Source organism: Lontra canadensis, unplaced genomic scaffold (genome assembly GCF_010015895.1).
Source record: "Lontra canadensis isolate GAN:19392208 unplaced genomic scaffold, GSC_riverotter_1.0 scaffold5, whole genome shotgun sequence".
NCBI classification, from domain to species: Eukaryota; Metazoa; Chordata; class Mammalia; order Carnivora; family Mustelidae; genus Lontra; species Lontra canadensis.
In genome coordinates, this window is record NW_022630999.1 from 22690933 (window position 1) to 22763021 (window position 72089).

Consider the following 72089-nt stretch of genomic DNA (forward strand, 5'->3'; position numbering starts at 1 on the left):
TACCTTTTTTTCTTGGTGTTTTACTAAAATTTTATCAATTCCATAGGTCTTTTCAAAGAACTGTCATTTTCATTGATTTTGTCTATTATCTTGCTGTTTTTTAAAAAATTGATTTTTACTATGATTTTTATTATTTCCTTCATTCTACTTACATTGGGTTTGCTTTGTTCTTCTAATTCTTAAGTTGAGAGATTAGTTAATTGGGGTTTTTTTAGGTTATTGATTTTAAATCTTGTTTCCTTTCTAATACAAGCATTTAAGGCTATAGATTTTCTTCTGTGTACTGCTTTACCTGTATGCCATAAGTTTTGATATATCATGATTTTATGTTCATGCAGTAGGTATTTTTTCTTTTTTATTTATTTATATATATTTTTAAATTCAATTAATTAACATATAGTGTATTATTAGTTTCAGAGGTACAGTTCAGTTTTTTATTTTTATTTAAATTCAGTTAATTAACATATATTATTGGTTTCAGAGGTACAGGTCTGTGACTCATCAGTCTTCTATAATATCCAGTGTTCATTACATCATGTGTCCTCCTTAATGTCCATTACCCAGTTACCCTATCCCCCCACCCCTCCCCTCCAGCAACCCTTAGTTTGTTTCCTATGATTAAGAGTCTCTTCTGGTTTTTCTCCCTCTGGTTTTGTCTTGTTTTATTTTTCCCTCCCTTCCCCTATGATCCTTAAATTCCACATATCAGTGGGTTCTTAAATTCCACATATCAGTGAGATCATATGATAATTGTCTTTCTCTGATTGACTTATTTTGCACAGCATAATACCCTCTAGTTCCATCCATGTCATTGCAAATGGCAAGATTTCATTTTTTTGGTGGCCAAGTAATATTCCATTGTATATGTATATACCACATCTTCTTTATACATTCATCTGTTGATGGACATCTAGTCTTGTTTCATACTTTGGCTATTGTGGACATTATTGCTATAAACATTGGGGTTCATGTGCCCTCTTTGGATCCCTACATTTGTATCTTTGGGATAAATAACCAGTAGTGTAATTGCAGGGCTGTAGGGTAGCTCTATTTTAAACTTTTTGAAGAACTTCTGTACTCTTTTCCAGAGTGGCTGCACCAGCTTGCATTCCCACCAACAGTGTAGGAGAGTTCCCCTTTCTCTACATCCTCACCAACATCTGTCATTTCCTGACTTGTTAATTTTAGCTATTCTGACTGGTGTGAGGTGGTATCTTACGGTGACTTTGATTTGTATTTCCCTGATGCCATGTGATGTTGAACATTTTTTCATGTGTTTGTTGGCCATTTGGACGTCTTCTTTGGAGAAATGTCTGTTCATGTCCTTTGCCCATTTCTTGAGTGGATTATTTATTCTTTGGGTGTTGAGTTTGATAAGTTCTTTATAAATTTTTGATACTAGCCCTTTATCTGATAAGACATTTGCAAATACCTTTTTCCATTCTGTTGTCTTTTTTTTTTTTTACTCTTTCCCTTGCTGTGCAAAAGCTTTTTATCTTGATGAAGTCACAATAGTTCACTTTTGCCTTTGTTCCCTTGCCTTTGGAGACATGTCTAGCAAGAAGTTGGCTGTGGCTGAGGTCACAGACATTGCTGCCTGTGTTCTCCTCTAGGATTTTGATGGATTTCTGTCTGACATTTAGGTCTCTCATCCATTTTGAGTCTATTTTTGTTAATGGTATAAGGAAATGGTCCAGTTTTATTCTTCTGCATGTGGCTGTCCACAATTATCCCAACACCATATGTTGAGGAGACTGACCCTTTTCCATTGGATATTCTTTCCTGCTTTGCTGAAGATTTGTTTGCCATAGAGTTGGGGGTCCATTTATGAGTTCTCTATTCTGTTCCATAGAATAGATGTTTATTTTTATGTCAGTACCATAGTGTCTTGATGATTATAGCTTTGTAACATAGCTTGAAGAACAGAATTGTGATGCTACCAGCTTTGGTTTTCTTTTTCAACATTCCTTTGACTATTCAGGGTCATTTCTGGTTCCATACAAATTTTAGGACTATTTGTTCCAGCTCTGTGAAAAAAATTGATGGCATTTTGATAGGGATTGCATTGAATGTATAGATTGCTCTAGATAGCATAGACATTTTAACAATATTTATTCTTCCAATCTATGAACATGGAACACTTTTTCATTTTTTTGTGTCTTCCTCAGTTTCTTTCCCGAGGGCTCTATATTTTGCTGAGTACAGATCTTTTGTCTTTTTGGTTAGGTTTATTCCTAAGTATCTTATGGTTGTGGGTGCAATTATAAATGGGATTGATTCCTTAATTTCTCTTTCTTCTGTCTCTTTCTTAGTGTATAGAAATGCAACTGATTCCTGTGCATTGATTTTTATATCTGCCACTTCGCTGTATTCCTTTATGAGAGCTAGCCCAAAGACTCTCATAAGAGATGAGGAAGGACACTATATAATAATTAAAGGGTCTATCCAACAAGAATACCTAACAATTGTAAATATTTATGCCTATAACATGGGAGCAGCCAATTATATAAGCTAATTAATAACAAAATTAATGAAACACATTGATAATAATAGAGTAATAGTAGGGGACTTTACCACACCACTCATTGCAATGGACAGATCATCTAAGCAGAAGATCAACAAGGAAACAAGGACTTTGAATGACATACTGGACTAGATGGACTTCACGAATATATTCAGAACATTCCTTACTAAAACAACAGAATACACATTCTTTTCAGGTGCACATGAAATATTCTCCAGAATAGGTCATATACCGAGTTACAAATCAGGTCTCAACCACTACCAAAAGATTGGCATCATTTCCTGCATATTTTCAGACCACAATGCTTTGAAACTTGAACTCAACCACAAGAGGAACTTTGGAAAGAACTCAATAGATGGAGGTTAAAGAGCATCCTACTAAAGAACGAATGGGTCAACCAGGAAATTAAAGAAGAACCAAAAAATTCATGGAAGCAAATGAAAAAGAAAACACAACTGCTCAAAACCTTTGAGATGCAGCTAAGGCAGTCCTAAGAGGGAAATATATAACAATACAAGCCTTTTTCAAGGAACATGAAAGGTCTCAAATATACAACCTAACCTTACATCTAAAGGAACTAGAGAAAGAACAGGGAAAAAAAGCCTAAACCTAACAGGAGGAGAAATTTAATAAAGATTAGGACAGAAATCAATGAAATAGAAACCAAAAGAACAGTAGAACAAATCAAAGAAACTACAAGCTTGTTCTTTGAAAGAATTAATAAGATTGGTAAACCCCTGGCCAGACTCATTAACAAGAAAAAAGAAAGGAAGGCCCCAAATAAATAAAATGAATGAATGAATGAATGATCACAACCAACACTGGCAAATACAAACAATTATAAGAACATATTATAAGTAACTACATGCCAACAAGTTAGGCAGTCTGGAAGAAATGGATGCATTCCTAGAAATGAATAAACTACCAAAACTAAAACTGGAAGAAATAGAAAACCTGAACAGACCCATAACCAGCAAGGACTCTGAAGCAGTAATCAAAAGTCTCCCAACAAACGAGAGTCCAGGATCAGATGGCTTCCCAGGGGAATTCTACCAAACATTTAAAGAAGAATTCATACCTATTCTTCTGAAGCTGTTTTCAAAAATAGAAATGGAAGGAAAACTTCCAAATTCATTCTATGAGTCCACAATTACCTTGCTCCCAAACCCAAAAAAAGACCCCACCAAAAAGGAGAATTACAGACCAATATCCCTGATGAACATAGATGCAAAAATTCTCACCAAGATACTAGCCAATAGGATCCAACAGTACATTAAAAGGATTATTCACCATGACCAAGTGGGATTTATTCCTGGGCTGCAAAGGAATGCTCAACATCCACAAATCAATCAATGTGATACACTACATTAATAAAAGAAAGGACAAGGACCATATGATCCTTTTGATAGATGCAGAAAAAGCATTTGACAAAGTATAGCATGCTTTCTTGATTAAAACTCTTCCCAGTGTAGGGATAGAGGAAACATACCTCAATATCATAAAAGCCATATATGAAAAGCTCACAGCAAATATTATTCTCAATGGGGAAAAGACTGAGAGCTTTTCCCCTAAAGTCGAGTAGACAACAGGGAAGTCCACTATAACCACTGTTGTTCAACGTAGTACTAGAAGTCCTAACCTCATCAATCAGACAACAAAAGAAAAGGCATCCAAATAGGCAAAAAAGAAGCCATACTCTCACTCTTTGCAGATGACATGATACTCTATGTGGAAAACCCAAAAGATTCCACCCCAAAGTTGCAGTAGAGATATTTTTTAATTTCCTTTGTGATTTCTCCCATGAATTACTTGGAAGCATATTGTTTAATTTCCAACTATATAGAGATTTTCCAGATTTCCTTCTATTATTGGTTTCCAATTTAATTTCAGTATGCTCAGAGAACATACTTTGTATGATTTCAGTCCATATAAATGTTACTGTGACTTGTTCTATCACCTAGCATATGGTATATTCTAGAGAATCTTTCATGTGTACTAGAAAAAGTGTATAATCTACTGTTTTTGGATGGAGTGTTCTAGTTGTTTAATAGTATTGCTCAGGTATTCTATATCCTTTCTGGTTTTCTGTATAGTTAATTATCAATTAGTATTATCAATTAGTGAGAGAGAAATATTGAAATATCCAACTGTAATTACTGAATAGTCTGTTTCTACTTTCAAAGTTATCAATTCTTGTTTCATATATTTTGGGGTTCCCTTGTTACATGCAAGTATATTTGGAATTGCTATATCTTTTTGATGAATTGACCCTGTTATAATTATAAAATGTTCCTCTCTGTCTCTAGTGATTTCCTTAAAGTCTATTTTAATATAGCCTCTCCAACTTTCTTGTGGTTAGGGTTTTCTTGGTATACCTTTTCCCATCCTATTACTTTCAATCTCTTAGAGTTTTTTATGGTTGCATCCTATTGTTTAATAGCTTTTTCTTAACCTTAAAGGAATGTATTATGGAATGGTACATCTTGAGATGAAGGAAATTTGTATTTGAAATTCAGCAGTTTCTCAAGTTTGTCGTCCTTGTAGTTTCAGTGAACTTGCATTTAATGCATATTATTACATTTTATAAAATGTCATCTCAGCTCCTTTTGATTTGTCTGCAGTGCATACTTAATATAGAGATTAGTCAATTTCTAAAATTTTTTAATTTATTATTTTTAAGCTATTATTGTTTTAATTCCAGTGTAGTTAACATACAGTGTTATATTAGTTTCAGGTGTACAATATAGTTACTCAACAATTTCATACATTACCCAATGTTCATTACAAGTACATCGTCTTAATCCCCATCACCTATTTCACCCACTCACCCCCACCTCCGCTCTGGTAACCATCCATTTGTTCTCTTTAGTTAAGAGTCTGTTTCTTGGTTTCTCTCTCCCTATCTCTATCTCTCTCTCTCTCTTTTTTGCTCATTTGTTTTGTTTCTTAAACCATATATGAGTGAAATCATATGGTATTTATCTTTCTCTGACTTATTTCTCTTAACATTATACTCTCTAGGCCCATCCTTGTTAAAAATGGCAAGATTTCATTCTTTCTATGGCTGAATAATATTCCCTTATGTGTATATACCACAGCTTCCTTATCCATTCATCTGTTGATGGACACAGGCTGCTTCCATAATATGGCTATTATAAATAATGCTACAATAAACATAGGGGTGCATGTATCCCTTTGAATTGGTGGTTTTGTATTTTTTTAAGTACCCAGTAGTGCAATTACTGGATAATATGGTAGTTCTATTTTTAACTTTTTGAGGAACCTCCATAGTGTGGCTACACCAGTTTGCATTCCCACCAATAGTGCAAGAGGGTTCCTTTTTCTCCACATCCTTGTCAACACTTGTTTCTTGTGTTTTTTATTTTAGCCATCCTGACAAGTGTAAGGTGGTATTTCATTGTAGTTTTTATGTGCATTTCCCTGATGATGAGCGATGTTGAGCATCATTTCATGTATCTGTTGGCCATCTCTATGTCTTCTTTGGAGAAATATCTATTCATGTCTTCTGCTCCCTTTTTAATTGGATAATTTGAGGTTTTGGGGCATGTTGAGTTATATAAGTCCTTCATATATTTTGGATATTAATCTTTTATTGGCTATGTCATTTGTAAATATCTTCTTCCATTCAATAGGTTGGCTTTTTGTTTTGTTGACTCTTTCCTTCACTGTGCAGGAAATTTTTATTTTGATGTATTCTCAATAGTTTATAATTTTGCTTTTATTTCTCCTCAGGAGACTTATCTAGAAAAAATGTTGCTACAGCCAATGCCAGAGACATTATTGCCTGTCCTCTCTTCTAAGATTTTTATGGTTTCAGGTCTCATATCTAGGTTTTTAATCCATTTTGTGTTTATTTTTGTGTATGGTATAAGAAAGTAGTCCGGTTTCATTCTTTTGCATATAGCTGAATAGTTTTCCCAAAACAATTTTTTGAAGAGATTGTCTTTTCCCATTGGATAGTCTTTCCTGCTTTATCAAAGATTAATTGACCATATAATTATGGGTGTATTTCTGGGTTTTCTATTCTGTTCTATTGATATGTGTGTCTATTTTTGTGCCAGTACTATACTGTTTTGACTATCATGGCTTTGTGATATAATTTGAAGTCCAGAATTGTGATGCCTCCAGTTTTATTTTTCAAGATTGCTCTGGCTATTCAGGGTCTTTGGTATTTCCATACAACTTTTAGAATTCTTTGTTCTAGTTCCGTGAAAAATGCTGTTGGTATTTGGTAGAGATTGCATTGAATGTATAGATTACTTTGGGTAGTATAGACATTTTAACAATATTTGTCTTCTGGTTCATGCACATGGCATGTCTTTCCATTTTTTTGTGTCCTCTTCAGTTTCTTTCATCAGTGTTTTATAGTTTTCAGAGTATGGGTCTTTCACCTTTTTGGTTAAGTTTAGGTGTCTTACTATTTTTGGTGTAGTTTTAAATGGGATTGTTTTCTAAATTTCTCTTTCTGCTACTTCATAGTTGGCATATAGAAATGCAACAGATTTCTCCACATTGATATTTTTTAATCTTACAACTTTGCTGAATTCATTTATCAATTCTAGTAGTTTTTTGATGGAGTTCTTTGTGTTTTCTTTATATAGTATCATGTCATCTGCAAATAGTGAAAGTTTTGCTTCTTCCTTCCTGATTTGGTTGCCTTTTATTTCTTTTTGTTGTCTGATTGCTGTGGCTAGGACTTCCAGTACTATGTTGAATAAAGGTAGTGAGAGTGGATATCCTTGTCTTGTTCCTGTCCTGAAGGGAAAAGTTCTCAGTTTTTCCCCAATGAGTATGATGTTCACTGTGGGTTTTTCATATATGGGCTTTATTATGTTACCTCTAAACCTACTTTGTTGAGGTCTTTTATCATGACTAGATATTGGAGTTTGTCAAATGCTTTTTCTGCATCTATTGAAATGATCATGGGATTTTTATCCTTTTATTGATGTGATGTATCATGTTGATTGATTTGCAAACCACCCTGGCATCCTGAGAATAAATCCCATTTGATTGTGGTGAATGATTTTTTAATGTATTATTTGATTTGATTTGCTATTATTTGTTGAAGATTTTTGCATCTATGTTCATCACAGATATTGGCCTCTTGTTCTCTCTCTCTCTTTGTGGTGTCTTTATCTGGCTTTGGTAGCAGGGTAATGCTGGCCTCATAGAATGAATTTGGAAGTTTTCCCTCCACTTGTATTTTTTGGAACAGTTTGAGAAGAATAGGTATTAACTCTTCTTTAAATGTTTGGTAGAGTTCACCTGTGAAGCCATGCAGTCCTGGACTTCTGTTTGGTGGGAGTTTTTTGATTACTTATTCAATCTTCTTGCTGGTAATTGGTCTGTTCAAATTTTCTATTTCTTCCTGCTTTGGTTTTGGTAGGTTATATGTTTCTAAGATTTATTCATTTTTTTCTAGGTTGCCCAATTTGTTGGCATATAGTTTTTAATAATATTCTTTTACAACTGTTTACATTTCTGTGTTGTTGGTTTTTATTTCTTCTCTTTCATTTATGATTTTGAGTTCTTTCTCTCTCTCTTTCTCTCTTTGAGTCTGGCTAGAGGTTTATGATTTTGTTGTTCTTGTCAAAAAACCAGCTCCTAGCTTCATTGATCTCTTCTATTTGTTTAGTTTCTGTGTTATTTATTTCTGCTCTAATCTTTATTATCTCCTTCCTTCTGCTGGTTTTAGATTTGTTTATTGTTCTTGTTCTAGTTACTTTAGGTGTAACATGGTTAATATATTTCCAGGGCTTCTGAATGGCTCAGTCATTAAGTGTGTCTGCCTTTGGCTCAGGTCATGATCCCAGGGTCCTGGGATTATGCCCTCCATTTGGCTCTCTGCTCGGCGGGAGGCCTGCTTCTCCCTCTCCCACTCTGCTTCCTTGTGTTCTCTCTCTCGCTGTGTCTCTCTGTCAAATAAATAAATAAAATCTTTAAAAAAATATGTTTCCCAAAGATAGATTAATACTGCCTTCATTCTGGTAAAATATATTTCACCAGGAGAATTCCATTTCCTCCTCTTTGGTTTATACTATTATTATCATATATGTTGTAAAATGAATACTACAATATTATATTTATTGCACTGAACAAACATGTTTTTCAAAGAAATTAAGAAAGGAGAGAAAAATTACATGGTCTTTTATACTTACCCACATATTTACTATTTCCCATGCCCTTCTTTCCTTCTTGCAGATCAAGTTATTTTCAAGCATCATTTCCTTTAGTATTTCTTGGAAAACAGGTCTGCTAGCAACAACTTCTCTGTTTTTGTTTCTTTGTAAATATTTTTATTTTACCTTCATCTTTGAAGACTAGTTTCATTGGATATAGAATTCATACTTGATCTCTTTTTGTTTTTTTCTCTCAGCACCTTGAATCCGTCATTTCACTATCCTCTTTTGTTTCTGAGAAGCAAGCCAGTAGTTAGATTTTTATTTCCCCCTTACATACTTAGTCATTTTTTCTTTTGAAGTTTTCATAAATTGTTCCTTGTTTTTGGCTTTCGGGAATTTGGGTGTGGTTCTCTTTATGTTTATTTTATTTGGGGTTTGTTGCGATTTTCTATCTGTAAGTTTTGTTTTGTTCCTCTTAAATCAAATTTGGGATGGTTTCAGCCATTATTTCTTCAAATATTTTTCCTACTCGTTTTCTTTCTCTTTTCCTTCAGGGGCTCCCATTAACACATGTTGGAATCCTTACTATAATCCTGCAAGTCTCTGATACTTTGTTCATTTTTCTTCATCCTTTTTATCTCTATTTAGTCCTTAGATTGAATCATTTCTGTTGTTCTGTCTTCAAGCTTACTGATTTTAATGTTGATTATTGTTGTCTCAATTCTAATGTTGATCTTATCTAGTAAAATTTTCATTTCAATTGTACTTTTCAATTCTCAGACTTCAATTTTTTTTAAGATTTTATTTATTTAACAGAAAGACATCACAAGTAGGCAGAGAGGCAGTCAGAGAGAGGAGGAAGCAGGCTCCCCACTGAGCAGAGAGCCCGATGCGGGGCTCAATCTCAGGACCCTGGGATCATGACCTGAGCTGAAGGCAGAGGCTTTAACCCACTGAGCCACCCAGGTGCCCCTCAGACTTCAATTTTTAATGACTTTTACTTATTAAGATTTACAATTTGTTAGTTATTATTGTATATATAATTCTTTGAACATATTTATAGTACTTTCTTTGAAGTTTTTGTCTGTGAATCCAACATCTGGACCCTCCCCCCCAGTAAATTTCTATTCACAGAAAGCTATCTTTCAATTTGCTTATGGGTCTGATAGATTTTTTGCTCTCATCTCTCATCTTTCATGAAAGGGTATCAGTAATTGTCAAATAATATATGGACTTCCATAGGGTTTTTTTTTTTTGACAATTTATGTAAGGCATAGTAGGATGTATTATTTATTTATTTAATGATAGAAATCTATTGGCAGTGACTCTTTACATCAAATCCTTGTTGTAGGTTAAGTAGTATATGCAAAAATCTGTGTCCAGAACCTCAGAATGTGACCTTATTTGGAAACGAGTTCTTTGGAGATGTAATTTCTTAAGGATTGAGATTAAATCATACTGGATTTGGATGAATCTTAAATCCCGTGACTAGTGTCCTTATAAGAATAGGAGAGGACACAGAGGCAGAGGGAGATTATGTAAAGCTGGAGGCAGAGATTGACAGGATTCCTGTTATAATTCAAGGGTGTCAAGGATTCCTGGGAGCCACCAGAAGCTAGGAAGAGGCATTGAACTGATTTTTCCTCAGAGCCTTTAGAAGGAATCAATCTGCCTTCATCTTTATTTCAAAGTGCTATTTTCCAGAACCATGAGAGAATGAGTTTCTTTGTTTTAAGCCACCCAATTTGTGGTACTTTGTTACAACCACCTTGAAAACTAATGTATTCCTTATTCTTCTCTCTCTCTTAATATAGAATGTGCAACAGAAAATTCTGGGATTGGTTATTTTCTGTGTTACTATCCATTGACTGAAAGCCTGGAGGAGAGTTTCCATTCACTGGTTAATTAATTTATTCATTCAGCAAATATTTAATGAGCCTCTAAAATCTATTAAGCTCTATGCTAGGTATTAGGAATATAACAGGGGGTAAAACAAACCATTTCTCTTCCCTTACACAGCTTACCTTTTTAACGGAAATTTTAAATTAATAACTAAACTGTCTGAGGTCACAAAAATGTCCCTTAAGGAGGCCACTTAAAAATGAGTCCACTAAGGCAGTATTATAGATTGTATGTTTGTGACAGCTCCCCCCCCCACCAACTTCATATACTAACTCCCAGTGTAGGTGTATTTGGAGATAGGGTCGCTACAGAAGTAGATAAGCTTAAGTGGAGCCATAAGGGTGGGGCCTTGATCCAGTAGGATTAGTGTCTTTTTGAGAAGAGACACCAGAGAGCTATCTCCTCTTCCCCACCCTCTTTGAGAATACACCTAGGAAAGGCTATATGAGAGCATAGCAAGAAGGTAGTCATCTATAAGCTAGAAAGGGAGCTCTTACCGAGAATGAACCCTGTCCAATCTTGATCCAGGGCTTCTAGCCTCCAGAACTGTAAGAAAATAGATGTGTTTTTTAAGCCACTCAGCCTGTGGTATTTTGTTATGGCAGCCCAAGCAGTTAATACAAACAAGTACCAAATATCTATGGTAATTGGTGAGAAAGGGATACTTTTTATCCTTCTAAAATTGTGAAATTTATTTAATTAAACTTACATTTTAGAAGGTTTAGATATAATTGCCACCACTTGCTAATTTTTAGAACAAACACAGAATGAACCAAATATTAATTGTTTATGGGAGAAGATGGACATTTTTTTTTCCTTTTTGGACTTTCAGTACAGATGATTGAGTTCATTATTCTCTACAGTTCCAGCAGAGTGGTAGCTTTGCTCAGGGCAAGTCCCAATATAAATTTTCTATTGCTGTTGTAGACATAAATTTAATGACTTAAAACAACACAAATTTATTACCTTATAATTCTAGAAGTCAGAAGTCTGAAATAGGTTACACAGAACTAAAACTAAGATATCAGTAAGGCTACTTTCCTTCTGGAGGCTCTACAGAAGAATCTGTTTTTTGATTTTCCCACTGTTGAGAAGCTACTCACATTTTTTGGCTCACAGACCTCGTCCATCTTCAAAGCCAACAAATGATCACTCTGACCTTCTAGGCCCCCCTGCTTCCATCATTACATCATCTTCTCTGGCTCATTTATCTCCCTTTGCCATCTTTTAAATATCCTTATGACTGCACTGGGATCACCCAGATAATCTATGATAATATCCCTATTTTTAAATCTTTAACTTAATCATATCTGCAAAGTCCCTTTTGCCATGTAAGATAACGTATTCACATGTTGCTAGGATGAGTACATGGATATCTTTGGGGGAGCATTAGTCTATCTGCTGCAGTCCCTATTCCTCTTTTACTTTATTATTTTATGACACTTCTTTATTCACCATTTTCTATTCCCATTCCAATTCTACTTTCCCTCACTCCCATTCCCAGGCACCCAGTTTAATGTATTTAGTGTGTCTTTGGTTATTTAAGAATCATTGAATGATGCATACAGTGTTTGGTGAATACATGTATTTGGTTTTGTGGTTTTTATCAAGATATTTATTTATTTATTTATTTATTTTTTTGAGAGAGAGGGAGAGAATGTAAGCCAGGGGAGGAGCAGAGGGAGAGGGACAAGCAGACTCTGTACTGAACATGGAGCCTAACGTGGGGCTGGATACAATGATCCTGAGATCATGATCTTAGTTGGTCTGGAAGCAAGTGTCAGACACATAACCAACTGAGCCCCCCTGATGCCCCACACGTATTTGTTTTTTAATTCACATGTATCATCTTAGATACAGACTCAATTTGTTTCATTTTTTTGTTTAACATAATTTTTAAAATTTCTTCTTGGTTATTTGTATTTTCTCCGGTGGATGTGTTAACTTTTTTTTTTTTAGCTTATTTTTAAAGTGTATAGTTTAGTGAGTTTTAGTATGGTCACAACATTGTACAATAATTGCCACTATTTGATTCCAGAATATTTTCGTTATCCCAAAAGGAAACCTCCAAACCATTAATAGTTACCCCCGTTTTCCCTTTCCCCAGCCCCTGAAACTACTGATCTACTTTCTGTCCTTATGAAGCAGAAGATCTATAGAAAAATCTGTCCATATCATAAAGGTACATCTGCCTCTGAGCTCCTGAATTCTGTTTTCTGTCAAGCACTTTTTCTTCTCCATTGCTCTAATCATGGTCTCCTGTGGTACCTCCAGCAAGTTCCTACCACAAGCAGTGTTGTCAGGGACATACCCCCCATAAACCTGTACAGCAGTTTCTCTGCAGATATACTTAAGAGTGGGATTGCTAGGTTCTAGGTGTGCACATGCAACACTTTACTAACAGATTGCTCTCTTAGGTAAATATTCTACTTCAGACTCATAACGGCAGTGCACGAAGATTTCCTGTTTTCCACTATTTTACCAACACTTTTTTTTTAAGATTTATTTACTTATTTATTTGTCAGAGAGAGAGAGCGAGAGCACACATAAGCAGGTAGAGTGGCAGGCAGAGGCAGAGAGAGAAGCAGGCTCCCTGTGGGGCAAGGAGCCCAATGTGGGACTCAATCCCAGGACCCTGGGATCATGGCCTAAGCCGAAGGCAGCGGCTTAACCGACTGAGCCACCCAGGCATCCCACCAACACTTGGTTTTATTCAACAAATTTTGCCGATCTTATTGGAGACCAGAAGTATCTGATTGTTGTTTTAATTTTCACTTCTCTGATCATTAGAAAGATTGACCATCTCATCTTAAGCTTACTAGTCTTTCAGCCTTCCCAGTTAGTAATTATGCATATTTAAATCATTTATAATATTATTGTTTCCTGCTTTTTCCATGTGGAGCCAAGGAGTCCCTTGTTTATTATAGATACTCAAACATTGTAAACATCTTCTTTTCTGTGACACATCTGTTCACTGATATCCTCTATTGAATAGAATCCTTAATTTAATACAGTTACAGCCATCATTGTTTTACCTTATAATTTATGCTTTTAGAGTCTTGTTTAAGAAATAGTTTCCCATCCCAGGTATCTCAAAAGAATTCTTTTATATTTTCTTCCATTAGTTTATAATTTTACCTTATATGTTTAGGTCTTTATTCTATGTGAGATTTCCCTTTGTATATGATGTAAAATAAGGATCCAAGTTCATTTCATATCTAGTTATCCTAACAGCATCTAACAATCTGTGTTTTCTCTGTTGTATTTTCTGCCTCCATGTACAGAGTAGCCCTATGAAGATGTCACAGGGAGAGGCCTGCAGCTTCCAGCCAACAGCCATGTAAGTGAATTATTGGAAGTAAATCTTCTAGCCTCATTCAAGCCTTCAGATGACTACCCAACTGGCATCTTAATTACAACCTCATAAAAGATCCTGAGCCCAAAACACCCTGCTAGGCTATTCCTGAATTCCAGACTTACGGAAACTATGTGAGACAATATGCACTTATTGTTGTTTTAAGCCACTAAGCTTTGGGATAATTTGTTACACAGCGAGGATGACTAATATAACTTTAATCCTGAATAAAGAGCAAATAAGCTCTTTGGTCTCTATCACATAGTATCCTACAGTTTTTATTACATTACTGTCAGAAGAATCAAAGTTCTAGCTTTTCTATTTTGGCATTCCCTAAAATAAGACTGCAAGATAATTAAAAAGGGGGGAAGATAGAGAAAGGGAGCAAATATCTGAGGTCCCTTACAGTGTGTGTACCATGTCCTTTATTATCTTATTTGGTCAAAAGGGCATTTGGTCAGCTGGCAAAAATGTGGTTCTTGCATTTATATTATCTTGGACCTCCTGACACATAAAATCACTATTGACTGAAGCAAAAAGGGCCAAACACTGTTGGCTTTGACTAAGCTAGAGACAGAGGTCATAAAAAAGAATGAAGCAGATTTGGGAAATACTGTGAAGGAGATGTACACATGTCGATGAATGTAATTTTTTCTAATATTCTTTAAGGTCTGTTATCTCTGATATTCTGAGATATTGGTTTGTTGTCTGGTATACATACTTCTATCTATCCTTCAATAGTCAGCTTAAATGTACCATTCTTTTAAAAGCCTTCTCTAGTTCTCACAGGTGGAGCAAAACACTTTTTAAATCTATTCTTTCCCAGCACTTTCTGTATACCTCTATTTTGGAAGAGGGGTGTGGTAGTCAATATTGGTTGCCTTCCTTTTAACCATTCTCCCCTTTTACTTACTAACAAAATCCTGCTTTTTTTTTTTAGAAGATACTGTGCCAAATACTGTTCCCTTAATCTGAGATTAGTCTAGAGGTGAGCATGTGACCCTGGTTCTATCCACTGAGACATAAGGAACAGTCTAATGAATGGTTCTGAAGGAACCATTTTCCCTAATAGAAGAAAGAGCAAATATACAAAGAAAGCTCTTTTCTGTTCATCTCCTTTCTGCTTTAGAAGTTATAGTATGAGGACATGACGTCTGTTACTATAGCAGCCATTTTGTGAACACGAGAAGAGATCTCTCTAATACAGTATGGACAGTGAAGCAGAAGTGTTTAAAGTGTTGGAATCCTTAATGGCATCATTGAGCTACTGAATGGGCCCTGGAACTGCCAAACTCAGCTTCTCTATGTGATATAAGTAAATACCCATATTGTTGAAGCTTCTCTTAGGCTCCTAGTTATTCATAACCAGAAGCATCCAAAGTAATAGAAAAGGAATAAAAATAACATTTGTTAAACATTGTAATATACTTTAATTTTTTGCTAACATGTTTTCTCCCTAAATCGTTGGTGTAGGGATCTTGACTAAATTCCCAGCACCTTCTACAGTTTCCAGTTTAGAATGGCAATTAAGAACTCTTTGAGCCACAGTGCCTAAGTGGTTCAGTCAGCTAATCATCTGACTTTTGATTTCTGCTTTGATTTCATGCTCAGGTCATGATCTCAGGGTCATGAGATTGTGCTCTGGGTCAGGATCTACATTGAGTGTGGAGCCTGCTTAAAATTCTCTCTCTCCATCTCCTCTCTGCCCCTTTCCCCTGGGTTGCTCTTATAAATAAATAAATAAGTAAAAGATGTGTTTGTGCCATGAATAAATTAATAACTAATTGAATGGATAAATCCATAAATCAATGTTATGGTGTTATTAGGACGCAGTATAGAAAAACTGGTTAAGAGCATAAGCTCTGGCATTACATTTCTGGCTTCCTATCCTGGCTATACTGTTTACTAGTTATGTGACCTTGGACAAATAATTTAATCTCTATGTGCTATGAAATGCAGATAACAACAGTATATACCTAAAAGAACTGTTAGGAGTATATTAAATGTTCTATGTAAAGGGCTCAATAAAATATTTGGCACCTAATAAGCATGTTAGCCATTATTAGAGGAAAATAGAGAATATCCAATAATGATTCCAAACTTTCAAGCCTGTTGACTAGGAAAATGAAGAAAAATCTGGACAAAATTCAGTATGGAAATGGAAAAGATGATGTTCATCTTCAAACATGTATAAAACAAAGCCTAAATATAGTTCAAGAATGAAGATACTTTAGTTGTATTTATATAGTTAGTCTGATTCTGATTTATATTTCAGTTACTCATCATGAAATTATATAGTTACAGAATTTTACTTTTAAATGTAGTAATTTAAAGAGGAGGTAACTCCCAGACTGCATCAATGATGAGTCAAAATGGGGTAGTAATTTGTGAGGGTTTGCCTAAGAACATGTTCTTTTTTTTTTTTTACTTTTACCCACATTTTATTGAGATACTTGTATTTTTAAAATTTTTTTAGATTTTAATGTAGTGTTCAATGATTCATTAGTTGTGTATAACACCCAGTGCTCATCACAACATGTGCCCTCCTTAATACCCATCACATGGTTACCCCATCCCCCCCTCCCTTCTGTAACCCTCAGTGTGTTTCCTGGAGTCCGGAGTCTCTCATGGTTTGTCTCCCTCTCTGAGTAGTAATCTTCATAAACAAAAATGTCAGAGAGAAAATATTTCCTTAAATGGCATAAATGCATGCAGTCTCAGTGATGCAATGTGGTTCAGTCTCTGAAATCCTTTGACTTCTTTTCCTAATTTTATGTTTCAATCAATAAATAAGTGTTGAAAGATTAAGATAAACAGAAGAAGCTATGTAAAAAATATTTATAGGTGAAATTCTGGGTATTAATGTTCAAGGAACCACTTCTGTTCCCCAGTTAGCCAGAACAAGTAATAAAAATCAAGCATGGTAGTTTGTTATGCAGGGTTTTTTTTTTTTTCATTGTTAAAATGAAAAAGAAGATCTCATTGAACTTAGGAAATAATTCTTCCCAAGCACATTACTCAAAAATTACTAACTGGAATTTCTTTTACTTTTAATTTCCATCACTTAGGAATGAGTAACAGTGTAAGCTAAAGAGAAAGTCAGATCACATTGCAGAACACTTTTAGATAGGCATGAAGATCTTAAATTCTTTTCCTCAATAAAGCAGCCCAGCCACTGGAAAAGATTAAATTGAAATATATCTTTCTGTATCAACTCACTACCAACTTATGGCCCATTCATGTCCAAATCATTATGGGGCATTCAATATGCAGCCCTATAAATAGCTCCTAGTTATATGGTAGAATTTATACTTCAGTGAACATGACTCTATCAATAAAAATATCTGTAATTATTTCAAGATATCTTAATGTCTTGGCTTTTCTAAAAAGAATTAAAGATCTTTATGATTTGGGACCTCAAATACTTAATGGATGCCAAATTCTTTTCTTTTTCTTACCCATTTCTTTTTTTTATTCAGCACTGCATATCTAGCATATTAAAATAGATTCTTAGTTGGCTTAGCTGCCTCCAGGCTTTTTCACTCTCATTTACCCTTCATGCCATAGCCAGATTAATTTTCCTAAAACACCATTAGATCAAGGTAAAAGTCCTTACCTTGTACTTGATATCCTCAAGTCTGATTTTGTCTCTTGGAAGTTTTTTCTTCCACACTGCTTACTTTCCATATCTCTTTTTTTTTTTTTAAAAGAGAGATTTTATTTATTTGAGAGAGAGGGAGAGAGTGAGCTGGAGGAGGACCAGAGCAAGAGTGACAAGCAGACTCTGTGCTGAGCACAGAGCCCAACGTGGGGCTTGATCCTAGGATCCTGAGATCATGAACTGAGCAGAAATCAAGAGTCAGATGCCCAACCAACTGAGCCAACCCCTACTTTCCATCTCTTTGTGGGTCTCCTCATATACCTCAATCTACCTTGCATACATTACTCATACTCCTGAATTTATCCAAAAGTGTCATCCTATTTTCTTTCAAGTTCATCTCTTCTATATGAATTGCTTTTGATCTAACTCAAACCAATAAACAAGATGTTGAGTGGGATTTTTCCTTTTGTTCTTAAATTATAACAAAGGCCCAAAGCCTAGAACATAAAGTGTGAAGTAATCCACTCAGAGTTCCAGGAGCCCCTACTAAGGGCTCCATGAAGGGTCTGCTGAAAAAAACCAGAATCAGACTTGCTATGTCAACCACCTCTCCACCCTGAGTTGATAGAAGAATAGGACTGAGTGGGAAAGAGTTGTCTGCATTTGGAGGAGCTCAGTGGTCTTGACCAACATTTGAATACCAACACTAACACGTTTCACCTACAGGGAAGTTATGGGATCTGGCCAAGATTCTTTATTTTGTTTTGTTTTATTTTATTTATTTATTTGACAGAGAGAGAGAGAGAGAGAGAGAAAGAGGGAGAGAGCACAAGCAGGGGGAGCAGCAGACAGAGGGAAAGCAGTCTCCCCACTGAGCAGGGAACCCAATGCAGGGCTTGATCCCAGGACCCTGAGATCATGACCTAAGCCAAAGGCAGATGCTTAACCAACTGAGCCACTCAGGCACCCCTGGCCAAGATTCTTTAAGGGAATTTGTAATCATCAATAAAGAAGAACATGAGAGAGCAGTTATTGGGGAAAATGAAGTTAATTTATTTATACCCCCAATGAATTGAGACTTCTAAAAACCCAATTCCATATACAAAAAAGGAACTTACTGGCTTAATCTTTCAACACTTATTTATTGATTGCTTCCCATGTGCCAGGCAGTATTCTAGGCACAGAGGATAGAACTTTGAAAAATATTAAGCAAGGCCCCTGCCCTCCTGAAACTTGTAAGAGTCTAGGAGCAGCACTGATTCCAGAACCAATGCTCAATTCAATGTCCTCAAAAATCATATTCTCTATCTCTTAGATTTTTGCCTTTTGTATAGACCTAATTCATGGACAGTCTCTTCCCTCTTGAAGGCAATGTGGTCACCAGTGTAGCATTTCTAATAGGAAGATAATCTGTTTTTCCTAGTCATTCTAGCAGCATGTCAGACTCTCTTATTGATCTGGCTTAGGTCAAGTGCACATCTCTGAACCTTACTATCCATGTCTCAGTTGTGAGTGGGGCTATCATATTTGTGCAGATTGGTCATTGCAAAGGGGGAAAGCAGGGCCTGAAATCTGATATGGTCATATTTACCAAGTCTTTGCCTGGTATACAACTATGCCTGCTGAAAAGAAGGACCTTTTTCTAGTTCACACTGAAACATTACAGTGGTCTTGGTCATGTACTTACCTTGGAGCAAAGGTCAGATGAGGTATTCTCCAAATAAACGAAATGGTCTGGCAGGGGAAGGACAGTTGGGGGGTGTCATTGCCATAAGACAGAAGGAGGGATGCTGGGATACTAGGCAAACAGAACAGCTATCCATCTTTTTTCTTAAAAACATAGCAAGGCAAAGTGATAGAGTGGAGATAATTAGACTTGGCATCAGAAGGACTCGGTTCTAATCTTAGTTCTGGAAACCTGAGACAATGGGCAAATCCTTAACCAGTTCCCAAAAAGTTTGTTTCTTTTTAAATGGAGAGTATTGTTCTGGCTCTCAGGGAAAGGGGAAAATAGGATAATATATGATAGTATTGTTTGGAAACTTTAAGCTTCTAACACTTGGAAGGTGTTTTTAAAATAATAAATAATTATACTTATTTTTATTTACTGTATCCTCCTGGTCAGTATCTTGTCTTTATACATTGAATGTGCACGATAGTTGTTTGTTAGTTGGCTGATCCACGGTATGGAAATTCACATTACTTTGGGTTGTTTTCCAGAATTCTACACAAGAAAAATGTTTTGGCAAAATGTTTATTCAACATTAAAGTCAACAATTCCAGAAACATACAAAGCAAGCCATCTTTTCATCTCATTATTCAGGTCATAATTTAAATACTGCTTCCTCAGGGAAAACACCATGGACCATCCCCATCTGCCCAGTTAGGGCAGGGCCTCCAACCTGTTTCACAACACTTAACCCAATTCTAGTCCAACAGTTACTTGTGAAACCCTTTGTTTAATGCCCATCTTCCTCAGCGGGCCATGAACTCCATTGAGTAGGCACCATGGCTGTATTGTTTGCATCCCATTGAGTATAGTACATAGTAGGAAATTAAATACCTGCTCAATGAATGAGGAAAATTGCAGAATTAAGTGGTAACAAGGTCACATGGACTAGGAAACACATCTAATCCCCCCTTTCTGTTCTTCTAATGTCTTTTTCCAGGCCCTCTAAGTGACCATATCCTCATGACTTCTGAAACTTCTACTAAGTATTTAGAAAGAATGGGTAGTTGACAAAACATGCCCATTTTAGGACGCAATTGATGACTATTTAGAAATAAAATCCATTCACTCTGAACTATGCAAGCCACATCTCAAAGTAAAGAACAAATGTGTTATAACAATTTCGAGGCCCTGTAATCATTAATTTATTCTAGAATAGTAGTTCTAAATTTTATACCCATGCGTATCCTCATATATGCTGTTGTTTTTATCTGCTTCAGAACCATGACAGAGCTAGGCAGTCCATTCCTGGAAGTACGTACATTGCTCCCACCAGAAATTTGATTAGAGTGGTTCAGAGCAGGAAGGAGACTTTAGAGACAAATTATTCCTTCTTCTCACCCCGCTTCTACCCTGAATTTCATTTACATAATGCAGCTCTTAGTACAAATGAAATGAGTCAGCATCAGGGAAGACAACCTGAAATATGACTTCCACACCAAAGGCAATTATTTTTTTCTGTCAGTCACTGTGATAAGTGATTTTCTAAGTAATAGAAATTTTTAGGAAAAAACAAATTTTTAGAAATAGAGGTCATGGTCCAGTTAAGTCATAAATATCTGTTGTATGCAGGATTTTAGTTATTTTTAATTGTTGTAAAATACACATAACGTAAAATCTACCACCTTAACCATTTTTAAGTGTACAGCTCAATAGTGTGCATCATTTACACTGTTGTGCAGCCAATCTCCAAATTCTTTTCATCTTACAAAATTGAAATTCTATATCCATTAAACAATAACTCCCCTTCCCCCACTCCCCTTATTCCCTAGCAACCATCATTCTACTTTCTGTTTCTATGAATTGGACTGCAAATCATACCGTATTTGTCTTTTTTGGCAAGTGCCTCTCACCGCAGCTCTGGCACTGGCCAGGTGGAAGCCACAGTCTGGTTCTGAGATCTTCTCCATCACCCTCCTCTTTTCAAGACTTAATCCCATTAAGGGCTGGGTTGAAGTGTAGGCAAAGCAGAGGCCTTTTTGTGTAATTGTCCTTCCACTTGGTGCTGGGAAGTTCTTCTCTTTTCCTGCATTGGCATGGTGCATGATTATTCTGAGGCCATTTTTAGCACCAGCCTGATCTCCAAGGATCCCTTAGAGAGGAACACCATAGCTGCCTTTGGCCCTTCCAGCTCGCTCTGTCTCCAAATCCTCTGCAGGAGAGATGACTTTTACTCGCCCAGTGGTCTCAGAGACAACTCCCAGCTCTTGTCCACCTCACCCCCGCCCCAACTTCTGAGCTTCTTAAGGAACAAGTGATGATGATGATCTTTTTCAGGCCCCAAAGGCCAAGGGGGAATGCAGTGAGGTATCCCCATAGTTTATTCAGGCATACCACATTACTGATCCTTCTCATCTACTGGTCTAGGCTGCTCCAGAAACCTCCAAGTATCATGCAGTCAATGGTCTCTACATTCACATACACCCCCAAACTCAAGGGGAGCAGAAGAGCTTAATACCTATCAGGATCTCCCAGTGACTCTCCTGGTTCCCTGCTTCAGTGACAGCACCAGAAAAACTCTGCAGGTCCCCAGCTGGTAAGTAAGGAAGTAGTCCTCCCTTCTTGCCTGCCTTTGAAGCCTCCCCCATCCTGCTACTACCTGTTCTGGGGGTGGGGAGTTGGGGAACCCAAGGCCGGTGGTAGAGGGCAGTATGGGGAGGGAAGAAAGTAACATCTTCCCCTGGAATTTCCAATCAAACCTCTATCTCTTCTTTTCCTTCTCTAACTTCTTTTTTTATAGACTGACTGAAGGTGGTGGGAAGAGCAGGCTGGGTGTTAGAGTTCAGGGTACAGGGCCTGATAGGCTGCCCTTTATAACTCTTGTTGTCTTTTGTGGCAGAAACTTCCAGTTACCCATGCAATAGCATCTTTCTTTCTTTCTTTCTTTCTTTCTTTCTTTCTTTCTTTCTTTCTTTCTTTCTCTCTCTTTTTCTCTCTCTCTCTTTCTTTCTTTATTTTTCTTCCTTTTCTAAGATTAATCGATTGATTAATTGATAGAGCATTAACATGCACAATTTCAAGTGAGGGGAGGGGCAGAAGAAGAGGGAGAGAATCCTGAAGCCCACACCCTGGAATGGGGAGCCTGATACAGGGCTTGGTCCCAGGACCCTGAGATCATGACCTGAGCTGAAATCAAGAGTTGGACGTTTATCTGAGTCACGCAGGTACCCTCCCTTCTTTTGGAAGGAAGGAAGGAAGGGAGGGAGGGAGAGGGAAGGAAGGATGGAAGGGAGGGAGAGAGGGGAATGAGGGAGGAGGGAGGAAATATTCTATTTTACTGGAATGGCCAAGTGCCCAGCTAAAAAACTACATTTCCCAGGCTCCCTTGCAGTTAAGGAGGAAGGAAGGCTCAAAATACATATGTAAAAGTTGTGCAGCTTCAGCAAAAACCTGATAAAGAGAGATGATTTGGTTTGGAGGTGTGAGCTTTGCTTTCTTCCCCTTTCTTCTTCCTTTCTGAAACAGATAATGCAGCTATCAAGGATAGTATACACACACCAACATTGGAAAACCCAACCTCAATGAGCAACTGTGCAGAATAAATGAGATAGTCAATGTAATATTGCTAGTATAGTACAATGTAAAGTTGCTAGTATTTAATGAATGGCCCCTGGTATTAACTGATAAACCTGGGGGAGATCTCGGGAAAGTTGTTATGGCTTTTGACCTGCCCCTTCTCTTCCAGGTTTTTATGTCATTGGAAGGGGAAGGTTGCTCTGAGCCAGATCAGGTTCTGCAGCTGACTTTTTGAATGACTTTGAGGATACCTGGTAATGTTCAGTATTTCCTTTTCCTTGTTGGCAGAATGAAAAAGAAAACAAATTCTTATCACAAAGCATGAGCATTATACTGGAATTGCATTTATCTTAATGTATTATCACCCTCTATTATTGGCATGTGATACTAATTCTCCACTTATGACAAAGACATAGTTTCTCTTTCAAATAAATTCACCAAAGTATTAAATAGTGAGTGAAAAAATGTGCGAGAGACTTGAACACATACTTCACAATAAAGGGTGTCCAAGTGGCTAATAAATATAAAAGATGTTAAACATTGTTAATCATCATGGAAATGTAATACACAAAAGATTTACTATATACAAGTCAGAGTGATGCAGCATAATTTTTTAAAAAACTAACAACATCAAGTGTTAGGGAGAATATGGAGAAACTCACATATTGTTTTGAGGAACGTAAATTGGTAAAAACACTTTGGGAAAAAGTATAACATTAAAGATAAAAAATGAACAGATGGATTCTCCAGGATACAGAAATTCTAGTCTTAAGTATATATCCAATTCAGGCACATGTACACAAAAAGACAAGTACAAGAATGTTCAAAGTAGCATTTTTCATTATCACCCCCAAAATGGAAGCAACGCAAATGTCTCTTCAACGATACAGTGGATAAACTGGTATGGTTATACAATGGAATACTACAGAAGAATGAGGAAAAATGAACTACAGTTACACTCCAATTTGGTTGAATCTCCCAAACATAATGTTGATCCAAAGAGACCACATGCTGAAGAATATGTACTGCAAGATTTCATTTATATAAAGGTTAAAAACGAACATAACTGGGGTGCCTGGCTGGCTCAGGTGGTAGAGCATGCAACTCTGCATCCTGGGGTCATGAGGTCAAGCCCCAACTGGGTGTAGAGATTACTTTAAAAAAATGAACATAACTAAGTTATAGATATTAAGAAGGCATTACCTCTAGAAAGGAGAGGGAGTAATAATTGAAATAGACTCCTGGGAACTGACAATGTTCTCTTTCTCAAGTGGGTACTGGTTACATGGTGTTTTGTGTACTTTTCCATGTGTATGCGCATTTTCAATAAAATATTTTTTCCAATAAAAAGATTTAAAAAGAAGAGAGTTGACATAAAGAAAAATTGTTTTAAAATAAGGCAGCATATTCAAATGACAAAATTCACAAAGGCCATGTATGAATAAATTATGTTTGAGAATTAAGGGATTGGATGACCCATGTACCTTTATGATTTGAGAATTCAGTGAAGTAATCAATAATTGGCACAGACAGAAACTATTGAATAGCTGGTGAATAAAAACGGAGACAGAGAGAAGAGGAAGCAGTAGTGAGGAGTAGCTAAGAGCATAAGCTCTGTAGTTAAAATGCCTGGTTTGGAATTCTCGAATCATCACCTGTTGGTTCTATGATCTTAGGCAAGTTACTTAACCTCTCTCTACTCAATCTCCACATTTGTAAAGTGGTAATAATGATAATACCTATTTCCATGCTGCTCTCCTAGCTTCTGGTGATGGCTGACAATCCTTGGCCTTTCCTGGCTTGTAGATGCATCTCTCAAATCTCTGTCTCTTTCTCCACATGGTGCTCTTCCTCTGTGTGTTTCTGTTTTTTCTATTCACATAGACACTAGTCATATTAGATTAAGGCCCACACTAATAGCTTTATCTTTATTGATTACATCTGCAAAGACCCTATTTCCAAATAAAGTTACATTCACTATATCTTGGGTTAAACATATCTTTTTGGGTGACAACACATAACATATAAAAAATTGGAAAAATAATAAATACCCATATTTTTAAACATATCTTTATGGGTGACAACACATAACTTAAACATATCTTTTAGGACTTAAACATATCTTTATGGGTGACAACACGTAACATATAGGAAAATTGGAAAAATAATAAATACCTATTTGACCCTCACTAGATTCAGTAATTGTTAGTATTTTGCCACTTTTTCTTCATATTCCAGCAAGATTGAAGTTATTCTTCTTCCTAACCACACTGCTATTGTTGTGCCAAATTAACAATAACTCCCTATTATCAACTAATCAACAGTTGCAGTAGATTGCATTATTGTTCAAAATTATTCACTTTCCCCTTCCCTTTGGGAAGATAATACATCTCTGTCCCATAATCTTCGCAGGTGACTATATTGTAATACTGTTTTAGCAAACATAATGTGAGCAGCAAGATGTATCCTACGGTGCAGAAGCCTTTCCAATCACTGCCAGGGGTTTGGAATGAGAAGACACATAGATCAGAACATCTACCTGGAGCAGGGCAGTAGCCAGCCAGGAGCCTGGGAATGATTGAGTAAGGAATAAATATTTGTTTGGTAAGCCACCGAAATTTAGAGCTGTTTGTAATTGCAGGTTTTCCTGGTGAATTTAGAGCTATTTTTAATATTTTGGGGGCCAGTATGCATTCCAGATTTTCACATTGTATTTGGTTTTTATGTCTCTTAAAATACCTTTTATTCTGGAACAGTGTCCTACCTTTTCCCATCCTTTTTTCATTTCACTTTTTTTTATACTTCAGGAAATTTATCTTTTTAAGAAGTCAGATCAGTAATTATATAGAAGATTCCACATTATGAATTTGTGTGGTTATTTCCTTTTGGTGTGTTTCCTCTAAGAACTTCCTGATCTTGGTTCCAAATTGACGTCACCTTGGAATATTATTTTATCAGTGTGTGTGTGTGTGTGTGTGTGTGTGTCCCTACCACAAATGGCAGCTATGAAGTCCTTCGATGCTCACAATAACTTCAGAGGGAAGCAAGAGAGGAATTGGTTTCTCCACTTAGCAAAGGGATCTGAGAGAAAAGTAACTTATGTTAGGTCACATAATAAGTGGCAGAGCCAGGGCATAAATCTACGACATTCCATCCTTCCTTCCTGTTGCTTTGAGGTAGTTTGAGAGATACAGACGTACATGTAGATCCATGTTCGTCTCTATCCGTGGATGGATATACAAGTAACTAGTAACAGCAGTTGTCTGAAGTACTGAATTAGGAGTCAGTGAGAGACTTTTCACCATTCTTTTATATTATTTGAATAATTTTCGTGAGGGTAGCAAGAATAATGTAAGTAGGTACCGAATTCAAAAGAGCTTTATAAATCATAAAGCATCATTAAAATAAGAAAGGTTTAATGTTACTATCATCTACCAACAAAAATAAAAAATTGGGTGTTTGGAAAAAGTTGAGTAAATTAATTTAGTATGTCCATGCATTCGAATAAGAGTCTATTTTCCTTTTAAAAATCACCCTTTAAAATATTTAATAACATTGGAAAGTGGTGAAGTGGAAAAATATACAAACTATATATATGTAGGAGTACAATTTAATGTGTTCCCCGTGTGAACACAGAGATATACAAAGAGAAAAGAGACGGGAAGGAACCATCCACAATGGTTGGAAGAGAGAGGGGTGATAGGAAGTATTTTCTTATATTTTTCGTTATAGTACACATTTTCTCCAAGTTAATAAATGTTATTTCGGAAGAAAAAAACACAATTGAATCTTCAAACTTGGTCAGAAAGTTATTTTTTTACGACTTCGTAGACTGACACGACGGGAGGAGAAAAACGAAAAACCGTGCATAGAGCGAAGGACAGAATGGAATCCTCCTCCTACGCTCGGAAGTGAATCAAGGACTACAAGGAGAGTGGAGAGAGATGCCGGCCTCCACCACGGCTAGAGCGGCACTAAGAGACATCGGAACTTCCGGGGCGGGGCCCCGTTGGTCCTTCACCTTCCGCGGGGCGAATGTGGGCGTCTTGCAACGTGAAAGTTTGCTATTGCTGGGCCGCGACTTCCGTCACTCTGAGACGGTGTTTGAAGTTGGGGGCCACCATGGCAAAGAGCAAATTCGAGTACGTGCGGAACTTCGAGGCTGACGACACCTGCCTGGCCCACTGCTGGGTGGTGGTGCGGCTGGACGGCAGGAATTTCCACCGGTGAGCGATTTCGGCTCGCGGCCACATGGTGCGCCCGGGCTTCCTGGGACTCAAATGCCGCTCTTCTTTGCGGCGCCTGGTTACCGGGAGACGCGACAGCCAATGAGCGCGCGGCATTGAGCATCGCCCGACGTGCTGGCTGCGACGTGCCTGAACGCGAGGTGGTTTGAGTAGTGAGACTGAGGCCGAGTGCGCTCATGGTGAGCCGCTGGCCTGCGGTGCCGGTGAGCAGAGACCTGTTAGCAAAATCTTGATGGGAAAAGTCACTCCCTGGTGCAGTATTTGAGCTCTTCAGCCAAGTGCATGGCTATTTCGTTAGCTGTTTTTGAGGGCCGTTTAGAGGCCTGTTGAGGTCTTGCTGTGGACAACACTTTACAGTATGTTTTTGTTTCATTATTATTAGTGACTGGACTCAAGAAGAAACAAGTCAGAAAGAAAGGGAGATGTGTCACAAAAATAAGGAAATTTAATTCTTGAAAGTGTTATTTTCATAATGGTTATTATAACTAACATTTATGGAGCACTTCCAAGGAGCCAGGCATAGTTACATTTTTATCTCTCTCTACTCTTCAGAACAGCCCTATGAAGTAAGGATGCTTTATCTCCATTTCACAGAAAAGGGAATGGAGACTTAGAAGTTAGGCCCCTTTTCCTCAGGGCAGGGAAAGTCTAGAGTTCTTAAGGGAATGAGTCAGGTTGTGGCTAGTAGACTCAGAACTAGTACGTATCTCCCTCTCTGTGCCATCTTTTTGATATCTGGTGGTAATGACAAGCTCTCTTCCGCTCATGCCCTTTTCTCTCTTCTCTTTCGTCTATGAAGGTTTGCTGAGAAGCACAACTTTGCAAAACCCAATGACAGCCGTGCTCTCCACCTAATGACCAAATGTGCCCAGACTGTAATGAAAGAACTGGAGGATATCGTGATTGCATATGGACAGAGCGATGAGTACAGCTTTGTGTTCAAGCGCAAAAGCAATTGGTTTAAAAGAAGAGCCAGGTAATTCCGCGGCCTAGCTCCTTCAGAATATTTCTTACCAGCGTTTGGTTTTGCTCTTTTTTATTGCTGACGTAGAGACTACAGATAGAGTCTGCAGTGTTTGCAACTGCAGAATGTCTGTTTTCTGTTTAGACTATTGTACTTTCGTCTGGTATTTGAACAATCATATGCCTCTCAATCTGATTCCCCTCCATTCTTCATCACCGTAGCTTCTAGATAGATCTGGCACTTAAATATTAAGACTAGAAACAGAGGCCATTAGAAGATTATAATTTTAATGATTCATAGGTTTGATCTAGCTAGTGACAGCCTATATGTGCGTTACAGTATTGCTCAAATTTTTAGTTAAGGAGGGTCTCAAAATAGACAAATTAGATATTTCATTTGGCAGATATATTGAAACTTTCACTGAAAACAAAGCATATAGCGAATTGGCATGTTTTTAAAACAGTGGTTCCCTTCCTTCCAAGACTAAAACAAAAACCCTCTTGAACCATAAATTCACATCACATCCTACAGAGAAAAATTTGGTATTAGTAAGTTACTGATAGGACTGGAGAGAGGTGGGCTGCTTAGTTTTTCTTGGCCCAACACATTTTATGTTTTGGCGTGCTGAGTAGTTTGTGTAATCACCCTGTTGCACCCACAGGCCCTTATCATGGTTTTGAATTAATATCTTGTATTTTCTCTTCTTGCTCCACCCAATGTGCCTTACTTTTGCAAGTAAGTTCATGACTCACGTGGCTTCCCAGTTCGCCTCCAGCTATGTGTTTTATTGGCGAGATTACTTTGAGGATCAGCCCCTTCTGTATCCCCCAGGCTTTGATGGAAGAGTCATAGTGTATCCTAGCAACCAGACCTTAAAGGACTACCTCAGTTGGCGGCAAGCAGATTGTAAGTAAAACCAAATAAACGGAGGTAGTTAAAACCACCAATTCCATACATTAGAAGTGGTGATTTCGTCCAGTTTTGGTGCATGTATATTTTGTTCAGAATGCAGTATTTCAGTTTTTTTTTTTAATTAGTTGAAAACAATCAAACTATTGGGAAATTTATGTAAATACTTCCTTTTTTCCAAGTTTTTTGGGGAAAATCAGAAGACCTGGCAATACTAGGACATCATTCCAACTTAGTATTGGACATAACCTGTACAGGGCAGTGACTGCTGTCTTAACACACAACACACGCACGTGTGCGCAAGGTGCCATAGTCTCTACCATTCTCTCTTATTCCCCCAGGGGTCACCTATTCTGCTTTGTGCTTTTATATTCAAGGTGGCCTCAGTGGGTGATTTGAGTTGTGACCGCTGCCTTACATGACTGTGGTGACACGTTTGTGAGACTTAACTCATTTTGTATATCTTGATTTTGCCAGAAGAACTGGAAAAGAGCAAGGAATAATCTAAATCAAGTAACTTTGAAAGTATTCTTAAGTGTAATTTTCAAGTTAAGCAGTTCATATAATGCATAACTGAAATGACAGAGTAGAACTTTTTAGGAAATAAGTTTATACTTGACCACTTCCCCCCTGTGTTCCCAGTGTATGGTTCTTGGCATATCACTAAATGTCTCTGGGATCTCTCTTCTTTGGAGGAGAGAGGTGAAGTTCTAATATTCTTTGAAGTGTGAATATTGAATGAAGATTAGGTATAAACAGTGCTACTCTTCTCTTACAGGTCACATCAATAATCTGTATAATACGGTTTTCTGGGCACTTGTACAACAGTCTGGACTAACACCAGTACAAGCCCAAGAGAGATTACAGGTATAAGATCTTACTGCATTAATATTTAACCTTGGGGCTGTTTTCTCTGCTCTTCCATGGCATTTTGCATTCTTCTAAAGCTCTCTTTACTGCTTTGTTTTGAGAGGATATAAAAATCATACTAGTAGCAGCTCTGCGGCTTGCTTGCTCTGTGACTGTGAGTGAGTTACCACTTTTCCCTGGGACTTAGTGTCCTCAGCTGGAAAATGGAATTAGTGACACTGGTTCTACCTTCCCACATGGTAATGCTTGGCTGGTGCTACATATTGGTTGCCTTCTTTAGACGGGGCATGTGCTCTTCTTTTTCATCAGTCCCACTTGGCCTCTTCATCATGGCCATTCCCTGCTGGGTGTGTGTATTGGTAAGAGTATAGGCTCTGGGAGTCAACTAATTGTACTCAGGGACTTCTGTTTAATTTTATCTTCTCTACCTTAGTTCTTTATTTTTTTTCTTTAATTTTTCTTTTTTAAAAAGATACATTTATTTGTGAAAGAGTGAAAGTGTGAGCAAACAGGGTGAGGGGCAGACAGAATCTTGAGCAGACTCCTTGATGAGCAGGGAGCCTGATGTGAGGCTCAGTCCCAGGACCCTGAGATCATGACTTGGACAAAATTGAGAGTCAGACACTTAACCAGCTGAGCCACCCAGGTGCTGAGCCACCCAGGTGCTGCCTTAGTTCTTTATAACTGAAACATAGGAAATAATAGTTCTCACCTCGTAGGTTTATGGTGATAATTAAGTGGCATGATGCATGTAAAACACATAGCATAGTACAAAGCACATTGTAAGTACTTAATAAAACACTGGCTGTCATCATTAGATGACAGCACTACTTGTAGGATGACTAACTCTGCAATGAGGTGATTTATTGTAACGGCTCCTAACACAGTGCCTGATATGTTGTAATTACATGATAAATGGTTGTCATTAACGATGATGAGGATTTGCAGATACCATTAATAGGAATACTGGTAGATTTATCCAGAGCTTGAAAGAGCCGAGTTTAGATTTTGATTTTTCTTGGAAGAATAAAAGCAGTCTTTAGCTTTAGGCAATTTATATAATCTTTCTAAGCTACAGAGTTACGTTCTCTCAAGTGGAGACGTCAATGAGGATCAAATAAGATAGCGTTAACGATGTATGTAGTACAGAACAGATCCTCTTATTGCTAGTTCCTGTCACCCTATCACAGTTGTGACTTCTGAAGCCAATCGTTTGTTATAGAAGACAATTCTTTGAATTTATACATCTAAATAAGATTTAAGCTGCTCTCACAATGCACATTCATTAATATCTGTCAGAGGTTTGATAAAACCCTTCCACTTTTTGATTTGTTTGTGGAAATTTAGATAGAGGGTGGAATGGGTAGGTATGATTATGGCAGAGAGCAGACATAAAAGTCTGTTTTTATCTTTTTATTTTTCTCAGGGAACTCTTGCAGCAGACAAGAATGAGATTTTGTTTTCCGAATTCAACATCAACTACAATAATGAGCCACTGATGTATAGGAAAGGGACTGTGTTGATATGGCAGAAGGTAATGCTGTTGTGCCCAAAGAAAAATGGAGGTCAGAAAGACAAAAGCCTGTGCCCATCCCAAGCTTTGTCTTGCCTACTACATGTATGCAGATGTGATTATAGTCACTAACATGAATTAGATCTTTTTAAAAATGAAATGCTGTATATTATTTCGGATGCTTCTTTTTTGTCAGTGCTAATTTTGCTAGTTAGTGTTCTTTATGGTTTAGAATTTCTTCTCTAAGTGGCATCACCAATTTTAGAATTAGTACACTTAGTTTTCTGTGTCCTAAGCTCTCCAAATCAAATAAAACCCTATAAAGGGTACACTGCAGATAGAAAGATTTTTGCATTCATAGAACATTTCTTCCACACTGGATAATACCATTAAATAGTCCATCCATCCCATGACAACTATAATATGAGGCAGTAGGTCTTGTATATGAGGGTTCTGTTACTTGCAGAATATTCTGGAGATTCCCCAGATATTCATACTTACCCTAATATTCTGTAATAAGTCTGTACATATACCTAAATTCTTAATTTTCAATATTTTCCCTCCATAGCAGCTTCTGAGCATGATTTCTCTGAATTTATCTCCTTCCATGTAAAGTAGTTTTTCTTCTTAATGAGTGTTTCCAGGTGTTAAGTGGTGCCTTAAGAATTAGTCAGCCCATTGGCAGCCTTAGCTTATTAGTATTTTTAAAGCACATTTGCTCTTTAGCACAGGCTTGGATACTTCTTAATGCAGTTGAGAGAGCAGAATTACCTTTAATTCTGTAGTTACTGCTGATAAGGAACATGGAATCACTCCTTTGTTCCTAAGATCTTGTTTGGAAATATAGCAACATAACTTTTTTAAAAAGTTTTTAACTATAAGCAAATTCATAAATGTTGAGATATGTGTATCTGTATATCTACTTGATAAATATATATTACTCAGAAATATAAAAAGTAAAAAACTAAACTTCCCTCATATCCCCCTCTTCTCTCCCAAACCCAGTTAACAATGTAAGTATTTTAACTTTTCCCTGTAGGTGGGTGAAGTCACAACAAAAGAAGTTAAACTGCCAGCAGAAATGGAAGGAAAAAAGATGGCGGTGACCCGGACCAGGACAAAGCCAGTGCCTCTATATTGTGATATAATTGGGGATGCTTTTTGGAAGGAACATCCAGAGATCCTAGACGAAGACAGCTGATCCTTTGCTTTTAGCCCTGGCATGCATAACCATACAAGACCTGCTCTTTCCCACCCCCCAAGTCTCCTGGCCTTAGGTGCCCTAGGATCCCTACTACTGAGAACAGTGTGCCGGGAGTGACACATGACTGCTCTGAGAGGGAACAGGAAAGAAGGGATGGATGGGGTGGTTATCTTGTTCTGCTTTAAGTAGAACATTTTCTTACAATGTTGGAACATGGTTCCTTCTGTAGAAGTGCATTTTTTTTTTTTTTTAAATCGTGGTGCTATTTTTATAAAGCAAGAACTATTTTATGCTTTGCAGAATGAATCATTTTTAGATTGTGGCATAAGTCTTATAAAAACTTGTCAAGCCTTTTCTACCTATGATAGAATATGAATCCAAACTTTACTCTCAACCACCTGTTCTTAACTACAGACTCCACTAACCTTGAAAATCTCACCTTTCCTACCCACGGACACTGACCTGGAGGTAAATAATGGGTTGGTTGCTGCATGAGTTCAGCAATTCTGGCCTCTGAGTTCAGGAATTCCCAGGGAGAATCAGGGTTTTGTGCAATCAAGTTGACAACTTTGGCTGAACAAATGAGTAGTAGTTTGGATGTCCTTGGGTAAACATTCCATAGATTGATTTTGTGGAGTTGTCAGCATGATCATTGTCTCACCAGGGGTATCTCCACGGCCACTAACCTCTTTCTAAGAAGAAAGAGAATTATGTGTATATATGAGGAAAAATGTGAAAATGAATGAAAAAGGAAGAGAAAACACTGACTCCATGTCCTGTAAATACTTCAGTTCTAAAATTTACCTTCCTGCTGGACTTCCTGAAAATGATTCTCAGGTAGCCTCTATGTAATCAGAACACTGACATTTGAGTTAAGACAGTAGAGTCAACACTGGGTCACAAGTGGCAGGTGTCAAACGACACCTAATAGTCCCAGCTCCTGATGGGCCCTTGTAGATGGGGGAGGAGCAGCAGTAATTGCATGTTGCCAAGCTGCTAGCCTCTGAAGCAAGGGGTCCCCCTCTGAAGTGAGGATAGGTGGTGAGAGAACTCACATTGCCCATTGTCCTTGTTTCATATTTCAGAGAAAGATTATTTGGCTTCGTTAGGAATTAATTAAGGGACACCTGAGTGGCTCAGTTGGTTAAGCATCTGCCTTCGGCTCAGGTCATGATCTCAGGGTTCTGGGATCAAGCCCCACGTCAAGCTCCCTGCTCAGTGGGGAGTCTGCTTCTCCCTCTCCCTCTGCTGCTCCTCCTGCTTGTGCTGTCTGTTGTTCTGTCAAATAAAATCTTTCAAAAAGGAATTAAGCGGCAGCCTACATTTTACAGTCACGAAGAAAATGTATTTTTGAAGGCAACAGCTGGTGGTCTTCACTAACTGATACCTCATCTATCCAAATCATTTTTTCCCTTCCTGTTCTCATTATACAGGAAAAGATTTGGTGCATGTTAGGTAATTAATAAAATCTCTTTAAGAAAAAAAAAAAGTAAAAGGTTTCAACTCCCTTGGCCTCGTTTTTCATTTACTTTTCTCATACGAATCCAACTTTTGTATATATGTGTCTTCCACATAAGCCAGGATAAATGTGCCTTCATCACAGCAGTGGTTCACAGACTTCTGCATACAAAAATTTACCTGGAATGCTTGTTTTAAGTGCTATTCCAGCCTCCACCTCTCCCCCTATGAAGATAGAAAGTTTGCTAGTTGGATTTTTAACCAAAGAAGCTTGTGATGCCTATGGTAGATGATACATGACACTTGGGGCAACATGGCCCTTAGTATCCTGTGATAGGCCAAATGAGGCAATAAGGTAATGTAGCTCTTGACTGTCCAATGTAACTTAATGGTAAGTGAATGGATAGCATTTTAGGTCAAAACTTTATATAGATTTTATCTACATAGGTATCGACTATATAGATGAATTTAAATATGGGCATTAAAGTACAGACTTTCAGGACAAAACCACCTGAAGAAATGTGCTTTCTGTGGATGCTATGTGATACTACAGAGGCCCAATTTTGTCCTAAGATAGGGGTGTGAGCACTTAATCATTGAACTAGCAGCAGTTTGCAGCTTTGTTTTTTATTTGGGCAGGAAGTTTTGAGCAAACGGATAGGCATTTAATAGCCCTGCCATAACCCATAGTGCTCTCTGGAGCACCCTTTGATGGCTTTTCTTTGTTGCAGCATGTATTCTTTCCAGGGTTTCACAGTTGTATATTAACTTTCATCTTGCTTTCTAACGTAGAGAACAGCATTCTCTTGGGCTTTCCAAAGCTTAAGGAAATGTTAAAACACAAACAGTATACAATTAACACTACATAGTTAAGGAGAGTGTGGCAGGAAGGTGATTTGTGTGGCTTGTAGGTAACTGGAAACATCTTAGCTGTGCTGGATGAGGCAGTAACACCTGGCCTTCCGTACAGACTCTTACTTTAATATCAAAAAGCAAAAATGTTTTGCTGAACAGAAGCTAAAAAATATCAAGTGGTACAACCAAGTCTTCTAAATCTTCCATCATCCTGGCTTCCAAGAGCTGGATCCTAGTTTCCTCCACTTGCCTAAGCAGTGCTTTAGGAAATCAGTAATCCAGTGAGTTTTCTTTAATACTAAGGTCGCTCTGGTATTAGCGCAAATTACTTTTTGCATCGGGTGCAGGAAATGGAGGACTGGGGTCCATCCTTGCTTCATAGCTTCATTGTCTAATCCTAACTAGCTAACATAGGGCGTTTATATGCTCTCCATGCAGTATGTCTTCATTTCTTAGGAGAATTTGGTGGGTTAGGTACTATTTCTATCATATTTCAGGTGAGAATGTAAAGACCCAAAGACGCGAAATAACTTGAGCCCAGGTAGGCTCGCCCCCAGTGAGGCTTGGCATGAAAGCATACTGGGACTCTGCCCTCTTCCAGCCTCTTCCCACCAGCTCAAGCTGGGAGTATACGGCAGTTTGAGAGCAGGGAAACGCCTAGGGAGGCTTGTTAAAATGCCGATTCCAAGATCCACCCCCGGGGAATCTGGAGTATTAACAAACACCCTAAGTGATAATGATATAATTGGGGAAACACGGCATTCAAACAGATTAATCTGTTATCCAACCGGTGTAAAGGGCCCCGCGGGGCTGAGCGCGGACAGATGCTGCCCTCCGGCGGCCGCGCCGGCGCAGTGCAACCCCAGTCCGCGGCTGCGCAGTGCCGCCCTCTGGCGGCTCCGCTCCTTCTTCCCATCGGCCTCGGCTTGCGGGCCTTTCAAACATGGAGGAGCGGGAGCGGGGGGCGAGGTCGGCTCGCGCCGGGAGCCCCGCGCGCCCGCCGAGCCCGCGGCTGGATGTCAGCTCTGACAGCTTCGACCCTCTGCTGGCCCTGTATGCGCCCCGCCTGCCGCCCATCCCCTACCCCAACGCGCCCTGCTTCAACAACCTGGCCGAGTACGAAAGCTTCCTCAGGACCGGGGTCCGGGGCGGCGGGCGCGGGCGGGCGCGGAGCGCGGCCGCGGGCTCGGGGGTCCCCGCCGCCGCTGCTGGGCCCTCGGCCAGAACCCGCCGCCGCCAGGACGCCCCCGCTCCAGACCCCGAGCGCATCCAGCGCCTCCGTCGCCTCATGGTGGCCAAGGAGGAAGGGGACGGGGCCGCTGGGGCGCGCCGGCGGGGTCCGGGTCGGAGCAGGAAGGCGCCGCGCAACGTGCTCACGCGAATGCCCTGTGAGTCTGGCGGGCGCGGGCGGGGTGGGGTGGGGTGGGGGCGAGGGCCCCGCCGGCTGCCCGGAAGGTGGTGGCCCAGGGGGCGTTTGCAGGGCGCTAGGGACTTGGAGCAGGTCCGCACGCATTAGGGGGAGGGTCTTGGTGAAGGCTGCAGAGATAATCCGCCACCTTAAGGAGGTTCTCCGTGTGTCAAGTGGCTAATGGGGGCGTGGGGAGGGTCTTCTGGAGTAATGAGAGGTCTGCATGAGCAGGGAGCGGGGGAAGAGTGCTAAGACCGTAGAGGTAATGAGGAGCCATGGGAAGGGTCTGGCGGGTAAGGGTGTAAGTCAGCGGAGGTAACGGGGTCCGTACAAGTGGCTACAGGGGTGATGAGGGGCCTGCAACGAGGGTCTGCGGGTGTGATGGGGATCTGAAGAGGCGGTGGGGCCCGGAAACGGGACATCACAAGGAGGATCTGCAGAGGTGATGAGAAGTCTTAGGGACCACAGCCAGAGGGGAAGGCACAACCAGTATTAAGAAAAGGAGAGTGTTTGGTTAGTGGGATTGAGGATGGTGGGATGGAGTGTGGGGAGACCTGTCTGTTCAGTTAGACCAGGAGACATAATCTCATAACTCCTGCACATTGACAGCTCCTTCCAGGGTGCTTATAGGAGAAGGGCTATGGGGTATTGACACACATGTTTGCATTACCAAATCACAAGTGCTGGAATGCAGCAGGCACAAATGCCACTTAAACCCAGACACTGCTTCACAGCCATTCTGCCAGGATGGGCGCAGGAGTGTGTCTGTCAGGCTCATATTACCATATGCGCAGGTTATTTTAAGTTCTGAAGGTGTAAATGACATAAGGGAATCTCTTGGACCTTCCTAATAGATCCTTAGAGTAAAGCTGTAAACAGGGGAGGTTGCTAATGTGTGAGTTAGGTCTTATGCACATGGAATAAAAACAGCCAAGGGTTATGTCTTTTGTCATCTGGCAAGCATTTCTGACATCTGCCACTGAACGCCATGACCTAGTTAGCCATTCAAAGAAAGCATCTGTACCCTGATAGCTAAATTGTAACATTATTAAATCACTGCCTTTAGAGGGTTATGCTAAGCAAGGGAATATTTTGTTTCATTCCTAGAAATGTTTATTAAGAGAGAAACATCCTGAAAAGCTGTGTGCAGTTAGATGTATCTTTGTCAGATCATTTACTGTGACAGATAGTGCCAGAGCATTCTTGCCAAACCTAGGGTGAACCCCAGCTTGCTTGCCCAACAGTAACACAAAGATAAAGTATGCATGTTCCTAAAATAAGAGCAGTTTGGGGGACCTTATTTTGCCTAGACTTTTTGCCACTATCAGATCTTGGAAATGCACTCCAAGCCTCAGATTGTAACATTTATTTCCATTTTGCCAGTTGTTGCTTTGCTACTGAGACTGGCAAGGGAAAGACATATTTCTATATGGCAAGTGGTTTTAGCTTTACCTATGGAGCACTGTGCTATATTGGTAGAACAGAGCATGAAAACAGCTTTGTTGATTTCCCATGGTTAAATATATGCCTGGAATCAATATCTCAGAATGTGCTATAGACACTGAAATTTTTATTTTATTTTTAAAGATTTTATTTATTTATTTGTCAGTGAGAGAGAGAGATAACAAGCAGGGGGAGCAGCAGGCAGAGGGAAAGGGAGAAGCAGGCTCCTTGCTGAGCAGGGAGCCTGATGCCAGGCTTGATCCCAGGACCCTGGGATCATGACCTAAGCTGAAGGCAGACGCTTAACTGGCTGAGCCACGCAGGTGCCCCAGCACTGAAAATTTTAATCCCATCACTAGAAACAGCTGTTTCTAGTATACATGATAGTATACTAATAGAGTATACATGAGTATACATTTCTAGTATACATGAGTATACATGATAGAGATGGGTAGACATCTCTGAGAACTGGTGAGCTTCAGGAGGCAAGAAAAGTGCAGGCATGTCTGGATGTCTCAGTCGAATGTCTGACTCGATTTAGGCTCTGGTCATGATCTCAGGGTTGTGAGATCTATCCTGGGCCCTGCCTGGGGCTCCCCACTCAGCAGAGAGTCTGCTTCTCTCCCTCTCCCTCCCCCTGCCCCTCCCCCTGCTCATGCACACACACTGTCTCTAAAATAAATAAATGAATCTTCAAAAAACAAAAAGGAAGAAAGTAAGAAAAGTACAGAAGCAAGGGTGAAGATTAAATTTATTCAGAAAGAGTTCCTGGAAGATTTTGGCTTCAGATCTTAAAGTTAATTTAAGGAAGGACATGGTTGAAGATAACAGTAATTATTTAAAAATTAAGCTATTGAGGTATAATTTACACACAACAAAATAGCTTTGAATGGCTAACTAGGTCATTGTGTTCAGTGGCAGATGTCAGAAATGCTTGCCAGATGACAAGCATTTTGAGTGAGTTTTGACAAATGTGCAGTTGTGAAATTATCACCGCAATCAAGATACAGAACAAATCATCATCCCAGAAAGTTCCCTCATACTTTTTTAAGTCAATAGACAATTTCATTGTTGCTAATTATAGCTACTGTTATTTATAAGCCCTTTAGATGCCTTATCTCTTATTTTAACCCTAGATGCTATTTTATAAATGAAGTTTGTTGAGCTTAACTACTTGCCCAAGATCACATAGCTAGTTAGTTTGCATGTGAGACTTAATGCTGAGTTTGTCCAAGTCCAGGGCCTGTGTGTCTGGGCCATTATGCTAATCTCAAGTAAAGGAAGAGGGGAGTACATTCTCATTTTTCTTTGCTTGCTTCTTTTGGTGCGTGGAGGGTGCCACATAAGTGAGGCAGAGGGGTGTTTGTCTAGGGTAATGAGAACTGAGTTTGGGTCCAGAGAAGGATTTGTTAAAATACTTTGAAGACCAAAGAGTTTCTCTTTGACTTTGTTTTGATAGATAGTGGGAACCATCATGTATATTCTTAAGCGAAAGCACTTTTAGGGCAATGCTTCTAATAACTTTCTAGTAGTAAAATGTATTTATGGAGGTTTAGACCACAAACTCAAGGATTTGAATGCTGACTTTTTTAGTTTTGAACACTGACTCCTCCACTTTCTAGCTGTTTTCAGTAGGTAAGTCACTTAAACTCTTTGGGCCCTCAGTTTCCTCATCTGTAAAATGAGGACAGTAATAGTATCTACTTATAGTTGTTAGGTTTAAGTTAGTTAACCCATTCAAAGCTTTACACCTAGGGAAATTCTCAGTAAATGTTAAATGTCATTGTGATTGTTATAGGTTATTGTTGTGGTTATTGTTTTAGACTGTCATAATTAAAAGCTCCAGGTCAGGATGTATATATACCCTGCCTGTATTGGGTGTTGGCTCAGCTGTTCACTAGGTAGGTAACCTTGAGAAATTATTTATTTATTTTAAAGATTTTATTTATTTATTTATTTGACAGAGATCACAACTAGGCAGAGGCAGGCAGAGAGAGGAGGAAGCAGGCTCCCTGCTGAGCAGAGAGCCCGATGTGGGGCTCGATCCCAGGACCCTGGGATCATAACCAGAGCCAAGGGCAGAGGCTGTAACTCACTGAGCCACCCAGGTGCCCTGAGAAATTATTTACATAAACATTTCTGAGCCTCATTTTCCTCATCTATAAAGTGGGACAAAATAATGTGTTAAAGTTGTGAGGATTAAATCAAGTAACATGCATAAAGTTAAACTTACCCCAAGGCCTGGCTCATACCGACTGCTCAGTAATTGGTGATAATTGATGGTGTCAGGGATGATCTGAGGGGAACTGGGAAACAGTTGTAATAAACCAATCATCTGATAAGGCTCTGGACTGTATTATTGGTTGGGGAAGGAGAAAGGGAAGGGTATGTCTTAGTTATTGAGAATCTATTGTCTGAGCTTAGTGTGGCCACAAGTAAGGAGAAGAGTGGAGTTAAGAATGACCTGGCTTGGGGTGCCTGGGTGGCTCAGTGGGTTAAGCCTCTGTCTTTGGATTAGGTCATGATCTCAGGGTCCTGGGATTGAGCCCCACGTCAGATTCTCTGCTCTGCAGAAGTCTGCTTCCCTCCCCTACCCCCCCACCCCCACCTCTCTGCCTACTTGTGAACTCTCTCTGTCAAATAAATAAATAAAATCTTTAAATTTAAAAAAAAAAAAAGGAATGACCTGGCTTTAGAAGGTTGGGGCCTAAGAATAATGGCAATGGAGAAGGAGATCTGGAAGACTAACTGTCTTCAAAGATAAGGCATATATTTTTGTTGTTGTTGTATTAAATTTTAGAAGACTGGCTTATGTATATTCCATTTGGAGTTTGTTATAGAGACTGCTGGAAAGAGATCAGAGTGTGCATTCCGATTCAGAATGTGGAACTCATTTTTGCCTTGGCAGTTTGCTGTGATAGGTGGTGCTAGTGTTATATATATTTTTTTTTAAAGATTTTATTTATTGACTTGATAGAGATCACAAGTAGACAGAGAGGCAGGCAGAGGGAGAGAGAGAGAGAGAGAGAGAGAGAAGCAGGCTCCCCGCTGAGCAGAGAGCCCGATGCGGGACTCGATCCCAGGACCCTGAGATCATGACCTGAGCCGAAGGCAGCGGCTTAACCCACTGAGCCACCCAGGTGCCCCTATATTTTTGATGATACAAGGAGTGAAGTGGTGCCTGGAATTACACCTTATTAAATCTTTGGAAGAAAAAAATCAAGAGAAATGTACAGATATGAGAGTTGAAAGACCTGAGTTTATCATTTGTTTAACCAGAATAAGAAACTGTTGTTAAGATGTGTGTTTGTGTTTTCTCTCTGGTTTGGGGGCTCAGGGGGCAAAGTAGTACTTCTGTTTATTTACAAGTTAGAAAAAGAATGGTCTTTCCACTGTTGAAAGAAACACATATGGGGGTGGGGGGAAACAGGGAACGTGTATATGCAAAGAGACTGATCCAGGCAGTATGATCAGTTTCTAAGAAATTGAATTATAGAGACTTATTTCTGAGATGAATCTAGAAGATAACTAGCCTAACTTCATTTTATGAATAAGGAAACTCAAACTTGTGGAGAAAAAGTTACTCAAACATTCAAATAATTTCAAAATGCTGCTATTGCCATAGCAAAGGTAGATGATGAAGGTCAGACCAAGGTGCTCATGTTCCTTTCCAAGGCCTCTGTATCTGCCACACACTGCCTTCAACTGTGCCTTTTTGCTGATTTTTCAGTCTGACACAAATTCCTACTTCTCATCTGCTAAGTTACTTTCTTCAAAGAGTATTTTCTTTTATTAAATTATCACTGCCATCATTTATAAGCTGATCTAGGAGTGAGGGATAGGGAGGGGTAAGGGGGGATAGTCAGGGATATGAATGAGGGATAAGGAGGTCAAGAGTAACCTGATTACTTTTACAGACTGAAGTGCAGGACTGCTGTTCTCTTTCATGCCACTAGAAACAAAACAGAAATTTTTGTGTATTTGCTATTGATGGCAGTAATCAATCTCCAGAGTATTTTCCCTTGCAAATCTGGGAGGAAACACTGAGACTGTGTATGTGTGAGTGTGAGTGTAAGAGTGTGTATGTGCACATGTGGTTTTCTTTTGGAAGGTTTTATATAGTATAGCCTTCATATTGTGAAGGCTAAGTTAATGTGAAGTAATAAAAATAAAATTCATCTCCATTCCCAAGCTCTGAAAAAAAGAATCCATCAGAGTAAAGGCTGCAATTTATAGTCCCAGCATTCTTCCCATGAGTCGTCATACTCTTTTTATGTGATACTTATCAGCAGTATCATAGGAGCCTAATGCCTAGCAGGTGCCTCTGTATCAGCCAGGCTTGGAATGCAATCACATCTCTTCCTCCTAGTGTAAAGACGATGTGCACTGGAATCCAGCAGCTTCAGAGAGCTCAGGCATGGAGTGTCTCCAGATGGGCGGCCAAAAGTCCATTACCCCTTAGAGCACTGCCCATGGTAAAGGGCAGATGTTTTACATGGTTTGTTTCCTTTAAACATACAAATATGTTGTTTGGTTTTGGGTTTTTTGGTAAAGAGTCAAGCTGAATATGTGGTTCATGAGAATTATCCTTAAAAACATTGTCTTGGGGCACCTGGGTGGCTCAGTCAGTTAAGCGTCTGCCTTCAGCTCAGTTCAGGATCTCCAGGGTCTTGGGATCGAGTCCCACATCGGGCTCCTTGCTCAGTGGGGACCCTGTTTCTCCCTCTGCCTGCTGCTCCCCCTGCTTGTGTGCTCGCTCGCTCACTCTCTCTCTCTCTCTGTCAAATAAATAATCTTTTTTAAAAAAGTTTTCTTACCCAGATATAGAACTTAGAAGAATTTTGCTGCTGATGTGTACATTTAATATGGGGTTTTTCTCCAAAAAACATTTTTAAATAATGGTGCATCTTAGAATCAATGACATCATAGAACACAGGATATGTGAGTAGTGAAACACTTGGGTGATAAACAAATGTATGCTTTATCTCCATCCTGGTGGAATCTTGCCTTATTTCAGTGTATGTTGCCTGTACTAGTTATGTTGCCCATCGGGCCTTCCTGTTTCCATAGTGAGGTTTCCACTGCACTGTGTTGCCTAATGTTGCTAGAAATGGTTAGGTGGTCTTGGTTGTTAATTCTGGGAATGAGAGCAGATGTTCATGCTATGCTCACTGTTCTTGTTTTGTTTCAGTGCATGAAGGCAGCCCTCTGGGTGAGCTCCATCGTTGTATCCGGGAGGGAGTGAAGGTGAATGTTCACATCCGCACTTTCAAGGGTCTTCGGGGCGTCTGTACAGGCTTCCTCGTCGCCTTTGACAAGTTCTGGAATATGGTAATTAAGCCTTTCTTAAGAGGTTGGAGAACTTTTTAGTGATTACATCTTTTGTCTGTCTAAAGTAACCTTATTTAGGAAAACCTATAGAATAACTTCCCAGAAGAACTAGGATTTTTGCATTCTTGGCTGACAACAAAAGAGTACTTTCTGTTGATTCCTTTTCTTTAAGGCATTGGCTTTCAGTCAGAGTAGTTGTACTCTTCTCTCCCTCCTAGGAACATTTGCCACTGTCTGGGAACATTTTTTAAATTGTCATAGTGATGGCATAGGGTATTATTGGCATCTACTGGGTCGAGGCCAGAGGGGCTGCTGCACATCGTACAGCACACAGGATAGCCCACCAACAGCAAAGAAGTATCTGGTGCACAATGTCAAGTGCTTACTGGGTATTTACCCCGAAGTTACGGATGTAGTGAAAAGAAGGGCCATCTGTACCCCAGTGTTCATTCAGCAATAGCAGAACTAAGATGCCCTTCAACAGACGAATGGATAAAGAAGACGTGGTCCATATATACAATGGAGTATTATGCCTCCATCAGAAAGAATGAATACCCAACTTTTGTATCAACATGGACGGGACTGGAGGAGATTATGCTGAGTGAAATAAGTCAAGCAGAGAGTCAAGTATCATATGGTTTCACTTGTGGAGCATAAGGAATAACACAGAAGACTTGGGAGATGGAGAGAAGAAGTGAGATGGGGGAAATCAGGGGGAGACAAACCATGAGAGACTGTGGACTCTGAGAAAAAAACAGGATTTTGGAGGGGAGAGGGGTGGGGGCTTGGGTGAGCCAGGTGGTGGGTATTAAGGAGGGTATTTATTGCATGGAGCGCTGGGTGTGGTGCATAAACAATGAATTTTGGAACACTGAAAAGAAAAGAAAATGGAAAAAAAATTGCATAACCCTAAAAAAGAATGTCAAATGCTATGGTTAAGAAACCCAGCCTTAAGGAATAGTTACCTATTCCAGCAGTTTAGGAATTTTGTATAAATTTCCTACCTACCATTTTTCATTCATTTCAAAATATTTATTGATTTCACACTTTGACTAGTACTTTACCATAGAGCTAGGTACAGAAATTTCAGAAAGGAACTTTTACTCTACAGTTTTAAGAAGATAGATGAAGATAGAGGGGAAGCAGGCATCCTAATAAGCCAGACACGTTGCGTAGTATTTCCTTAAGAAGGAAGTGTGCCCCCAGTCTCCTAGAGGCTGTCTGCTTATTAGACATTTGTGGGAATGAAGAGATACATTATAGCACAACTGCAATATGAGGCAGTTAAAATAGGAACACCAGGCTTTCTGGTACTTCTTTTTTATATGGTCTTCCATCTCCAACTTTTCTTTTTCCTGCATTTTGTGTTCATCCGTGCATTCTCCTAGATGAGTATAGTAGTTGCTGGCATTTATTAAGCACTTAGCATTTGCTGGATAGTATACTAAGGGTTTATCTCAATGAACAAAGTTTACTACTGCTCTATTTTACAAATGAAGAAATTGAGGCTAGAAATGTTGAATGATTGGCCCAGATTATCCTGTCAGTAAGTGGAAGTTCTAGAACTTAATCCCAGGTGTTTCTGACTCCTAAGACCATGTTTTCAACCACTGTGGAATCGGAAGACCTGGATTTGAATCCTAGCTTTACCACTTGGTAGTTGTGTTACTCTAGGCAAGGTAATTTCTCTGAGGCCCACTTTTCTTATATCTAAAATGTAGGGAAAAGTACTTTACTGTTACAATTTTGCCTTTGAAGGAAAAGTATTTAAGAGAACATCTTTGATATGATGGCCATAATAATAATCCTGACAGCTTATATTTGTGGGATGAGTTACACTTTTCAAATTGATTTCTCATACATGATCTCACTGGATCCTGAATAGCTGTCCTCTGAGGCTGATCTCTCAGGGACAAAAATTCACCAGCAATTCTGTATGAAACCCTGGTTAATACCTGTTCATTGCTGTCATAAGACCTAGAAACTGAGGAAGGAAAAGAAGCAGTAGAATAGTGTTTCTCAAAGTGCGGCCTAGGGGCATCCTACATCACAATTGTAGAGTTTCTGGTTAAAGCAGAAAGTTCCTGGGCTTTATCCCAAATCTACTAAATCAACATATCTAGGAAGTAGCCTTGGATTGCTATTTTAACAAGCTTCCTAGATGTTTATGCATACTGAAATTTAAGAACCTCTACCATGCCTTTGGAAAAGCCCCTTACCATTGACAAAACCAATATAATATGATGATAGCAACTTGGAAATCTTACTCAGAGGGTACCAGGTATTACCATTTTTTTCTGCCCAAGAGCGGAGTCACTTGGTAAGTTTAGTTCCTCTAAATGAGATGTTTATTCTGCTTTTTAAAATTTTTCCTGGAAGCTATAACAATAATATTTTTAATTTTGCTGAACTTTTTTCTCCTTTGGGTGTTTTTCTAGGCACTTACTGATGTGGATGAGACCTACCGAAAACCTGTTCTAGGCAAAGCATATGAGCGGGATTCTTCATTGACTCTAACTAGGGTAGGCTGTTTCCCCTGACTTCCTGAGTACCCAGTGTGCTTTCAAGCTGAGAAATGGAGATCACTGAGTGTGGCGACCGGTTTTCCTAGTGGGAGAGCTCAGTTGCTGTCCACTATGTATGCATGAATGAAGAGCTTTGTTAATCTCACTTCTCATGCTTTCAGTTAATCGTAAATGAGTCTGCTTTTGACCTGCATAGTATTTAAACAACAGGTCACCTCTTGAAATCTTTCCATTTTATACCACAGGAAAATGAAGGTACCTTTTCTCTTGACGTTATTGATTTATCTGTATTATGGCTACACACAGAAGATTCATTACTAACTTTTTTTAAAAATGCACAACAAGGAGCCTGTAAAACCTAATTAAACAATCTGGTGGGTTTTTGTTTTTTCTATATATTCAAATAGGGATGTTGGAGGCTAAAGAGAAGGCTGATACTTATCATTGCTTTCCTTATAGCTCTTTGATCGCCTAAAACTTCAAGATTCTTCCAAAAAAGAAGGAGATTCTAAGTCTGCAGTTGAAGACTCCACTCTGTCCAGATATTCCCAGACGTCTACTTGGAAGGTGGCTTCAGTGTGGGGAAGAGGAGATACTGACCGGGGCTCACGCAGGCGTTCCCGCTCTGTTCCTTCTTCCCTGCAGGCGTCTGCAAGGGAGGAGTCCAGGTCAGAGATGTCAGGGAGGACTACGCGGACAGAAGGGTCAAGTGCGGGAGGTACCTTTTCCAGGGCCACCACCCTTTCCAGGGGCCAGCCCCGTAAGAAAAAGCGAAAGCCCAAAGTGGATTACCAGCAGGTATTCACTCGACACATAAATCAGATTTTCATTCGAGGCGAGAATGTCCTGCTGGTTCATCTTGCACAGTGACCAGCTCGGCCTCGTGGGAGCTTTGGTTTTTAGAAATAAAATGCATGAATTGCTGCTATGCTGTATCCTAGTACCCTAGTGAAACTCTGAGTTGGAGTAATTCCCTCTGGTCATGCATGTACAGAGCATAGAGCCAGGCTCAGGCCCTCTGGAAGAGGAGCTCCCTCCAGGGGAAGGAGGGTATTTGCATTAATATCAAGTCAGAAGCTGTAGGGAGGAAACAACCTGCATCTTATTTGCTGTCATGGTCAACTTTAGACATTCAAACCAAGTATCAAATCTTCATTTGAATTAGGGGTCTGGTATGAATTAAATTCACCCCACAGATACTATAAGGATGGAAGGAAAAAACACCTCAAAAAAAGTTATTTCATTTCTAAAAGCTAGTGCCCTAAGTACTCATGAATTTGATTCTAAGAGTAGCAGTATAAATTTCCCTGTAGTCTTGTATCCACAACTTGTAACTGACCTTTGAATTTTGCTCTACACCATTCTCCCTTCATCAAGATATGTAATTTATTATCTTTGAATAGCTATAAAACTAAGAAAGCTACTAACTTATTAAAGAGTAAAATTTGGGTAGCTAGTATGCTCAAAGCAGCCAACAACGAATATTCTGTTTTTACCCCTCTCCTTATTTAAAGGGATACGGGACTTCGGGAGTCTTCCCCACTTACCAGAGGTAGCTTCTGAGACTGGCATGCCAGGTGGGACTAGAAGATGCTCATGAGGTGGCTTCTTGTCCTTTTCCTACACTTCTGTGGCATGGTGCTAGTGCATGTACCCATATATTGCCCATCTGTTTGTAGTGCGAACTGTTCCGTGAGCTTATAGGAGGTGACTGTGACCTTCATATATGGCTTCAAAGAGTTCTGCATGAACTCAGTAGTACGTATGCATCACATGGTTGAGAGTTCCCTTTCCAGTTCGGGCTGGACTGCGTAGAGTAACTTTCAGAATGGTATTTCCATGAAACAGGAGTGCTAGTTTTATTCCCTCGTGTCACGCTGAAGAGGTTCTTACAAAGTATGGTGGGTGGCATCTAAGGGACACTTTACTTACAGCCTGGCTTGAGTAACGGGAACACTGTAGCACCCTCTGGTACTTCTACTTGAATCATAATATATGCTTTTTCAATCACTAGTACAGAACAGGCTACATCTAGACACAGACTGTTAGGCAATAATTGATTTTTCATTTTGTTTGTATTTGGTTTTATTTTAGAATAACATGTTCAAAGTGAGAATAAGAAAAAGATAACTAGTTAAAATGCTTGAAAAAAAAATTACCCTTCTGTGTTTTTTATGTTAACTTAGGTAAGCCTTCTGAGAAGCAGGGTGAATAACGTCGAGGGAGTTAGGCCACCTAGTCCTTCTGCTAGCTGGGCCACTGGCTCATCATGTAATGAAGGGAGAGCAGACTTAACCCCTCCGTGCCTCAGTTTTTCCCCTCAGACACCTACCTCACAGGGGCACTGAGACAAAGAATTTTAGGAAGGCATTTTAAAGTCTCTAAACATATTTAAGTGCCATGAGTAACTTTTACTAACTATATTTCATAGCTTGGTAAGAGTTCTATGTCTTATGAGCAGGGTAGGTGCTACATACGAAAGTCATCTCTGTAGGTGTCATAATTATGAACTTGACCTCAGAAGGCAGTGATACCTTCAGGAACTGTTTTCCATAATCCATTCCTTTCTCCTAAAGGCAAATGGAAGTTCTTAGAAGAATATCCTCAATAAAAGAAGAGTAGTGTTTCTTTGTTGCTTCCCCCACATCCCAGCCCCATCCCTTTTCTGATCATCGTCAGAAAGAATTCCCCTGAACTTTCAAGGGATTTATACGGTAGTACCAAAGGGACAATGCACATCTAAAAATGACATTTCCCCAAAGGGGAATTGTGGAAGATGTTTTGTTTTGTTTCGTTTACTTGCTTTTATTTTAAAATGCATTGTAAATGTTTTTCTTTAGAGCCATATCAGAAACATTTAGAGAGGTTCCATGTTACAAAGTCAAGCAGTTACCTTTGGAATCTGCTCATCTAAATTCTCTTCTAAGTGGTCTGTCTAGAATCTCAGTTCCTCAGTTAATAGTTATCTTGTTGAATCATCAGGCACCCCTGCCTCTACCTCTTTACCAGTCTTTCCTGTTAGATGTCTTCCTGTGTCTGCCATTCTATCCCTCGGGTAGAAGCTGCAGTAGATACCAGGTTTTCCCAATAAAATATAAGTTTGGTTTCAAAAGGAATATATCCATTTCCATTCATTTTAGTGCCTGACTAAATCTAATGTGATTTATTTTAAACACATGCTGCATTTTCATGTTTGTATATAATGTTCATATGTCCAGATAACAATTGGTTTGCTACTTTTCTGTCTAATCTAATAATTCTGGCTCTGAAAATTATTTTAAACTCATGTGATCAGTCTGATGTGCCCATATGCCCCTCTTAGTGATTCTAGGGTGAAAACTATTTAAATAGTACATGTGGTGTTTTGTATAAAGTATGACAATTCTTTTTTTAGGAAAGTCAATTTTTAAAAGTATTGCCTTTTCTTTATTATTGTAGAAATCTTTCAAAAGGAAGAAAAAATTGGTTCTATTAACCTATATGCTGCTCAAAATATGTCATCACCTAGAACATTTTAATAAGTTGCTATGAAAATAACTGAAGTCTTTCTCAGGAGAAGGAAAGAAAAAGGGAAAGTAACAGCCAGAATGGTAGAGTTCTGGAGGCCCCCACGAGCTCACTTGAAGGGGTGCCCTACACAGCTAAAACAAAACTGGTTTCAGGTGTTCTCCAGGGATTTGGGCTTAGGACATTCAGTAGGAATAGTACTTATTTTTGAACATCCAACATGGGTTCTTCAAAGTAATCTCTAGACATGGGAATCCATTTCCGAGACAGTTCATGGGGCATACCTGTGCACTTCTTGAGGTCTTCTCAGGAGCACTGAGCCACGGGAGATGTGGTTTCACACCCAGAGTGATTTCATGTGCCATTCTTTGTGCACAGAGGTGATCCTGTGCCTCTACCACCAGGAGAACTTCTGCTTTAGGTTGTTTGTTCTAGAACTTGGGAAGCATTTATGCTCTTTCAGAGACCATCTTATGATGGCGGGCCATTTGTGAGATGGGTAGCCAGTGTTAGCCGTGTCTAAGGCAGATGGCTTTACACCAGTCAGTTTCTTGCTCTCTGTGCATGGTGTATATCAAGTCAGAAAGCCTAGAAACCATTCACATTAAAGTCTAGGTGCATGAGAATCCTTGCTCTGAGTTGGTGGGTCAGGAGGGGCTTCATCTCTCCTTGTGATGAAATTGTCCAGGCATACTTTTAGAGATTGTCAAAGCATGAACCATGAGCTGTCTTTAATCCTCAGAAGCTGTGTACAGAAGTCTAGGAATACCACTTACTCCTTGGGAGAAAAATAGAACCCTAAGTTGATGCTGAGGGGTTTTATATTTCTATTTGCAATATCCCTAAAGCCACTGACATGGGCAAAATCATGAAATAGAATCGATTCTGTAAATTTTCTCTTAGTTTTTGCCTTTAGGAAAAATTAAAGTTATTCAAAGACAGAGGCTGTCACTGGTGCTGCCCCAAATCTTTCCCATTTTTATGTATTTTTTGTGAACGAAATGGTTGCTATGGGAAGGCCAGGGTTCACCTTCGAGTATCATGGTATAGATATAATGGTTTAGCAACTGTTTTAATTTTTCTCTTCCTGTGCCAGATACTAACTTCAATCAGCCCCTTTTCAGGAGCTTCTATGCATCAACCTATGTTTTCCTGGGCAGTAACTCCCAGATGCTTTTCTTAGGGATTATAAAGCAAGAAAATGTTATCTGTGCCTATGTGCAAAGGTGGGTGGTCTGTCATTACTTTCTTGCAAATTGAGTTGGTGGATTTTAGATAAGTCTTTGGGGTTCCTGTCACAGGTTCCTGGGCTCTGAGGAAGGGTTGCGCCTCTTTTACTCTCAGTGTTTTGAGTATTTTTCAAGTGTTTGTAACTTCTCTCGCACTCCTCTAATAAAAATGAAAGCTCTCTGTCAAGGGATGGCTTTGGATGGTTCAGAGATCTAGGGAAAAAGAAATAAGTACACCTGAGACCTTCAGTTGGTCTTTTATTTATTTAGAATGAAAAGTAGTTTGATAAGCTACCAGAGTTAGTGCTGCTTTAAAAACACTCTCTGAAAAGATGGCAACTGTCCCTCAGGAAAGCTATAAAAGCTATTCCCAATACATCGCAATTGCTTTTGATTTTTAATCCTTTGGAGCAAATGTCTGATGTTATGTCTGATGTTATGTTTTTAGAGCTGTGGGGGAAAAAATGTCTAAACAATCTTAGGAGGTATTATTTAAATGCTTATCTGGCTGAATTATGTGTAAGCTAGGTTCTAGGGCAGCTGTCCAGTTCTTTTTCTGTTGTCCTGACAGTAACACAGATAGTGAGCAATGTCTTGAAAAGTGATTTGCTTATTTCATACTGACACCTAAAGACATTAGCCTTCTGTTTGGCAGCCCTGGGGATACCCCTCTGCTCCGTGACTTATTAATGTTTTTTAAGACAAGGCTAACCTGGATGACTCTCTGTATTTATAGTTTCAGCATTCATATACCAGCTGCTAAAAGAAAAACCATAACTTATAATCTTGTCTTGAAATTACTCCCAATTGTGAAGTTGACCTAAATTCTTCATGTTTAGGGAGGATTGCTGCTAATAACGTCAGTTTGCAGTGTTCTGCTTTAGGTATGTGTCATATGGGAGTCTGGAAACTGTAATAAATATGATTGTATTAATGTACTGACTGCTTTGTCTCTGCTGATTTTGAGGGGGAGGGGAGGGGAGGGGAGGGGGCAGGGGAGTTTATTACCAAGTGAAGACACCCCTTGAAAGTTAATGCGTTTCAAGCCTTCTGCCATCTCATTGTTGTAACCTTGTGCCTTTTCTTTACCAAAGCACACACATGTACATCAACTCTCCTTGGGGTGACTTTGTTCTTCCATGTTTATCAGAGACTCCTTCTTAGAAAAGGAGCTAGGCCCACATCATGAATTACCTCTTCCAAGCTCCAAGCAGTGGTAATTGCCCTGTGAATTTATTCTACCTAGTAGCTCATTGGCATTAACCCCCTCTCTTCATGCTAAGGTCACCCTTCACTCTGCTCCCTCTAAGGGTTTGACCACATTTGACTAATTGATCCTCACATGGTTCCGGAAATATTTGAATTTGTCACCAGCTTCCTTCTGTGCATGTACCAGAAGTTGAACTGCCCCAAAATTTGCCACATGGACTACTTGATCTCCTCTGTGTGCTTCCAGAACTGAGTCACCTGGATAAGGTAGACAAAAATCACACTGATGCTTAGGGAAACCTCAAGTTAACCATCAAGACCCAATTCTCCACTTTCAAAGAATATATTAAGCTGGGTTTAGCTGACATACAAGAATTTTCTAACCAATACAGTGGAGGGAAGAGAGGCGAGACCCACATACTCCAATTCTTCCCCTTGCTTGTTTTGTATCTCAAAGACTTCTGATTAAATGAGAATGTCTTCATTAATCAAAATAAAGGCAGAAGAGTCAGCTAGCTTGACATTTAAAATGTACAGTGACAGTTAAATATTGACAGGGGGATGGAAGCCAGTGGAAGGAGAGATACCTATTATCTTTTCCTAAGCTTCCTGGATTTGAATGGCAAGGACAAGAAGTTTATTGCCCCACCACATTCTTTCCGGAGCGGAAGAGAAGCACTCCTCAGTCTGCTCAGCCGCCGCTAGGTGGCAGTGGGTTCAAGAGAATGGCGAAACTGGAGTCCCCAGAAGGACATGAGTCTCCCTACGGCTACCGCTACCAGTCATTGTTAAAAGCTCACCAGTCTGAACCTAGATGATGGAGGAGAAACAAGCTGTAATCAACCCAAGTGGCAATATAAACATTTCTTCCCAATATTGGATTTGCCTCATTTGAAGCCTAGGAAAGCTGACTGATGGCAATCAGCCACCGAATGTGCTTGGAGAAGAGTGGGGAACAGCGAGATTGCTCAGCATCCCCTGTTTCAGAGTGGCTGTCACTGGTCTCACATCATGGTCTCACGCCTCTGGTCAGCTCCACCCAGCCTCTTCCCAGCTGCTGGCTAAGGAGTACCCCAGGGAAACCGTCTCGATGCTCCCATTTCTCAGCAGTTGTCTCACTTTTGGAAACAACTCAGTTCTACCCAGTGTTGATGCCCGAGAGCCCACTTATGAGAAAGGTTGCGTGTGTCTTACGGGTCCATGACCAGACTTGGGTCTCCACTCTGAGACTAAGCAAATATGCTCCTGAATCAAAGGAAAACTTATAATGGACACAGAAAAGTCTGTTGTTTTAGGCTGGACTCGGGAGGTATAAAGGGTGGGTGGTCATGGTAGTGAGTCTCCTAGCACTTCACGTCAAGGCCTTCAAAAGACCATGTCCCCTCTATCTCAAGAAATAATTTCTCAGAAGCATTTAATAAAGAGGATTACCAAATATGAAATAATAAATAGGTAAGGTCTCCAAATGAATAATTAAATATAAGATTATAATTTAAAAATTTATCTTGTGCCTTTTTGGACTATAGTAACTTGCACCACATTTCACTCAATCATGCTATGTGAAGGGGCAGCAGACAGATCAGGCAATAAGAAATACTGTCATTTTTTAGCATCTCAGCCCTATGCCAAGCATATTATAGGCATTACCTTATTCAAATACAACCACCATAAGAGAAAGATTTTTATCTCTGCTACATAGGTGAGGCAAGTAAAACAGAAAGTAACTCGGGACGCCTAGGTGGCCAGTTGGTTAATTAAGCATCTGCCTTCGGCTCAGGTCATGATGTCGAGGTCCTGGGATCACCCTGCTTTGGGCTTCCCTGCTCAGCCAGGAGTATGCTTCACTCTCTCCCTCTGCCCCCTCCCTTGCTTGTGCATGCATGCGCTCGCACTCTCTCTCTCTCTCTCAAATAAATAAATAAAATCTTTTAAAAAACCCACAAAAAAATAGAAAGTAAATTGCCAACATCTCTTTGCTAATCATTGGCAGATTTGGGATACTATCTAGGTCTGACTATTGAGTTTATTATTAGCCAGCTGTAACTTAAAAATATTAAATTTCTCAGGCACTGACCAGGAAACAGACAAAGCTGAGTCATCCCCTCTGATTAATCAGAAACCAGAGGGCTGTGTTAAAATATGGTTTGGTGATCTGCTTCAAGTGTCTCTAGGCCCTTCTGATTCATACTGTTCTTTAGCTGGAAGTGAACATGCACACAGGGCTTCATGGCTTCCAAAGAGGATAAGGGTGGTGGGCACCCCCAGGGCAACAGGCCCACTGGGACTGTGGGAATTGTGGCCGCCAAGTGAGCACCAGGAGGTATTTCATCCACCAGTAAGTTTGGCCCTAGAAGGGGTATCAATCCAATAGCCTTGTTAAAAAGCAGCTGGGGTAACACTGGTCTTTCCCAGCTCTTCAATATGCATTAGAAAATCTGCTGTCCCTTTCCTTCCAATGTTTTCCAACATTTGGAAAAACTGCGTTCTCTTGGCCTTGACTATAAATTCATCTTTTTTTTTTTTTTTTTAAATAGTAATTCATCTTCCTAAACTCTTGTCAGGGCTAACCTATGGATGTGCTAAAGCAAAGAAAAATAAAGAGTACTTGAAGACTTACAGTCTTTCTTCTGAGACCTGAAAGGGGACACAAGCAGAAAGGTTTGGCAAGCTGTCTGTCCATCTTGTAGAATTTCCCTTCAACTTGATAATGTGTTAATTTCCAGAATACAGCAATCCTGAGAGTTCACTATTGTAGGCTCCTGCACTAGTTACTTCAGAGCCTCAACTTCCTGATCTCTAAAATAGGGATTAACCTATATCAAACGTACCTCATAGGGTTGGTGAAAGATAGTGGTTGGTCCAGACAGCAAGCACTGTCTGGACAGTGTCATTTATACAGTGATGAGCTTGCTGTGAGATGCTTAGCATTCTTAACTTCCCTGTGCCTGCACTCTGTGTCCTGAGACCTGGCCTGGCAAATGATGGACAGAGCAGAATGCTGTTGTCATCATTTTTTCTAGCACACAGGTGTTCGAAAGATTGTTTTCAGGCTTCTTGAGTTCTCCGTGCTTTCTTACTTAGCTTTCCCTGGGTTAAAACATCGGAATATCATCAACTTCTCCACTTCTGGGAGAGCAGTGTGCTCCCCCAGGAATGACATTAGGCTCCACGGGACATTCATTAGTTGGGGTTACGAGAGGACCACAGGGCACTGGAATGGTAATTTCCTACATGGGACCCCAGTGACCCAGAGTGAGCTAGCTCAGCTGGTCTGAGTATGTGGCTAATGAGGGAAGGGTCATGGTTTCACTCCTGTGTGGGCCAATTAGTGTCACGTGGAAAAGCACGCTCCTGGGGCATCAGGCAGCAGCCTTACATGTGTGTGGCACTGGTCTCCAGGATGGCTCAGTGTGGCCATCATCACCATCAGAAACTCAACCCAAAGCCCACATCTTCTTTCTTTTTATTACATAGTTCATTTTTTCCAAAACATGGGTCAATTGCAGAGCTCTTTCACCATTTTTGCTTTATCCTAAGCAGACTACTGCTTAATTATTCAGTGTTTTTCTATAGATTGACTCACTTTTTAGCTTACACTTAAAAAAAAGAAGCTGTACATCACTACCATCAATGGCAAGTGAGAAAATTTGCCCTAAATAGAAAGTACACATTAAAAGAAATATACAACTATTGAAATTAAAATGTTTGTCTTCATACATTTTATTTGCAGACCCCTCCTGTACCACAAGTGATCCATGTACCTGTGTGTTAGTAAATGCTGCATTATTTAAGTTTTATGTGTTTTATAATACACACAGTGTCTGTAATAAAATGGTCACATTAGCAAAGACAATACTATGAAGCAGTTGCTTCAGTGGGAAGAGTTGGGTTCAGTGACTGGGGAGTTTCACACTTGAAGTGATGAAATTATTCTTGCAGGAATTTCAACACCAAAGGTCTTTCTAAATGCCGTAAATGTATAGCTATAAAACCTCAACTCTGAACAAATCCAGAGTTTAATTTACATCTAGCTTTTGCTCAAAAGTCATGGCTTTTGTTCGCACTCTCTAATGGCGCTATCATTAACAACTGTGCTTCTTACACGTCCTTATCATTATCACCTGTTTTATGATAAAGCACAAACATGCAAAGCAGATGTGTTGGCCGCACATCTTTGTTCCCTTCCAGTCATGAACCAGTTCATGCTAATCTGCCTGGTTGGCCAGTTCCTTATAGAGATCGAATTATAACCAGCAGTGGTGTTGGTAATAAAAATGTATTCCCTAATTAATTGAGCATGTTACATCCAATCCAGTTATGAAAATGTGCATTGGAGGAAAAATACACATAAAAAGATGCACACACACACACACACACACACACATCCCTTCAAGGTTGAGAGAGGGCCCAGCCACTTCCATTATTGGAGACTCCCAATATACTTAAAAAAAAAAAAAAAATGAAGAAAGGTCAAAGCCAAGTTGCAAACTTTGCAGTATATTTAAAAAATTCAAGTTGAAAGATAGCATTCCATCCTCTTTGTGTACCTGTGAGTAGGTGTGTAGCTTCATTTAGAAATAGAGTCCCAAGGGGTGCCTGGGTGGCTCAGTGGGTTAAGCCTCTGCCTTCAGCTCAGGGTCCTAGGATCGAGCCCCACATTGGGCTTTCTTCTCAGCAGGGAGCCTTCTTCCTCCTCTCCGCCTGCCCCTCTACCTGATCTCTCTCTCTCTGTCAAATAAATAAAATCTTAAAAAGAAAGAAAGAAATAGAGCCCCAAGTCTGTATGTGAAATCTTCATGAATGTGAAGTCCAGAAGGTCCTCCCTTCCTGCCCCCATGTCCAGAGATGAGATTCACCAGAAAAAGGGACTTATAAAGGGATCTGGGTTCAAATATATCATAAGGCAGAGCATAACATTTTAGCAATGTAGGAACACAGAGTGTATTTCCTTCTTCTGTCTTCTCCCTTACCTTATGGACTCTTGCAAAAAGCCACTCCTGTTATTTTGGTGCTGCCTGGGTTTACTTCTATACTGGTTACTTTTATACTTTTATACTGGTTACTTTTATTACTTTTATACTGCTTTACTGATATACTTTTATAGGTTTCTCATGATCCTTGGAAAGCCATTGATTGGTAGCAAGAGGGCCAGACCATTTTATAAATGCCAGAAGACTTACTTAGATCAGAAAATCAGAATATTAAGAAGCAGGAATGCAGTTATAGTTTTCTTCCACTGCATGTAAACCTGATGAGTACTTTAACCACAAGAACCACTTAATGACTGCACACTCCTGCACATGTGCACACACACACATACACCGTACAGAGCAAGGAAAGGACTCCATGCTGTTAACATCTATAGAGTTCTCAGTGCATGAATCTTGCTGAAACAGTAAGACTGTGTAATGGGGAATGTTGTGTATGTATTTATGTAAAATAGTATAAAATAGTATTTACTTAAGAATATCTATTGGGATTCTGTTTGTATGACCTTGTTCTAAGATTGATGCATACTTGTGATCTTTGCCTCTGAGGGCAGAAAGCAATTAGTTCATTTGGTAGTCTGTGTGAGAAATATTAGACCTGTGTACAGCTTCTTCCCTACCCTTGCCAGGTCCAATTATGCCTCAGCTGAGTTCTCTTACCCCTCCTTCTCCCCGGTCCCCAGAGTCATCTGAGCACATCTGTTGCTCCATGAAAAGTGTTTTGGCAGAAACTTTCCTCACCTCTGTTGGGAGTCATCTGTCCTCACTGTCTTGGAACTGTTTTTGCTTATTTTATTTAAATAGATAGATAGATAGATAGATAGATAGATATAGATAGATGCACATCTATATATCCTTATATGTTAATATATATGTGTCATTTTAATAGAGAGATCAACATTATGTATGACATCAAACCAAAAGTAATACAGATTCCAAATCGTTTGGGAGAAACTGCTCTAAACCCTCACATGAAGGAAGAGCCTGGAAGGATTCAGAATGTTCCCTTCCAGCTCTGCCTTCCACTTTGGTCCTTCCTAGATCTAACCCTCAGTGATCATACCTCAAATCCACGTTCTTTTTGAGTGGGTATTCAAAATTTAATACAAACTCTTCATATTGAAAACTATTGGCAAGGATCTGGTAGACCTCCTTCAGGTCACAGAGATCTTCTTGGCAGAATTTAACATGCCGAGGAACACACCCCGCATAGGACTGCCCAAACAGTAAGCCATGGCATCTAGGGTGATATAATAGATGCCTCCATTCTTGTAGCACCTGGAAACTCTGGACCAGTCACCTCCAGCCGGAAGCACCGACAGCTTCATCAAGGTCCCTCGAGGGTGGCTGAGTGGAACAAGGTAAGAAGATGTAGCCCATGGTCATGTCAACATTGAACCTGGTGAGCCTGATGATATCCAGATCGTGACGCCCCATGTCAAGGAGCCGAACACAGAACCTAAGAAGTTGCTTCATGACTCAAAAGGCATGCCATTGCCCATCGTGGGCAAAGGCACAGGGTGGCTGCTACTGGAGGAGTGTGTGTTCCAGGTGCCCCAGATGCCAACACCAGCTACATGACTTGGAGGGCCCAGTGAAAAACGAAAATGCAGGGCTACTTGTTCAAAAATCATTTGAAGATGCCAACAACAAAGCCTGAAACCAAGAATGGGGTCCTTCGGAGTGCGGGGTCCTGTATGGTGGTCCAGGTTGCACACCCAGGGAGCTGGCCCCGCAAGACGCACAGCAGCAGGCCGAAGTGCATCCGGTCGCAAGTTCAACAGGGGCAGGGAGGGGGCACAGAGGTTCTTGGCAGGCACAGCGCCGAGTCTGTCTTCACACGTATTGGATTCTTCCCTCTGTGACTGACGTGCCCTTTCAGAGGTGTCCAAGTTGGCTGTGCTTAGTAACTACTCTAACTATGCATGAGTGGTCTATGAATTAAAGCATTTTTATTATTTTGAAATAATTTGGTTTGAAAAAGTTCCCAAAGATTTGAAATCTAGTCACACAATCTCAAGGAATTCCAATAGGGCAATTGTGAGTGAAAGAAAAAGAACGGATAGATTCTTTAAATATGACTCAAATATTATAAAATTTGAAATGGCTTCAAAAAATGTTTTACTGGGGCGCCTGGGTGGCTCAGTGGGTTAAAGCCTCTGCCTTCGGCTCAGGTCATGATCCCAGGGTCCTGGGATCGAGCCCCGCATCGGGCTCTCTGCTCAGCAAGGAGCCTGCTTCTACCTCTCCCTCTGCCTGCCTCTCTGTCTACTTGTGATCTGTCTGTCAAATAAATAAATACAATCTAAAAAAAAGAAAAAATGTTTTACTTTGTTGGCATTACTAACTTGTGTGAACAAGGTTTATTGTTCGTGGTGACTATCAAGAATTTGGAAAGACTGTGATTAAAGAATCTTGACTGGATTACGAAAGTCTTCTTCAGGAATTGCTATTTGAAGCACAAAATCTGTTGTGAAAGGCTATAGTCATAAAAAGCAAATGCTAATTTCTCATTAAAAATTAAAGACATTATTTCTTGGAAAGTTTATACAAATTCAGTATTTAATATCTTCCCTAAATTCTGAATTTTATTTTCTTATATAATATAAAGAGAAAGAATCATGAAGGCTTTTGCCAAGCCCCATACAGATGCCCTAAGTTCCCTTCAGTGTGCCTTAAAATAGTGTCATTTTCTCTGTGCATCAGGAAGTAAAAAAATATGTTGGCGGCAGCAGTATAGCTGGCAGCTCTCTCAAGGGGTCAGAAACAACTCATCTGCTTTCACCTACTAGTGGTGGCAGAGGCTACTGGACTTCAACTTGGCAAACCAAGGCTGGCTGAAACGGAACTCAACCATGGTGACAATTCGTGGGATTTTATAGAACTGTTGAAATGATTCCATGTGCACTGCATGTGAAATGCTTACAACAGTGCCTGGAACATGGGAAGTGCTCAGTTGAGGGCTATCACTATTACCTGGCACTGTGGATAACTAGTACGTTGACAGATTCTGTTGAATCTTGTCCACAAGGCCTCCGCTCTGTTCTTGACCTCACTTTCCATTCCTCCTGTTCCATCCCACCATAGCTTAGTGTTGTATCACTGCTCAAATGGACAATTATATTAGCCTCTTAATTTGTCTTTCAGCTTTCGGTGTCTTCATTTTTGACCCATCTGGTTTAGTGAAGATGTCTTAGGGGGCAAGTAACAGACTATCCAACTGAAACTTATTCTTTCATGTAGTAGGATATCCAAAGTTTCCAGAGTTGGTTCAGCCTACTCAACAATATCAGAGCTCTCAGGTTTAGCGTGTGTGTGTGTGTGTGTGTGTGTGTGTGTGCACATACACGTGGGCAGATGTGTGTGTGTACTGTTTGGTTGTTTTGCCTTCCCCTCTCATGGTCTCAATATGGCCGCTATAGCACCAAGCATTACCTTCACTAATGATGATATAAAAAGCATGGAGGGAAAGTGTGTTCTTGTGTGTCTCTTTTTATCAGCAAGGAAGATCCTTCCAGAAATCCTCTTAGAGTTCATCAGAACACATCCACCATAAACCAATCCACAGGCAAAGGGCAATGGAATTACAATAATAGGTTTAGATTTTTCATCATTTATCCCTGGGCCTACGTTCCCTAAGCATAGTACTAGTGCTGTAGCCAAAGAGAATGGGATTCTGATAGCCAGGAAAGAACAAAGGCTCTCTTGTAAACAACCAACAGTTTCAGCCAGTCCTTCCTACACACCACTGGTAGATTCAGGAAGCATTTCTTGCTTGAATAAAACTTCCCAACCTGCTGGGTGAAGTCCCTGTCTGTTCACCTGGAAGTAAGTGTTTGGTCCCTAATTTAGCAGAGGAGTTCAGATTTCACCAGCAAAATCCTTTTGGAACATCCTATACTTTTCCTTTGTAGCTTGTTATCACCTTTTGTAATACACATGAATTTAGGGAAGTGCATGACTGATATCTCCAGTCCCTAAATTCCATTAGGACTGTGTCTGTTTGGCTTACCGTTATACTCAACACTTACAACATAGTTCTTGGACACAGTGGGTATCATAAATATTTGTTGAGTGAATGGATGTCTGTACTTGTCAAAGTGAGCCAGCAGCAACTTCAACAGTTAGATATTTAATCTGGCAAAAGCAGGTTTCTATGTAGCTATCAAAAGAGCTTGAAAGAATTTGGTACCTCAACATCACCAACATTTTGTTAAAGGACTAATTGCCAAGCCCCGTGTGCACGTGGGACCATTAGTAATTCTGTAGCTATGCAAATTAAAACAGTGATGTATGATTTATAGCTTTAATAACATTCTGAAGGCTCTTAAATTTTAATCACTTGCAACATCCTTTTTAATATTCAATTACTTTATTAACTAATTAGGTCACTTGCTGAAAAAGCACATAAGGCTGGTGCTATTTTAATATCAGCTGAGCCTCACAAAATACCTTTGAAATGGTGCAAATGGTTTATTTATTTTAAACAGATCATTAAGATGCTATAATTAATAAACCAATTACGAAAAAAGGCCCGATAGTGATAGATGCACAAGTACAGTAGCAGTGTCCGATGGATTAGTCATTCTCATACACATATATCAAGGGGCAAAACTTAAATGAAAACCCACTGTAAAAAGTGCTTTCCTAAATAATTAATTTGTGCAATGACTGATAACCCTATCACGGCAAACCTAACTTGAGGCTTGTTCATTACACAAACCTGTAATGTGTACTTTCGTTTCATCTAATGACACTCAGGATGGAAAATCCACGGCACGCTAAACTTGGTGTTCCTTGATTACTTACAAAGCCTTAATTTGCAGACAGAGCTGGGCACTACATGACTTATCAGTGCATTGGAGTGAGCCAAGCCTCCCAGAGGAGATCAGAAGGAGACATATACAGGGTCGGCAGCATCCCTGCGTATTGATTTCTCAGCACTGTGTTAAGGTCTTCAAAGCAAACAATGTGAACAAAGAAAGCTGAGGCCAAGCCTGTGGGGATTTTTCACCCCATATTCTCAAAGGAGACCGTACATCGTACATCGTAGCACTAAGCTCGCATTGCTAATTCACAGATGTGTTGGGACTGTGGCTGGGGGTGCAATTCTCAGGCTCAAGTAGAATTTCATTTTAAGGGTCAGGTAGAAGCAAGAGGAACCAAATCATTTTGCTGGGCTGGGAAAGAATATTGTGAAATCCTAGAGGCCAGGTAATTTTTTTTTTCCTGGGTACCAACAACTTAATCATAAAAACATAATAACCACCATTTGCTAAGTGCTTTCTGTCTACTGACTAACATGTACTGAACGTCTGTATCATCTTGCTGGATATTTCAGGGAATTTGTTTAGTGGACATTTATTTCCTGAGCACCTTCTGGGGCCAGGCACTGTTCTAGACCCTGGAGATACTGGAATGAGAGGGACAGACGAGTTTCCCACTCACAAAAGCCATACATCTCCAGGAAACAAGTTAGAAACGACTTCAGAAGACTCACAGTGCCAAGAAAGAACCAAGCAGGAGAGCGGGAGGTTGTGACAGAGGGTGACTGAGGGTCAGGGAAGGTCTCTCGGAGGAAAGCAACATTTCAAGTGGACGGGAGGGTCCAGAACAACTTCAGAGTGTGTTCTTCCTGCAATGTTTCCAGTTGTTTTCTGCTTAGTGTCCCTTGCAAGCTAGTGGGGGTGGAGGGGGAAGGCCATTGAGCAGGGGGAGGCAGGGTGGAGGTGAGAGTGTGGGGTAGCAGAGACTGAAGGAAAGCAGGAGGTGGTGCGCTTCTGTCGCCCTCGGTGGTATCCTGGTCACTCGTTTGCAAGGGCAGACAGTCATGTGCAGTTGGCCTCCAGCACGAACTGGCGTGGATCATGTTGTCCGTATGTGCTCTGGGAGGCAGAAACCTACAGAGAGAGCGGTTTCTCATCCCTACTTCTCCAGGCCACTGTCATGTTCCACAAGTGGTTACAGCTCTGGTTTATGTACCACCAGTCTCTTCTAGCACCTTCGTGATGTGTTGATGGAACTTTAAAATATTCATAAGTTTCCACATTGTCCCATGGATGCTAAGTTCTTTGGGAAGGAGCAACCCAGCTTAAACAATGAATCTGATGTGGGCACTGCTCAAATATGTGGGGAAAAATATCATTCCTCCTGGGTCTCTGTCAACTATGAACTAAACAGCATTCCAGCAAGGTGTGCCCTTCCCTTACCTAGTGGGCCTCTGGGACTTTTTATTACCCCCACAGGGACCGATATACCTCCAATTCCCAGCACAAGCTGAATGATCTCTGGGAGGTGTGTTAAAAACCTCCTTTTTGAACGACACAAGAAAAGGTTAATTATAAGCAGACCCCTATATAATGAAGAGCTGCTATGCTGGGGGAAGTTTTTCCCCTCTTCACTGACCCAAAATAGACCCTACCCATGAGTGTAAGCGAAAAGAGCATACTAGTGTTACTTCAGTATTGAAGAAGAGAAGAGCTGTGAGCTTTGCAGTGAACCTGGACAAGAGAAAGCTAGTTCGGTGCCTCTTTCATGTCCTGGAAGCAGACTAGGGGACCTTTTCAAAGTGTTTGCAAGAGTCTCCAGTTCTCATTCTTGTGGCTTTCCCTGTGGTTCAACATAAACTATTCTTATCCAATTTTTGTTCCACTTAAATCACTAGCATTGTAACAGCATTATAATCTGTAAATTGTCTTTGCAACTACTTCTGCCACTCTGAGTGTTAAATAAATATTTTTTAAGAAAATGAATTACTATAAACCATTTTTACGGGAAAATAAACTCTGAGTTATAAATGTATAGTGAAAAAATTGGGGAACATAGTCCATCTGTGGCCTGGGTTGTCTTTCCTTTTTAAATTTGGAACTCAAATAAGATGGTTGGGTTTTGAGATTTCCAAAGGACTGTAAAAAGACAGCATAGGATTCCTCCCATGTGAGGGAGACCTCTTGGACATCCTTCTTTTCTTCAGGAGTGAATTCTTCAGAGTCTTCTGCCTTCCCTCAGGAACAGAGTGAGAGAGAGCAGGTGTGCCTAGAGCGACAGACTGCAAACACACCAACAGTATGTTTTTTCTCATATATGGTAGTGACTGAACCATTTTGACTAAACATCTGATTCATAAAATGGTGTTTACTGTCCGACCCCCAACTGTACATACTTATAAAATAGATGTCTGCTCTGTCATTTTAGATAAAATAAATACAGACAGATATCTCATCCTCGTCAGCCATGAGGGATCCTCTGGCATTCTCCCAGGGCCTGTGTGAACCTACCTTTGATGGTCACCGCACTGAGCAGTTGAGGTAACTTGAGATAGACGTGGTTTCTTGCAGAAACATGTCCCATGTTGATGGGGAACAGATCTTCTGCTAGAAGCATCTTAAGAGCATTTTGAACATTTCTCACATATGAATCCAGATGGAAAATGTATTAAACAAAAGCTTCTTGCTTTTGACCTTCTCCGGAGCTTCTCTGGGGCGGCGGGGGGAGGGGGGGGAATCTCTGGTGAAAACAATGAAAGAGAGGTGGCATCATGTCACATACCAGTGTTTCCCCAAGTTCTGCCCTTCTCATATTACCATCACATTTTTGCCTTATCAACACCATGGTATCGTTATTTTAGAAATACTTTGTTTTAAATTTTCTCATTTGCACTTAAATTATTATATTCAAAAATATCCTTTATATCATGACCATGAATGGAATGCCAACCTCACTTGCCATAAAGTGAAAGAAATTAAAAAAGTAGGCATGTAATTACTTTAAAAAACTACAATGAAGGGCGCCTGGGTGGCTCAGTTGGTTAAGCGACTGCTTTCAGCTTAGGTCATGATCCTGGAGTCCCGGGATGGAGTCCCGCATTGGGCTCCCAGCTCCACGGGGAGTCTGCTTCTCCCTTTGACCTTCTCCTCACTCATACTCTCTCTCAAATAAATAAATAAAATATTTTTAAAAAACTACAATGAAGTATCTTCACCCCTGTTAGAATGACTGTCATCAGACAGACAAGAGATGAGCCTGAGGGGTCTTGAGGTGACAGCGACTACAATGATGACTCCCCTAGGAAGAGAAGGAGGTGGACAAGGGGAAGGCCAGGTGATGTCGATCTTCATCTGAGATTGTCACGGAAGGGTAAAGGAGAAAGCCTTCATCTTCTGAGCTACCTAAGGTAACAAAATGTTAAATGGAAAACCAGAGGATGTTCACGTTCAGTCACCACTGTCCAAACTCAGAAGGGATCTCCCTCTGCAGGGGATACATAAAAATGAGTTTCTTTTAAGTAAAAACAAAACAAAACAGAAAACAAGAGATAAATGTTGGTGAGGAGTTGGTATAAAGGGAAACTTTGGGCACTGGTGATGGGAATATAAATTGGTGTAGTCAACTGTGGAAAACAGTGTGAGATTCTTCAAAAAATTAAAAATAGGGTAGTATATGATCCCGCAATTCCACTTGTGGGTACACATCCAAAAGAAGTGAAAAGAAGATATTGAAAAGATATCTGAGAGGTGCGTGGGTGGCTCAGTGGGTTAAACCTCTGCCTTTGGCTCAGGTCATGATCCCAGAGTCCTGAGATCGAGCTCCACATCAGGCTCTCTGCTCGACAGGGAGCCTGCTTCCTCTTCTCTCTCTGCCTGCCTCTCTGCCTGCTTGTGATCTCTGCCTGTCAAACAAATAAATAAAATCTTTAAAAAAAAAAAAAAGAAAAAGAAAAGAAAAGAAATCTGAGCTCCCAGGCTCATTGCACCATTATTCACAATAGCCAAACTATGGAATCAACCCACGTGTCTGTCAGTGGACAAATGGATAAAGAAGATGTGGTGTACGGATATCCTGTGGAATATTACCCAGCCACAACAAAGAAGGAAATCCTGCCATTTGTGACAGCAGGGATGGACCTTGAGAGGATTATGCTACATGAAATAAGCCAGACAGAGGAGGACAGATACAGCATGGTATCACCTATATGCGGAATTTTTTAAAAAGTTAAACTCACAGAAACAAAGAGTAGAAAAGTGGCTGCCAGAAGCTGGGGTGAGGAAAAAAGGGAAAGGTTGGTAAAAGAATATAAACCTTCAGCTATAAGATGAATAAGGTGTGCGGAGCCAACATAGAACACGGTGACTATAGTTGATAACACTATATTGTATAAGTGAAAGTTGCTAGGAGAGTTGAACTTAAATGGTCTAGCAAAAAAAAAAAAAAAAAAGAAAGAAAGAAAGAAAGAAAGAAAGAAAGAAAGAAAGAAGAGATAAATATGTGTGGGGCTGGATGTGTTAAAGAACTGGATTGGGGGGATCTTTCACAATATATATGAATGTATCAAATCACAACTTTTTTTTTTATTTTATTTTTTATAAACATATATTTTTTTCCCCAGGGGTACAGGTCTGTGAATCGCCAGGTTTACACACTTCACAGCACTCACCATAGCACATACCCTCCCCAATGTCCATAACCCCACCCCCTCCAACCCCCCTCCCCCCAGCAACCCTCAGTTTGTTTTGTGAGATTAAGAGTCACTTATGGTTTATCTCCCTCCCAATCCCATCTTGCTTCATTTACTCTTCTCCTACCCCCTTAACCCCCCATGTTGCATCTCCTCTCCCTCATATCAGGGAGATCATATGATAGTTGTCTTTCTCTGATTGACTTATTTCGCTAAGCTGGTGCAACCACTCTGGAAAACAGCATGGAGTTTCCTCAAAATGTTGAAAATAGAACTACCCTATGACCCAGCAATTACACTGCTGGGTATTTACCCTAAAGATACAAACGTAGTGATCCGAAGGGGCACGTGCACCCGAATGTTTATAGCAGCAATGTCTACAATAGCCAAACTATGGAAAGAACCTAGATGTCCATCAACAGACGAATGGATAAAGAAGATGTGGTATATATACACAATGGAATACTAGGCAGCCATCAAAAGAAATGAAATCTTGCCAAATCACCACAACTTTTACTTTAAATTTCTTACAATTTTATTTGTCAAATATCCCACAGTAAAACTAGTATTTTTAAAAAGCCTTTAAAAATGTTCTCCCTGCACAAAAAAAGTTCTTCCATATGCTCCCCAGTATGACTGAACCAACCCAAACAAGCGAAAAAACTAAAGCACCACCCACTGGGAAATATTGCCCTAAGTTATTTAAAAATTAATACAATACTTGGTGGATCTTCCTGATGTGGTTTTGCTGGCTGTCCTGACACCTGTGATCAAGCAACAGATTCTACCTTCAGCTCCATCATGTGCTTTCCTTGTCCATTTGGGGACCATATGACTCACAGAGTATAGCCCTCTCTGCCAGGGCCCCGGAGCTGGGGCCCAGCTCTCCCACTGATTCTGATGGACGCCCTGTGCAGAGCAGGGCTCCAGTCCACCCACCAGCCATCCACGGATCTGAATCACTAAGAAGTCAGCACTACTCTCAGTTCTGTCAAATGCCAAAGGTTCACTTCCCACATCACACATTTCTGTTTTGTATTAAGGAAAATGACCGGGTGCCTGGGTGGCTCAGTGGGTTAAGCCTCTGCCTTTGGCTCAGGTCATGATCTCAGGGTCCTGGGATCGAGCCCTGCACTGGGCTCTCTGCTTAGTGGGGAGTCTGCTTCCCCTTCTCTCTGCCTGCCTCTCTGCCTACTTGTGATCTCTGTCAGATAAATAAATAAATCTTAAGAAAAAGAAAAATGACCTAACTTGGTGTTGGTGACAGTAAATATTTGAGAATTTACTTTTCTATTCTCTGGAAATATTGAATCCCAGTTTTTCTCTTGGCTCTCTCAACAAAATTATAGGACCCAGCAAATGACACAGTAATCCACCGTGTAGGCCTGGTTCTACAGATGAGGAGCAAACTGGGGCTTGGCCAGAGGTGGGGAGGGGAGGATGAAACGGCATTGCTCACTCTTCACAGAGAAGAAAGGGTATGCTCACTGTCAGACTCTGGGCCTGGGTGAAGGCCTCCAGAGTCCTGGGGCCAGGACTGGATGGACCAGTGTCAGGGAAGGAGAAACAGGCACGCAGGGGGCCAGCACTGAGGAGTGGTTTCTTTGGGTTGGCACATGGGAGAGGAGCCAGGCATGAAAGTCTGAAGGTGTGGTCCATGATTAGAGGACCTTGAATGCCTGGGCTTGATTCCATTGGGAATGGGGAGCCCTCAGTGATATACAAGCCGAGGAGATATGAACAAGACTCTTGGAAGTGAAAGAGGGGCTAGAAACACAGAAACCAATGAGGAACCTGTTACAAGACATTTGTGAAAAGTCATTCTGAGCTTCAACAAGAGTGTTGGCTGAGGAATGGAAAAGATACTAGCTGATTTAGAGCAATGATAATCGTGTATATTTTTGGAGCAAATCTCAGATATTTTATTGTTCTTTTTTGCTACAAAGAGTTATTTATTCCATCTTCTTAAAAGTTTTTACCACTCAACAATGAATTTTCTTAAAAAAATCCTTTCAAGTATAAAATATGGAATTCTGAAGCTACAGCTTATGGGAATTTAAATAATGACTTAACAATATTGAAGGATTTTATGAACCACAGCATTGATGGCTGAATCCTGAGACTGTAACTGTTATGGGAAGCCCGTGGAAAAATCCCCAGTGTGGGGTCTGGGACCCACCTACACATGTTTCAGAACAATAAAAACATAACATACAACCTTGACAGGGAAAAACACCATCTCCTCAGTACCAACAGAAAGAAACTGAACTTATCATCTGCCCCAAATAGCTTCGAAATGTGGTGGGATAAAGGGAAAGAAGAAGAATCGAATATTAAAAGGAAGTTGTCTTGCAAATAATTCACAAGGGGTCAATAAATAGTATTATTTACATCTCCTGAGTTTAAGCCATTGATTGGCTGACATCTGAGATAGGGACATCTATGTCTGTACAGGATGTACCACAAGTTTTTAAGGGAATTTTTTTTCTTAAAAAGAAAAATTTATTTTTTCATCATACTTGGACTGAAAAAGATACAGTATTGTCTCTGCCTGCGTAAGGCACTGGAATTCCTTCAAATGTCTCCCCACCTGCTTGGGGTTAGAGAATATTATTTCAGATCCAAATATGACTTCCTACTGGATTGTGGTAGAGAATATTGTCATATTTAGGTGAAAAATATAAACTGTCCTTCTGTACCAAACCACTTTCCTGCTTCTAGGGAACCCATCATTTGAAGTTTTGGGTGTTTGGCTTTCAAATTGTAAAATGAGCGTATCAGATGTGTGGTAGTTGTGGTGGTAATTTTCATATAGTTTTGGGGGAAAATGGATCTTACATCCCCACGAATAAGATGATAATCTCTGGGTAGGAATTCAGGGTGTTGCTTTGTTTAATAAAGGAGCCACCCCCACAACTGAGAGATTATGTGGTTTTACATATGTATTCAATGCTATGGGGTTTTTCAAAAAGAACCATAATTCTCAGCTTTTGATGGAACATCAGTCTGTGGTGTTGTAGGGGGTCACTGGGCCTTAATTCCCCCCTACCCCTTTTTAAAAACACTTATTCCCCATGATGGGTATTTTCATTTATTTTCCAGACATGAAATCAGAAAAAAAAAATTAAAAAAAAAAAAAAAGAATAAACTCTGAGGTTGTATTGGGTTTTTTTCCTCAAAGGTACCAGGGAGGAAAAAATGGAATCTGATTGAAGGCGCTATGTCAAGAAAACAACCAAAATCCAAAATGAACAAAATGACACTTCCTCAAAAATTAAACATAGTATTACCGCATGATCCAGCAATTCCACTTCCAGATATATGCCCCCAAAGAATTGAGAGCAGGAATTTGAATTCATAACAGTATTATTCATAATGACCGAAAGGTAGAAACAATGTAGACGTCCGAAAGATGAATGGATAAACCAAATGTGGTGTGGACATACAATGGAATATTTTTCAGCCTTAAAAGGAATGAAATTCTGATGATATGGATGAATCTTGAAACGTCCTAACAGGAAAAGGCAGGCATAAAAGGACAATACTGTGTGCTTGTACTTTATGAGGGATCTATATCTCTAGAGGAATTGAACTCATGGACAGAGGTAGAATTGTTGCTGCCAGGGGCTGAGGGGAATGGGGAATGGGGGTTTAGTGCTTACTGGGTACAGAGGTTCAGATGGGGAAGAAGAAAATTCTAGAGAAAGCTGGTGGTCATAATTGCACAACAATGTGAAGGCACCTAATACCACTGAACTATACCCTTAAAAATGTTTAAAATGGTAAATTTTATGTTACTTACCACACTTGTACACATAAATTTACATTATACACATAAGATAAAATAGATATGTTTTACCACAACTTAAAGAGATCATCAAAATGAAATAGAAATGCTACTTGAATTTACAAGAAACTTCCAGCCTTCCTCCTTGCCCTTAATATTCCCCCAGAACATATATGCGAGCACTTGGATGAGACTTGAGTGATGGGTATATATTTAGCTAAGAACATGCAAGCTCTTCTAGGTATAATCTTCACTTAACCAGGATAATAATCTCAAGCAAATTCATAAAAAAAATTCATAGAACATGGCCCTCAAGGAATCTCAGCCAATAAATGGGGCAGGGATGGTCCTAATCACACAACCGTAAGACAGGATCTCATGGAGACCAGTTATCAGGGTCTGAGTTGCTACGTGCAGATGGGGTGAGGGTTTCCCTCAGGAGGACCCAACGGTTCCCAGATTTCCTGCAGACACATGGAAGTTCTAAACATTTTCCAATTCACTGGAAGTCCATCTCATACCAATTTGATCCTGATATTTCCTGCGTTTCTTATCTGGAGATGACTCCTTTGTTTTAAAGCATCTTGGCAAATGTGTGGTTTAGTGTAACAAAATGGAAGGGATTTTTGAAACACAGACATTGTAAGGCTCAAATCAGGCAATCAGGAGCAAGAAGTTGTACATCAGAAACGTGGCCATCAGTCTGGGAAGAGTGTTAGCACAAGTGCAGAGCTACAGAGACACGAGTAGCTAACAGTTGATTGTTAACCTCCCAAACTCGATTCAATGTGACAGTGACACTTCACAGCACATTGCATCCAATCTCATTTGAAGCTGACAAAGATTGTTTCTGCTTTACATCTATTGGTTTATTAATGGTCTACAGCCTCTTAAGCAGATGCATATTCATTAGGTAGCCAGCTGTTAGGAGGTTCCCAGATGTCGAATGTAACTCTGTCTTGGAATATTTTTTTTTCCTTATCATGAAACAAAGTAATTGAGGACTTATTAAGGAACCAGTTAATTACTAAAGCGGTACCTTATGGCACCCTTTTTATCATTCAAATCTGAGAACTCTTGGGACATCTAAAAAATTTGGTGAAGAGACAGTATTTAAGAGCCAACCTTTATTATATATTTATATAGAGACAGATACTGTTCTGTGTGGAGACATACATATACACACTTCCATGTTGAGGGACTAAAAAGTATGTGGAAAGTTCTCAACGACTGAAAAATTTTCAGCTACAGCATCGCTTCCTTGGCTCATTACAGGCAAAAGATGATGTTGGTAAATCTAGTATATTTACTAAAATTAGAAATACTTTAACATTTATTTAATCTTATCACTTTCCTGTAAAAGATGACTTGAGAAATGGTTTTTTAGCCATTCAGTCATCTCAACTTTGTGTATACTTCATTTGATATTTCCTGTTAAAGCTACTATTTTTTCTATATAAAAAATAATTCAACTGCAGGCAAACTAGTTTTCAAATCGCCACGTTTCTAAATGCCCTTTAAAAAAAAAGCCACGTGTTTCTAAATGCCCTTTAGAAAAATATTAAAAATAAATAAATAAAAACTTACTCTAAAGATGTCAATTCAAATATTCCCTTAAGAACACCTTAAATCTGGAAATCCCATTTCTAGTTTTATTTGGTAGCTGGGCATCTCAATTCTGTTTCTCAAATGCAAGAATCACAGGAGCAAATAAAAAATTGCCAAGAGCACACAATCTTTAAAAAACATTGCTGTGCACTTTTTGAAATGGATTTCTTAAACAAGCAATCCAAGGCCATCCACCTTTCTTGCAGTTTGCCCTTAACATCTCTTCTGATTCCTTGAGGGGACTTTGTGCTATACTGCTCCAAGCCTGCTGGAATTTTCTGCATCTGATTTGGCTAATGTCTTATGCTAAGTTATATCACCATATCTACAAAACAAACAAAAGGTTTACTCTTCAGAAGAGATGAGTTTTTATTTGCTCTGTGGCTCATCTCCTGCTGGTGACCTTTAGAAAATGCAAATAGATTTCATAAACATTCAGTGCTTACTTAAAAACATATTATTTAACAACCATTTCCTAGCTGTCTACCCTATATGGAGTTTTACATGGCACTTGGGACAATGTGGTAAGAGATCAAGGAAATGGCAAGAAAAACCTGACGATCTGAATGGCAGGTACAATCTTTAAATTAAGAGGTCTGATATATTAATAGAGGAGAACTAAGGGATAGTGGACTAGAACTAGATTTGGATTTCAAAGACCTGTCCTGAGAGACCTGACTTCACTAACTACTTTGCTTTCCTGGAGCCAGTTTCCTCATCCACAATGAGGGGTCAATGACAGTCTTACCTTCTTAGCTTAGCTTAGGGTGACTGTGAAGATCAAGGAGGAAATGAGGTGACTCCACCCTG

At 39.7% G+C, this 72089-nt stretch overlaps 2 protein-coding genes across 5 annotated transcripts; both read left to right on the forward strand.

Moving 5' to 3' along the window:
* Positions 1-26764: 26764 nt before the first annotated feature.
* Positions 26765-33016, forward strand: THG1L (tRNA-histidine guanylyltransferase 1 like). 4 transcript variants are annotated; one of them, XM_032851674.1, is made up of 6 exons: positions 26765-26996; positions 27817-27993; positions 28718-28887; positions 29669-29757; positions 31187-31294; positions 32313-33015. In XM_032851674.1, exons 1-6 carry the CDS (start codon positions 26806-26808, stop codon positions 32472-32474), a joined length of 897 nt encoding a protein of 298 aa, XP_032707565.1. In that variant the 5' UTR covers positions 26765-26805; the 3' UTR covers positions 32475-33015. The 4 variants fall into 4 exon arrangements, with proteins under 4 accessions (XP_032707565.1, XP_032707566.1, XP_032707568.1 ...); XM_032851675.1 differs by lacking the exon at positions 26765-26996 and adding an exon at positions 27355-27373 and having other exon boundaries at positions 32313-33014; XM_032851677.1 differs by lacking the exon at positions 26765-26996 and having other exon boundaries at positions 27822-27993; positions 28813-28887; positions 32313-33016.
* Positions 33017-35719: 2703 nt separating this feature from the next.
* LSM11 (LSM11, U7 small nuclear RNA associated) lies at positions 35720-46712 on the forward strand. Its single transcript, XM_032851678.1, has 4 exons — positions 35720-36178; positions 42833-42972; positions 45411-45494; positions 45957-46712. The coding sequence occupies exons 1-4, from the start codon at positions 35734-35736 to the stop codon at positions 46365-46367; spliced, it is 1080 nt and encodes a 359-aa protein (XP_032707569.1). The 5' UTR covers positions 35720-35733; the 3' UTR covers positions 46368-46712.
* Positions 46713-72089: the final 25377 nt, after the last annotated feature.

What these genes read in the sequence shown, in the direction of transcription:
- THG1L (XM_032851674.1), top strand. Translation starts at nt 26,806, where the DNA reads ATGTGGGCGTCTTGCAACGTGAAAGTTTGCTATTGCTGGGCCGCGACT. An exon ending in GACGGCAGGAATTTCCACCG is followed by an intron (nt 26,997 to 27,816) that starts GTGAGCGATTTC and finishes TCGTCTATGAAG; the next exon opens with GTTTGCTGAGAAGCACAACT. An exon ending in CAGTTGGCGGCAAGCAGATT is followed by an intron (nt 28,888 to 29,668) that starts GTAAGTAAAACC and finishes CTTCTCTTACAG; the next exon opens with GTCACATCAATAATCTGTAT.
- LSM11 (XM_032851678.1), top strand. Translation starts at nt 35,734, where the DNA reads ATGGAGGAGCGGGAGCGGGGGGCGAGGTCGGCTCGCGCCGGGAGCCCC. An exon ending in TTGACAAGTTCTGGAATATG is followed by an intron (nt 42,973 to 45,410) that starts GTAATTAAGCCT and finishes GTGTTTTTCTAG; the next exon opens with GCACTTACTGATGTGGATGA. An exon ending in CTTCATTGACTCTAACTAGG is followed by an intron (nt 45,495 to 45,956) that starts GTAGGCTGTTTC and finishes CTTTCCTTATAG; the next exon opens with CTCTTTGATCGCCTAAAACT.